At 38.3% G+C, this 60,948-nt stretch overlaps 3 protein-coding genes across 3 annotated transcripts; 2 read left to right on the forward strand and 1 right to left on the reverse strand.

The window, feature by feature from the left end:
- Positions 1-28,799: 28,799 nt before the first annotated feature.
- LOC126725649 (late embryogenesis abundant protein 2-like) lies at positions 28,800-30,062 on the reverse strand. Its single transcript, XM_050430460.1, has 2 exons — positions 29,907-30,062; positions 28,800-29,398 (listed from the first exon to the last, which is right to left on the reverse strand). The coding sequence occupies exons 1-2, from the start codon at positions 29,907-29,909 to the stop codon at positions 29,048-29,050; spliced, it is 354 nt and encodes a 117-aa protein (XP_050286417.1). The 5' UTR covers positions 29,910-30,062; the 3' UTR covers positions 28,800-29,047.
- Positions 30,063-37,535: 7,473 nt separating this feature from the next.
- Positions 37,536-38,523, forward strand: LOC126729049 (uncharacterized). The gene is made up of 3 exons (XM_050434795.1): positions 37,536-37,637; positions 37,745-37,846; positions 38,180-38,523. Exons 1-3 carry the CDS (start codon positions 37,581-37,583, stop codon positions 38,390-38,392), a joined length of 372 nt encoding a protein of 123 aa, XP_050290752.1. The 5' UTR covers positions 37,536-37,580; the 3' UTR covers positions 38,393-38,523.
- Positions 38,524-46,963: 8,440 nt separating this feature from the next.
- On the forward strand, positions 46,964-47,416 carry LOC126728030 (uncharacterized). Its single transcript, XM_050433912.1, has one exon. It carries the CDS (start codon positions 46,964-46,966, stop codon positions 47,414-47,416), a length of 453 nt encoding a protein of 150 aa, XP_050289869.1.
- Positions 47,417-60,948: the final 13,532 nt, after the last annotated feature.

The raw sequence follows: 60,948 nt of genomic DNA on the forward strand, positions 1-60,948 counted from the left end.
CTTGACACAAGTTGTTTCTGTCGAGACTTACGAAATTAGAACTTCCAAATCTGATATTCAACCCATGCTGAAATATTTGTATAGGGTTTCTTTTCTCAGAATCCTAGACATATATAAAGTTTATTTTAAAGGCCATCGTGGATACAGAAAGCGACCTAGTTCATTATTCTCTCTAAAAAAGCTATTGCGTCTTTATGCCAAGGATTTTGTGATCAAGGAGCTTCCTGATATTCATTGTTGATGAGCTAAAGAACTTTTTAGCCAACAAACTCTTGAAGTTGCTAAAGTTAGTCACGTATTGGGATCCATGCATCATTGTTTAGTCACGTACTGGGATTCATGCATTGAACAGAAAGATTGCAGCTACAATACAAGTCCAATAGGGTATTGGGGTAAGGGTTCAATTGTAAGTTGGTATTTCGGGATAGGCCAAAGGGTTTGGTAAGATTCCTTATACTTGTAACCGCTTGTAATTGATAATAGTGGATTCTTGGGAGTGGTAACCTTAAAATCACCCAGTGGAGTTTTGCCTCGGTGGTTTTCCCCATTTGTAAACAAATCACCTGTGTCAAATTTATTTTTCGTTGCATTTAGATAATTTGGTGATTTGTTTGTGCTGCCACGCTATTGCATGAAATTTGATCTAATTAATTAACTTGGATAATTAGTTAATTAATTGCAAGGGGTCAATTCATTTTAACCCAATAAATGGTATCAGAACAGGCACACTCTAATTAGGTTTTAATCTTTGCTGTGTGATCCATTGACCTCTATTTGTCATGGATAGAGGACAACCTCTTATTATACCTCATTTATTTGATGGCACTGACTATGCATACTGGAAAGTACATATGAGAGCTTTCTTGCAATCTGTAGATGAGAAGGTCTGGCAAGCTATGGAAATTGGCTAGGTGAAGCCAAAGGAAGCGCCGGCTAATTGGGATGAGGCCAAGATCAAAGCAGCAAACTTCAATAGTAGAGCATTGAATGCCCTATTCAGTGTGGTGACCAATGAGTAATTCAAGAAAATATCCTCATATGAAACTGCAAAGGAAGCATGGACCATCCTCCAAACAACCTATGAAGGGACTAAGGTTGTCAAGGATTCAAAGCTCCAAAAGCTCACGACTAGCTTTGAAAAGATAAAGATGGAGGAGGATGAGACGTTCGATGAGTTCTATGCCAAGCTAAAGAACATAGTGAACTCAGCATTCAATCTTGGCGATCATATTCCCGAGCCTAAGATTGTGAGAAAAGGTGCTCAGATATCTCCCTAAGAGATTTCATGCCAAGATAACAGCGATTGAAGAATCCAAGGACATTGACACCATTCCTTTGACGGAGTTGATTAGCAACTTGCAAACCTATGAATTGGGTTTAACTAGACTTAGGAAAGGGACCAAAAGTAAGAATATGGCACTAAAGGCCAAAAGTAATGAGATTGATGAGTCTTCAGATGATGAAGATTCCAAGATGAAGTCCTACATCACTAGGCAGTTCAAGAAGTTCATGAAGAATGCCAATGTGAAAGGTTTTACAAGGACTGTAAGCAATCTAGTTCTTCTCAATTCAAAAGTCAAGACAAAGGGAAGAAGGATACTAAGGATGGAGGTCAGTATACTATTCCCTCCGAACCAAAGTGTTTCGGATTTCAAGATTTTGGACACAAGAAACAAGAATGTCCAATATATCTCAAGTCGATTGGGAAAAGTAAGACTCTTGTTGCTACCTTAAGTGATACTGAGCCTGAGACTGAGTCAGATGACAGTGATGACGAGGGAATCTTGAGTGTTTTCACTACCACAGTGGATCCTACTAAGGGGATCGTAGAAGCAGTGAATGAAGAAGGGGACTTGGTGGAATCCAAGTTCGAGAAGATGGATGAACAAGATGACATCCATATAGTCTATGCAAAGTTATACAAGGTATCTGAAAAGCATGAGAAGTTGTATAGGCTGTCTACTAAGAAGCTTAGTGAAGTGGAGCTAGAACGAGAGGAGCTATGCAAAAAGGTTGATGAAGCCAATCAAACCATTGGAGCACTAAGGTTCGAGACCAACTTCTTGGCTGAAAGAAACAAGAAGCTTGAAGCAAAATTGTTTCAAGTTCGAGCTTAGTTGGAGAGGACTTCTAGTGCAAAGCTAGATGAAATGTTGAACCTCTAAAAATCAGCTTCTGACAGAACCGGCTTGGGGTATGAACTCTCTAACTTTTCTCTTATTGCCTCCTCTAGTAAGACTGTTTTTGTCTCACCTACTAAAAATGAAAATCTTGAGAAAAATGAAACTAAAACTGAGATAGCTAGTGAGAATAATCTAGACAAAGCAAATCTATTCTAGGAGCACCCCCTAAGATAGAGAAGAAAGAAACTAGAAACCCTAAAAGCAATAAGGATAAAAATAAGAAGTCTCAACCAAAGAAGCCACATTTCTGTCATCACTGTGAAGCTTCAGGACACACTCGTCCAAGTTGCTATAAGTGGTTAGCCACTCAATAGAGCAATAGTGTGTTATCATCTAGTGGTCAAGGTTAGATTCCACCATCTTTGGGTCCTTTTGGAGAACTTCTCAAGGCCCTCATGTTCCTTTCGAACTTGAGAGGTTTCAATTCTTCCCTCTCACCTTCGGAACAAAGGTTTAACTCTAGGAAATGATCTTCCTCCAAAACCAAAGTTTAGAAAGAAAAAGGCTCAAAGTGATTCAGTCACTTTTTCTCTCTTTCCCTTTATGTTTTTGCATTACTTGTTTGTTTTGCTTTCTTATTTTTGAGTCAATCTAGTTTTATGCTTTGTATGTTTACATGTTTTTGTTTGTTTGTTTTCAGTTTTGTTTCATTTTGTTTTACATAAAATAAAAATAAAAATAAAAAATTGAAAAATGAGAAAAAAAAATACAAAAACAGTGTGTGTTTATGTATATTGGTAGTTGTGTACCCTGGATGACCATTGAAACAAAGTTTTCTAAACTTTGTATCTCTTGTAACTTAGATGAGCATCTTAATGCACAACTAAGTAAGTGAGTTCTGTGGCTCATGTTTGTGATGAGTACAATTAAGATTGTCTCTTATATCTCATACTCATATCACTCTTTTTTTATGGGAAGAACTAGAAAATCCTAAGAGAAATGTATAAATAACCATCTCACTACTAAAACCCGCCAATCATTTATAATATCTGTGTGCTTTGGCACAACAAAATTGGGATGTTAAACATACATAATTGGTTTTTTTTTTTTTTTTCTCTCTCTCTCTCTTATATGCCCATGCATGCTATGCTTAAAAAGAAAAATATGCAAAGAATAAAAGCAAAAAGTTCAAAATGCTTTTAATATGATTCCAAGCATGTTTCTAGGAAATGTGGGAGTTATAAGATGTACCTCGAAGATGATAATTCTCATCAAGTAGTTATGATTGTGTGTGAGTGTAATTGGTTTTCTCTAGTCTCAAATCTTCATAATATGAGACATTTATGCACTCTTGCTATGTTTCACATACAACACGCAAACTCTTTGCTACTTTTGATACATGTGCAGATACAATGTGATTTGACCATCACAGGAGATACATGTGTTAATATATGCTCACTAAACTATCTTAACTTGTTTTTGAAATATAAAATTGGTTAGACTTGGGCAATGTTTGGATCCACGTTTAACCACATTTGCGTCTGTGTTTGTTATAAATTGCTGGGTTTCTGTTTTTTTTTTTTTTTTTTTTCACGCGTTTTGTTTTGGAGTATTGCGGTTACTGTTCAATGAACAGTAACCGCAAATGTTGACTTTCTGCAGTGAACAGTGCACATATGCACTGTTTACGGACCCACAAATTACACTTTTTATCAACTTTTTCATTAAAAATGGGTCCCACGGTATTATTCACACATTTAAAAATTATTTTGCTACAGTGTTTTCAGTTTTCAGTTTCAGCAAAATAAGTTCTATCCAAACACACCCTTGTTGTGTATGTGTGTGTGTGTGTGTGTGTGTGTGTGTGTGAATGTTTTGCATCTTGCTTGAGATGAGATTTGAGAGCTTAATATGTGGCTTGGATGTTTATTTGAGTAGCTTGTTTGTTTCATTCATCTCTATGTGTTTTTCCCTTATGGAAAAACCTTTCTTCAAGCTTGACAGCTTCTCGACACTTCCACGATAGATTCCTTTCTGTTGAGCTTTCTTCTTCAGGTCTCAATAGATTCTCAATCCATTGAGATTTTTGGGTTATATCTCGATAGCTTCTCGAAAATTTCCTCGATCCATCAAGTAAAATTCTTGTGCTCTCTGTCTGCTCGATAGATCCTCGATCCATCGAGACCATCCTTTAGCCGTCGACAGATTATCGACAGATCTTTGATAGATTATCTTCTGTCAAGATTTAGTGCTCAATAGATTCTCAATAGATATCTCAATCCATTGAGCTGCATTTTCTATATATAGTTGAGGCATGATTGAGTTTTTCACTTCTCTCCTTTTCTCTCAACTGATCTTTTTTCTCTCTCAACTCAAACCCTCTTTTCTCAATAAAACCCTTTCACCCAAGTGTTTTTCAGCCTAATCCAAGCTAGATCCACTTGATAAGTGTTCTAAACCTTCTCTCTTTCATGCATTTCATGCATTAAGACTTAGGTTTTTGGGGTTTTGAAATTTTTTGGGTTTTTGAGAATTTTGTGAAAATTGTGGGTTGGGTTTTATGAATCTGACATCATATGCTCATGCATTGCATTCCATTTGCATTATAACTATGTTTCATGCATAATTAGATGTGTGTGCTTGATTATTGATATGAGTGCTACTAGTATTGGATTGGGTGTCACCCATGATGTCTTTATTTTTACACATCACATGTTCATGCATTTTTCATGCATACGTTCTTTTCCTTCTTTCTATTCTGAACTTGTGTTATGTTTCTATTCTTTCTTTCTCTCTCTTTCTTGAATAGATACTCCTCATGGCACCCAAACAGAAGAAATCCACTACAGCTCGGAACCCTTGTCATGGTTCCGGGTCATCATCTTCTGCTTTTCCTCCTATTCCATCTCATATTTGGTTCCATGATGAGAAGACCAAGATGGACTTCTTTAAGAACTTCCAGGCCCGTGGCGTTCATCTGGAATGCCAGGTCATTCGATTGGATTTCTCCAACTCTACGCTACCTGATGTCATTCGGACTTGGGGATGGGAATCTCTATGTGAGAAACCCATGCGTTGTCCTGTAGTGTTTATACAGGAGTTCTACTCCAACATGCGCGGCATTGATAACTTTGTGCCTCAGTTCTTGTTGTCGAGGTACTACGTATCCCTAAGGTAGCGCATCCTAACTACCCTAGCTGTGATCGTCTACGGACTGTTTCTACAGATAAGCTTATCTCTCACTTTTGTGAAACTCCTTTCATATGGGGTAGTAAGTTAAACACTCCATGCTCAGGATTTGCAAAAGGCCTAAGATTCCTTAACATGATGATGACATTCACTCTCACACGATTGTCTCACTATAACTCCATCATTGAGCCTCGTGCTCGTTTTCTTCTTTCTTTGATGGAGGATCTTACCATTGATTTTGCCTCTCACTTCATCACATCTATTCTAGATGTGTATTTGGATACCGCTACTCATGATAAGCTCATCTTTATTTTGGCTATCACGCGGATCCTTCAGCACTTCTCCATTCCCATTCCTCTCTCTCCTCTCTTCACCATCATGGGTGCCATATGCGCTTGTTCTGTTCGGTGGAGGAAGGCCAAGCTTTGACCCAAAGCGGTCACAAGTGGAGATGACCGATCCTGCAACTTCTACTATTCTACCCTCTTCCTCAACTCCTTCTACCTCCGCTCCTTCCTCCTTCGCAGCTGGTGTCACTCTTGATGCCATCATGGAGCAGCTACAATGAATGCATGCTGATTTTGGTGGTTGTCTTGACTATCTCACTAATGAGATGTGTCAGATGAACACTAGGAAAGGACGCATTGCATGCCGATAGGCTCGCATTGGTGGCTATGGACCTTCTCCCTCTCCTTCTCTAGAGCATCTTATAGTTTCTCCTTCTAAGGATGATGAGGATGATGTTGGATCTCCCAGTGATGATGAGATGATGACCTTTCAGTGACTTGCCCTTTGTCATTCGTGACAAAAAGGGGGAGTAATTTTGGGTTTGAGAGTAGTCTTGTACTTAAGGGGAGAGTTAGTATAGCACATTTTTGATAGGGGGAGTGTATATAGTATTGAGGGATGTAGTGAGGATTTTATGTATTTTTTTTATTTTTTTATTTTTTATGTTAGCCTCTTGTATGCCAGTCTTGTGACCACTTTATTACATACATTGTACTTTATTCTTATACATATGATGATGATGTATGTTTATTCACCTACCTCTACATCTGTTGTTTCTTTTCTCTCTTTATACACATGTTTTCTTATGTATGCAATCTTTATTTATGTTTCACACATGATGTCTTGATGAGTTTTGTTCAAGTGTTTCAGAAAGACAGGTTGTAAAAGTCTATCTCGCCATGAACTCTCTTCTTGCAAAGTTTTTCAAGAGTTTGTAATAGGGATAGATTTATTTTGTAATACAATAAGTGGTTATGAGTTTAGTGATTTAAGACTTCTCTCATGATTATTTGTTTTGTTGTGGTTTTGTCACGAATTGCCAAAGAAGGAGATTGTTAGAGACATATTTTATGTAATTGGCTAATCCTTTGACAAAATGCACTTGACTTGTAATTGGGTAAATTTAGGATGGATTTAGGACTTCAAGAAACATATTGTTCAAGTCAAGTGTTAAAGCCATGAAGATCTGGCCAAGAAACAAGTAAAGAAATGTTGTTCATTAAATCTCGATAGCAATCTCGACAGAAAGACTTCTATCGAGGTTTATAGTCAAAGCTCGATAGAAGCTCGACACAAGTTGTTTCTGTTGAGACTTATGAAATCAGAACTTCCATATCTGATATGGCCCATGCTGATATATTTGTATAGGGTTTCTTTTCTCACAACCCTAGACATATATAAGACTTATTTTAAAGGCCGTCGCGAATGCAGAAAGTGACCTAGTTCATTATTCTCTCTGAAGAAGCTACTGCATCTTTACGCCAAGGGTTTTGTGACCAAAGAGCTTTTTGCTCTTCATCGTTGATGAACTGAAGAACTTTGTAGCCAACAACCTCTTCAAGTTGCTGGAGTTAGTCACATATTAGGATCTGTGCAACATTGGTTAGTCACGTATTAGGATTCGTGTATTGAACGCAAAGATTGCCGCTACAATACAAGTCCAATTGGGTATTGGGGTAAGAGTTCAATTATAGGTTGGTATTTCGGGATAGGCCAACAGGTTTGGTAAGATTCCTTATACTTGTAACCACTTGTGATTGATAATAGTAGATTCTTGAGAGTGGTAACCTTAAAATCACCCAGTGAGGTTTTGCCTCGGTAGTTTTCCCCATTCGTAAACAAATTACCTGTGTCAAATTTATTTTCCGCTGCATTTAGATAATTTGGTGATTTGTTTGTGCTACCACGTTATTGCATGAAATTTGGTATAATTAATTATCTTGGGTAATTAATTAATTAATTGTAAGGGGTCAATTCATTTTTAACCCAAAAGTACTAAATGAACAAAGAATGTGATAATAGTTTTGTGTAAATCCAAACAATTATAACTCAACAAACCGAAATAACACTAACGTTACAACAATATTCACAACTAGCTCAATAATAGTATTATGTATATTGTCCACTAAGATATTTCAAACTTAATGCATCATTTCTCTCATGCTTATGCACATCCTTTATTTGCTGTTGATGGCTACCTCTAGCAACATTAACTATGGAAGTGTTGTGAAAATGTCATAAACATAACATTTTTTTTTTCTTTCTCATCCAAACTCGCTATTTTGGATCAATAATTGAAAAAAAATTGTACTAAACCAAACTTCAATAAAAGACAAAAACTACACTAAACCAAACTTACCGTAAAAAAGCTATTCAATCTTTTTATATAGTTAGTAGATAGAAGTAGATATCTAAAAATAATAAATAAATAATTATTTATAATGAAATTCAGCTTAAAATTAAAAGGGACCAACGCAAAATAATAATTCAGTTTCTTCATTCAATTGTTCAATCAATCCGTATTCAGGCCACAGATTTTACCTTTGAATTGATCAATTCAGCTTCACCTCTAACTCTCTTTCTCTTCTAGATTGAGCTAAAAAAAACCAGAGTCTCCTTCTTAACCTAAGCTTCTCAACAATTTTATAAAAAAAATTAAAACAAATCATTCACACACCGTTGAATTATACTTGTTAACCCAAACATTTATAGAAGTTGAGTGAGTTCATCATCAACTTATATGTCTTTATATACTAGGTATTACTAATCAGATTTGCTTGAAATTAATTTTTACCAAAATGGTGATGATTTCATTTGATTTTTTTTTTTTTTCAAATGATGTTTAAGAACCCTTATTTATTTCTTTGGGAAATAAGTTTAGGCTTCTCTGAGTTAATGTATTGTTTTCATACAGGTTGTTTTTTTTTTTTTTTTTTTTTTTTTTTTTTTTTTTTTTTCAATCCTTAAAACTCATAGTTCTTCTATAGATATACCATGTTTTTTCACATTGATAAACTTCAAATTTTTTTTTTTGGCAGGTGTGATTGGAGGGGGTATCATCTATATAAAAGAAGATTTTGAGTTGCGTTTGACTGAGACCTCGTTTTCCGATGTTCTTATGCATTGCATAATGGACTTGAAGGTTGATGCACGAGTGTACTAGTATAGTTTCAGTCTTACATAGTTATAATGCTGAGACTACCTACTAAGTCACCTTTATGGCTCCATGAGAAAGTGAATTCTTCTTCAAGAGATATGATCAAATACCATAATCAATATTCAATTTTGATGTAAACATAAGACATGTGAGATTTGTTGGATGTATTGTTATGAGAAAGAGTAGCCAAGAGAAAAGAATTTGCGTTTTGGTTAGTTAGGCATACATTTAGAAGAAAAATATAGTCATGGGCTTCTAATTTCACAGTGGAAGACAACCATAAACATAAACATTATGTGGCAAAATCTAATTTCAAAGTATAAGACAAAGATAGATATAAACATAAACATTAGATGATTTGAAGTACTCTTCAATATAGTTACTATTGTAAGATCTTAATCCTTTTTATTGAAAGAAATTGGATTTCATATCTCAATTATGGGAAGCTAAAAAGTACTATATGAACAAAGAATGCGATAATAGTCATATGTAAATCCAAACAATTATAACTCAACAAACCAAAGCAACACTAATGTTACAACAATAGTCACAACTAACTCAATAACAATCTCATGTATTATTGTACGCTAAGACTTTACAAACTTCATACCTCATTTCTCATGCTCATGCACATCCTTTATGTGTTACTAACATCTACCTTAGGAAACATCAACCGGTAAAATCTAATTTCAAATTATAAGACAAACATAAACATTATATGCTTGTAAGAACTCTATAGTATCGTTACATGTATAAGACCATAATCCTTTTTATGGAAAAAAATTGGATTTATTTTCTCAATTATAGGAAGCTAAAAAGTACTGAATGAACAAAGAATGTAATAATAGTTTTGTGTAAATTCAAACAATTGTAACTCAACAAACCGAAATAGCACTAATGTTACAACAATATTCACGTCTAGCTCAATAATAGTCTTATGTATATTGTCCACTAAGATATTACAAATTTAATGCATCGTTTCTCTCATGCTTATGCACATCCTCTATTTGTTGTTGATGGCTACCTCTAGCAACATTAACTGTGAAAGTATTGTGAAAATGTTATAAACATAACATTTTTTTTTCTCATCCAAACTCGCCGTTTTAGATCAATAAAAGACAAAAATTATACTAAACCAAACTTCAATAAAAGACAAAAACTACACTAAACCAAACTTACTCTGGAAAAGCTATTCAATCTTTTTATATAGTTAGTAGAGAGAAGTAGATATTTAAAAATAGTAAATAAAAAAATTATTTAAAATCAAATTTAGCTTAAAATTAAAAGGGACCAACACAAAATAATAATTCAGTTTTTTCTTTGAATTGTTCAATCAATCCATATCCAGGGCACGTATTTTACTTTTGAATTGGTTAATTCAGTTCTATCTCTATCTCTCTTTCTCTTCTAGATCGAGCTAAAAAAACCAGTTTTTTTTTTTTCTTAATCCAAGCTTCTTAACAATTTCATTTAAAAAATTAAAACAAATCATTCACACACCGTTGAATTGTACCTATTAACCCAAACATTTATATCAGTTGGGTGAGTTCATCATCAACTTATATGTCTTTATATACTAGGTATTATTATTAATATGATATCCTTGAAATTAATTTTTACCAAAATGGTGATGAATTCATTTGAATTATTTTTTTTCAAACGATGTCTAAGAACCCTTATTTATTTCTTCTGGCAATAAGTTCAGGCTTCTTCAATTTAATGTATTGTTTTCTTATAGGTATTTGTTTTTTCAATTCCTCAAAACTCATAGTTCTTTTATATATATATACCATGTTTTTTCACATTGATAACCTTCAATTTTTTTTTTCCAAGTGTGATTGGAGGGGCTATCATCTATATAAAAGAAGATTTTGAGTTGTGTTTGAATGAGTCCTTGTTTTTGAATGAGTTGTGTTTGAATAATTCCTTTCATAACGGGCTTGAAGGTTGATGTGTGAGTGTACTAGTGTATTTTCAGTTTTACAAATAGTTATAATACTGAGACTACCCACTAATTCACCTCAATGGCTACATGAGAAAGTAAATTCTTCTTCGAGAGCCATATATTATCAAATACTATAATCAATATTCAATTTTTATGTAAATGTAAGACGTGGGATTTGTTGGATATATTTTTTTTAAAAATGAGTAGTCAAGAGAAGAGAATTTGTGTTTTGGTTAGTGAGGCATACATGCAGAAGAAGAATATGGTCATGGGCTTCTAATTTCAAAGTAGAAAACAACCATAAACATAAACATAATGTGGAAAAATTTAACTTCAAAATATATGACAAACATAGATGTAAACATAAACATTATATGACTTGAAGAACTCTTCAATATAGTTACTTCTATAAGATCTTACTCCTTTTCATTGAAAGAAACTGGATTCCATATCTCAATTATGGGAAGCTAAAAAGTACCATATGAACAAAGAATGCAATAATTGTCATATGTAAATCCAAACAATTATAACTAAACAAACCAAAACAACACTAATGTTACAACAATAGCCACGATTAACTCAATAATAGTCTCAAGTATTGTTGTACACTAAGACTTTACAAACTTCATGCCTTATTTCTCTTGCTCATGCACATCCTTTATGTGTTACTATCATCTACCTCAAGCAATATCAACTAGTAACTATGACGTTTTCAAAATTTATTTTTTAAAAGTGCAAATTTGACAAAACAAAGTGACCAAAACATTCTTTTAATTCTTATGATAATTTCAAACCTGATGGGGTATGTTGTTAGAGGATTCTATTCCTCATTAAACTCTTTTAAGGTTAAAAATGTCATTGCACTCACTATTCACTACCTAAAAATACAAACACCTGGACTTAAATAGTTAGTTTTGACATGAAATATTTTTTTTGTCATGCAAATCTCTTGAGCTATTATTTCATCCTTAAAAATTGAATTGCAAATCTCAATTTTTTCTTTATTTCTCCCACATCACGGCCTCCTTCACATTAGTGACATCCCTATTCGATTTGAGTTTCTTCACCATAGGGTAAGTTCTCCTAATTTTCATTTGAAAAAACAAAGTAATTATGGTTGTACGGCACCGAGATCCCAGGCCCACACAGGCCCTGGGCCCAGTCCCATACAGGCCCTGGGCCCAATCCCACGCAGGCCCTGGGTCGAGGCCCATACCAGCCTTGGGCAAAGGTCCAGCAGAAAAGTCCGGTTGTCCTGCGCCCTTCTTGGAGCTTCCTTCATGTACGAACAAGCGTAGGGTATTGAATTCCGAGAGGTGATCGGACAAACGTTCCCGGTAAAATATACGAACTGTTCCCGGGAAATTGTGATATTCCCAGGGAACTGAGTTGCCGAACATAGTCGGTCAAGATGGAGCCAAGTTCCAAGATCGTAAATGCTGCACCGCCCTTTCACCTAAACACCCACTTTAATCAGATAATATTGGACCTCCAGTAGCACTAACGGTGGCTGTAATCATAATCTCCCCACTAACCTAAGCTATAAATAGAAGAAAGTTGGGAGAAGAAGTGGTTCAGAAAAATTGAGAGAAAACAGTCAAGGAGAGGGTATCAACTGAGTGTTACTTTGAGTCTCTCTGCCGAGAACGACCCATTGTAGGAAATCCTTAAGCCCACTACAAATAAATTGTGAGCCCAAGTGACCTAAGGTCCAGAAGTCTTGTACTTGGTTCTTACAATTGGCGCCCACCGTGGGGCTCTCCTACGAAGCTGTGGTTTGAGTGAGACTCAAGCAAGGGAGATGTCTGAGGAGCGTTCAGGGGGGCACGTTCCGAGCAATTCCGCAGGATCTTCTCGGGGATCGACGTGGAGGGAGAGAAGGCAGAAACGGCTGGAGGATAGGGAGCATCCAAGAGGAGAGGAAAGGTCCGGATTGGGAGAAGGATCGGCCCAGACACACTGGACAATTTCAAGCGTCTCAGCACATCGGCAATATGATGATAGAGACCGGGAGCTGGAGCGGTTACGCAGATGGGTAATGGACTTGGAGCTGGAAGCAAGGGGTCGGCGCCACGAAAGGAACCACAACCCCCAACCCAGGAGAAACCGTGGCGAGGAGGGTTCCAGCCGATCTGTTACGCAACAATACCGAGACCGATCACGCTCTCAAGAGTCACATCGACACTCCCGGGAGACGCGTCGTAGACGGGACCGTTCCTGATCGCATGGATATGATAACCAAGGGTCAGAGTCGCCAGAGGGGCGGCGGCACCACAATGCCGCGATGGACGCCATGAGCAGAGCCTTGCGGATGGCAGCCCGATCTCTATTCTCTGATGAGATTGAACGGGCACCCATGCCGAGCAGATTCACGCGTCCACCATTCAATTCCTATGAGGGGAGGACAGACCCCGTGGAGCATGTCAGTCATTACATCCACATGATGTCTTTGCATGCGCACAACGATGCATTGATGTGTAAAGTATTCCCCTCTAGTCTCGGCTCTACCGCACTGAGATGGTTCAATGGGTTGCAGAAAGGTTCTATACACAGCTTCGCCGAGCTGATTCAGGAATTCGGCAGCAGGTTCGTAACATGCAGCCGAGTGCAACAACCGGTCGACGCATTACTTTCCATGAAAATGAGGGTCGGGGAAACCCTTCGGAGTTATGCCAGCCAATACTGGGAACTCTACAATGAGATTGGTGGAGGAAACGAGAAAATTGCGGCTAGTACCTTCAGGATGGGGCTCCCCGAAGATTCTGAACTGCGGGAGTCGCTGACAAGAAGACCCCCGGAGGATATGAGGCAACTGATGAGACGCATAGAGGAGTACAAACGCCTGGAGGTTGACCGGCTGCAAAGCAGGGGGAAAGCTCCTTTTACGGGGAGATCTCGGCAAAGCATCTTGCCACCAAAGCCAAAAAGGGACTTCAGAATGCAGAAACCAGAGGTGCAGATCGAAGGGGTTAATGTGTTGTTTAAAGAGCCCGTGCACAAAATATTGGAACGGATAAGGAACGAGCCATTCTTCAGATGGCCGAACAAAATGGGGGGCGACCCATCTCGGAGGAACCAAAACCTATACTGCACCTATCACAGAGACAAGGGGCACACCACCGAGCAGTGTAGGGTATTGAAAGATCATCTCGGACAGTTAGTGAAGGCAGGGCACCTGAAAGAGTTTGTAGCAGATTCCACTGACCGGGAGCCCGGGCAGGGCGCCCAACAGAAAAGGAACCCCCTTCCACCACCCCTGGGGGTAATCAACGTCATTCATGCCGCACCGAGAAGAGCAGCAGCGGCAAAAAGGGTAATGACAGTGGCTTGCGCGGAGGGAGAATCATCCAAGAAGCAAAAGAAAGTTGGACGGCTGGACATCTCGTTCGGAGAAGATGATTTGGAAGGAACGATCCAACCTCACGACGACGCTTTGGTGGTTACAGCCCGGATAGGCGGATTCTTGGTGAAGAGGGTGATGATTGATCAAGGTAGCGGGGCTGACGTCATGTACCCGGACCTCTTCGAAGGGCTCGGGTTAAAAACCCAGGATTTGGCAAAGTATGACACGCCATTGGTCTCGTTTGACGGGAGAGTTGTGATTCCCGAGGGGCAAATCTCTCTCCCAGTGGACATGGAGGGCAAGGAAGTTATAGTTACATTCATAGTAGTCCGATCATTCGCACCTTACACCGCAATCCTGGGGAGGCCGTGGATTCACGCCATGGGGGCTGTTCTGTCCACCCTTCACGTGAAAGTAAAATTTCCTCCTGAGTATGGAGTTGTAGAGGTAAGGGGGAATCAACAGGTGGCGAAGCAATGCCTCGTAGCCGCGGTCCGGTGGGAAAAGGAACAGCTCGGTCAAGCTGAGCACGCCGAGAAAGAGACTGCATAGCAATTACAGAAACCCCGGGAAACTGGGGCGGACGTTGCCGAGGAGGTGCTGAAGGTAAGAATTCTCCCAGATAGTGACAAATATTTCCAGATAGGTACAAGCATGAATGACCGAGAAAGGGTAGAGATGTTGTTGTTCCTGTTGCAGAACATAGATGTCTTCGCATGGAACCCGTATGAAGTGCCCGGCGTAGACCCCGAGTTCATTGTTCACAAACTCAACGTGGACCCATCATTTCCCCCGAAGAAGCAGAAGCCGAGAAGAGCATCAAAGGAACACGTCGATGCAGTAAACCTGGAGGTCCAGCGACTGAAGGAAGCCGGGGTCATAAAAGAAATATTCTTCCCGAGATGGCTAGCAAACACTGTCGTAGTGAAGAAGAAGAGCGGTAAATGGAGAGTTTGTGTGGACTTCACCGATTTGAACAGAGCATGTCCCAAGGACCCATTCCTGATGCCCAAGATTGATCAGCTAGTGGATGCCACGTACGGGCACCCGAGAATGAGCTTCCTGGACGCCTTCCAAGGCTACCACCAGATTGCCTTGGCGCCCGAGGACCGAGAAAAGACAGCATTTATATCCCCGAACGCAAACTATCACTACGAGGTCATGCCGTTTGGATTGAAGAATGCCGGGGCCACCTACCAGCGTATGATGACAAGGATGTTTCGAGAAAAAATTGGATGCACGGTTGAAGTTTATATCGACGACATGGTGGTAAAAAGCAGAAAAGAGTCGCTGCATACTGAAGACCTTCGGGGAGTATTCGAGATACTACGACGACACAAGCTGCGCCTGAATGCCGAAAAGTGCACTTTCGGAGTGGGGGCTGGCAAGTTCCTGGGTTATCTGATCTCCACTCGGGGAATAGAGGCTAACCCCGACCAAATAGAGGCCGTCAATCGCGTCAAACCACCGAGCAATCCTAAGGAGGTGCAAGTGCTCACTGGGATGTTGGCCGCCCTGAACCGATTCATCTCCAAGTTTGCCGATCGCTGCCGGCCATTCTATCAACTTCTGAAGAAGTGGAAGGGGTTTCAATGGGACGAGAGCTGCGATGAAGCTTTTCGAGAACTAAATGAATATTTGGCAAAGGCGCCGAGGTTGATAGCCCCGGAGCCCGGGGAGGATCTGTTTATGTACCTTGCAGTCACCGATCATGCCGTAAGTGCTGTGTTACTAAGGGACCGGGGAGTGCAAATGCCGGTGTATTACGTGAGCAAAACCTTAGTCGATGCCGAGACAAGGTACCTGCCTCTTGAAAAGTTGGTTTTGGCCCTGGTGCACGCCACGAGGAAGTTACCACACTACTTCCAGGCACACACAGTGTTCGTCCTCACCGAGTATCCATTGCAATCACTGTTGAAGAGATCCGACTTCACAGGACGGATTGCTAAATGGGGGACTCGGTTGGGATCGTTTGACATAAGATATCGACCTAGAAGCTCGGTGAAGGGACAGGTTCTCGCTGATTTCATCGCGGAATTTACACCCAAGAATGAAGGCAAGGTAATCTGTAGTGCGGAGATTCGCCCGTGGAGGTTATTTGTGGACGGCGCATCAAATGCTATGGGGGCCGGGGCTGGTATTGTCATAATCACCCCTGAAGGTATGCGACTGGAACACTCCTTCAGATTGGGGTTCAAAGCCTCGAACAACGAAGCCGAATATGAAGCCCTACTGGCCGGGTTGAGGGCAGTATTGCATCTAGGTGCAAAGGACGTGGAGATCTACTTGGACTCTCGGCTGGTTGTTTATCAGATCACTGGGGACTTCGAGGCTCGGGACCCCCGAATGAAAGCTTATCTAAGTACGGCAAAGCAAATTATCGGTCAGTTTGGAACGGTAAAGATATCCCAGGTAGCCCGGTCACAAAACAAGCATGCTGACTCTCTTGCCACGTTAGCCTCATCGGCTACCGAGGACACGCCGAGGCTTATCACAATAGAACTTATAAGGGAACCAAGCATCTGTGTGAAGACTGCTCTCGACCAAGCCGGAGTAGAGGTTGCGCAAGTGGCGGTAGCCGGACCATACTGGATGAACCCGATCATAGACTTTCTTTCCGAAGATAAAGTTCCAGAGGATGAGGCCGAGGCCAACAAGATTCGACGAATGGCTCCCAGGTACTGGTTGTCCTCGGACCGAAAGTTGTACAGAAGGTCCTTCGCGGGCCCTTACCTCTTGTGCCTGCATCCTGAAAGAGTCAAGGAGCTTCTAACCGAGCTGCATGAAGGAGTGTGCGGCGGGCATGCTGGGGGACGATCTTTAGCACACAGAGCAATGACGCAGGGGTTTTGGTGGCCACAGATGCAGAAGGACGCCGCCGAATACGTTCGGAGCTGCGAACAATGTCAAAAGCACGCCCCAATGATCCATCAGCCGGCAGGACGTCTAAATCCTGTCAGCAGCTCGTGGCCATTTGCATAATGGGGGCTTGACATCCTCGGGCCATTCCCCCGAGCAACGGGGAACCGCCGATTTTTACTGGTGGCTGTAGATTACTTCACAAAGTGGGCTGAAACTGAAGCCTTGGCCAATATCCGGGATACTGACGTGAAAAAATTTGTGTGGAAAAACATAGTTACAAGGTTTGGGGTGCCGAATTCGCTAGTAACAGACAATGGGCTACAGTTCGACAGCAACGCTTTTCGGACCTTTTGCAGCGAGCTCGGCATCAAGAACAAGTATTCAACCCCGGCATACCCCCAGAGCAACGGCCAAGCTGAAGCAGTAAACAAGACTATTTTGAATGGGCTCAAGAGAAGGTTGGATGGAGCGAAAGGAAGATGGGCAGAAGAACTACCCAGTGTTTTATGGGCCTACCGCACGACCCCCAGGAGATCCACGGGGGAAACCCCGTTTTCTCTGGCATACGGAGCAGAAGCAGTGATACCAACCGAGGTGAGCTTATGCAGTGCACGGGTCGCCGGGTTTGACCCCGTACAGAACGCCGACCTGATGATGGAGCATTTGGATTGGCTAAAAGAATGCAGGGAGGCCGCGACCGTACGTCTTGCCGAGTATCAGCAGAAGCTGGCCCAAAGGTACAACCGAAATGTAAAGGCCAGGGAATTCAGTGCCGGGGAATTAGTGTTAAGAAGGGTAGTGGGGAACATGCGGGACATGGCTGCAGGGAAGCTTGCTCAGAGTTGGGAGGGACCATACAGAGTCACAGCCATCGCAGGTGCAGGGGCCTACTACTTGGAAGACCTGGACGAGAGACTGCTCCCCCAACCATGGAACGCCAACAACCTGAAGAAATTCTACGCGTAATCGTCGATGTAAGCCAAAACTTGTATTCTATTAAGATTAAGAGCATGATGAACTTTTTTGTCTATGCTGTTTTTGACCCTATAACCGTACACCAAGAGAATCGCCAATAAATCCTAAGGACAGAAACCTGACCCTCGGCTCGATCAATATCGCCGAGTAGGTGAAAACCTTACAAATAAATCTTAAGGGCAGAAACCTGACCCTCGGCTCATATCGCCGAGCAGGTGAAAACCTTACAAATAAATCTTAAGGACAGAAACCTGACCCTCGGCTCGATCAATATCGCCGAGCAGGTGAAAACCTTACAAATAAATCTTAAGGGCAGAAACCTGACCCTCGGCTCATATCGCCGAGCAGGTGAAAACCTTACAAATAAATCTTAAGGACAGAAACCTGACCCTCGGCTCGATCAATATCGCCGAGCAGGTGAAAACCTTACAAATAAATCTTAAGGGCAGAAACCTGACCCTCGGCTCATATCGCCGAGCAGGTGAAAACCTTAGAAATAAATCCTAAGGACAGAAACCTGACCCTCGGCTCATATCGCCGAGCAGGTGAAAACCTTACAAATAAATCTTAAGGACAGAAACCTGAATCTCGGCTCAATCAATATCACTGAGCAGGTGAAAACCTTACAAATAAATCCTAAGGACAGAAACCTGACCCTCGATCAATATCACCGAGCAGGTGAAAACCTTACAAATAAATCTTAAGGGCAGAAACCTGACCCTCGGCTCGACCAAAATCGCCGAGCAGGTGGGAACCTTACAAGTAAATCTATAAGGACAGAAACTTGATTCTCGGTTAAAATCAAATATCCGGACAAGTGGAAACTTTGCAAACAAATACTCAAAGGACGAAAACACAATTCTCGGTTAACCCAAAACCTGATAAAAACCTAACCCTTTTACAAATACTAAGTCCAATAGCGCTCTCAAATTACCCACAGCGCCGCACAACAGGTTTTCGGGGGTACCATTCTATTAAGCGGCCATAGCACTGGTATAATTCAAGCAAAACACAAACAGATATAAATTCATTCAACAAATTGAAACGGAAAAAGAAAACGGACTACTAATTAAACAAGTAAAAGCAATTGTTCAATCACCACATCCCGGTGACATGGGCAAATAAAACCGATAAGTTAAAGCAATTGTTCAATCACCACATCCCGGTGACATGGGCAAATAAAACCGATAAGTTAAAGCAATTGTTCGATCACCACATCCCGGTGACGTGGGCAAATAAAACCAATAAGTAAAAACAATTGTTCAATCACCACATCCCGGTGACATAGGCAAATAAAAATAAAATAAAAATAAGCTAATAAGTAAAAGTAAAATCAGTTGGGAGGTTGGGTCGGCGGTGGCACTTCCTGCTGGACGGTCAGGGGAAAAGGCTGGCCCTCACCAAGAAGCTCCTGCACAGTAGGTATGCTCGTGGCCTCCATTTCCTCGGGCTCGGCGTGAGAATCGATTTGCTCAACCAACTCCCTCATACTGGCCGTCTCCTCCTCGTCAAAAGCAGTCGGGGCGTCCTGGACGGCAGGTATAGGATTCGGAAATGGAATCTGGCCGGGGTCTCTCAACGGCGAATCTTCAGGAACTCCCATTGCCTGAAGAGTGGCAAACCACCCGGCCTCGAAACCCATATTCCAAGCCCGAGCCACCTCCGGCTCTGCGGAATTCTCGGCGTCGGCAAAACCTACGTCATACCACTTTTGTTCCGCGGCCGCCAAGCCTGCCCTAAGATCGACTATCTCCTCGGCATTGGAAGTGTTAAGGCTGATGGCTTCGGCTAGTTTGACTTCCATCTCATTTTGCTTGGTTAGGAGCTCTGCATTCCTTTTTTCGGCCAATGCCCGGAACTTCTCCGCAGCAGCAGCCTTCTTCTCAGCAGCCTCAGCAATCTTCAGCTTTTCCTTAGCCGTTTTCACTGCTGACTCCCGCGCCCCCTTCTCGTGCTCGTTTTCCTCATCAAGCTCCCGTGCCCGGGCAGCCACAATGTGAGCCAGTTGAGCGGCCTAGCAAGCACGGAGGTTAGCAAAGAAACAAAAGGAAATCTATATGGAGTAGATAGACAAAAGAATTACCGCAATGGCGTGCCACTCTAACCGGCGCCCCACAGACTCCTCGGACCCATCATCAAAAGCGTGCACGTCCTCTGGAAGTTGGAGAGCTTCAGCCAAAGTTTGGGCAATACGGCCGCCCTCGCCCTTATCCCACATCCGAACAGAGGCGGTTGAGGGCAATGGCTTGCCGTCCAAAAGGAACTTTGGCTCCCACGCTGGAGCCACTTGGGAGGAGGACGCGCCCCCCGTGCCAGCTTCGGTTGGCGGCTCGCGGATAACGATTCCACCTGTTGGTCGGGGAGGAGTCTGGACTGCGGCATCCCCCGGGCCCGTGGAAGGTTGCTCGGTTACTTTCTGCTTCTTACGGGCCCGTCTGGACTGTGGAGGGGGAGGAGGTTGAGACGCTGGACCCCGACCCTGAGTAGGCGGGGGCTAGTTGGGCGGCCGGGCACCAGGCACGAACCGGTTGAGGGTCATGACTCTCCTTGCCACCATTCTTGCACCGGGTTGGATCGCTTCAGCTAGCAAGTTAGCCGCTTCAATCACTTGCTGTTAAGGCTCGGCGGGTGGATCCTCGGGATGGGGCTGTTCTTGGGCTTAGTCCCCTTGCTGTATGGCTTCGTGAGCTCTCTCTCTAAGGCGCTGAGATACCCGTTCCGCGGAATCGTCTCGCAGGGGAACTAGTTCGTCCGCGGCAGTGAACCGCTGACCAAATTCCCTCGCTTCCCCGGTTGTAAGCTTCGGCGGCAAAAAATTCACGTATCGGACGTCTATGTATGATAGCAGGGGGCTGTCAACTATCAGCGCCTGCTTGAAAGGCTGCCAAGTAGAATAAACCGGCTCCACTGCGAGGATCAGGTGTGAGGCCCGGAGTTGCCCGTTCCAATGCATGTAGATCTCGGAACGGAGGACGAAGTTTAAATCCCTGGTGTGGACGGCTCTGAGGTCCTAAACAAACACTTTGCCGTCTGCAAAAGAACAGGTAACGCATTAGCCTTTAACAATAAAAAAATTTTTACTCCAATAAGAAGAAAGGAAGAGGCGGTGGAAAACAATTATATGAAGGGGATGGTACGAACCCACTTCACGCCGTGTAAGGGGGCAAGGGATCTCCCCGGCAAACCAATTGCCGCGCACCCTGATGAACTCCCCGACGGAGTTCCTGTTCGAGTCGGGTAGGCACGATATCAGCCGTACCCGAGCATCCCTTGTCTTTAAGTAATAATTGGTGGATTTGCTCTCACAGAGGCTGTACATTTGGTTAATATCATGGTGGTCTAACTGTAAGTTAAAGGTATGGTTCAACTTGCTGACACAACTAACTACCCGGTAAAAATTGGGGGGAAGCTGGTCGGGGCACAGCCCATAGTAAGTGAGTGTGCTTATCAAGAGGGGATCTACGGGGAACCTAACCCCACCTTCTAAAATGGACATCAAAGGAAAGAAGGCTGTACCCTGCCCTCGGTGGAGTTCCATATCACTCTCATGGCAGTAAGCCACGTCCACGTCATTGGGAATACTAAATTTACTCCTAAAGGTGGCCAAAGCAGCCGGGGATTCTAGAAGGTAAGAGTAACCCATCTATAAAGCCTAAAACTACAAGAGTGAACTCAAAGAAACAAAGCTGAAAGAACAGGAAGGGGAAGAAAGACTTACTTTGGGTTCTAAGGAGGAAAAGAACGCTGAGCAAGCAAGCGCACAGAAATGTGGTCGGCAGAGAGTAAGCACTAAAGATCAGAGGCGAAGGAAAAATGGAATGGTGTTCAGAGAGGGACTATTTATAAAGCTAAAAAGAAGTGGGGGGAGAAGAAACGTTTATTCAAGCAATAAATGGGCACAATTTACGAGCGACCCAGCGACTGCCAAACGTAACCGATTCGCGCGCCGCTTCGGTCCACGAACCGTCAGGCAATAATGACGACTGCGTCTGGCTCCGCAAGACGGCGCGTCTTTTGAGAATATTAGTAAAAAGTAACAGTCATAAGTCCCAGACAAGAAGGTTCCCGAGGTCAAGAGGCCCAAACAGCTCCTTGATTCTTCTCGGCGACCGAGTATGAATCAAGGGGGGGCTATTGTACGGCACCGAGATCCCAGGCCCACACAGGCCCTGGGCCCAGTCCCATACAGGCCCTGGGCCCAATCCCACGCAGGCCCCGGGCCGAGGCCCATACCAGCCTTGGGCAAAGGTCCAGCAGAAAAGTCCAGTTGTCCTGCGCCCTTCTTGGAGCTTCCTTCATGTACGAACAAGCGTAGGGTATTGAATTCCGAGAGGTGATCGGACAAACGTTCCCGGTAAAATATACGAACTGTTCCCGGGAAATTGTGATATTCCCAGGGAACTGAGTTGCCGAACATAGTCGGTCAAGATGGAGCCAAGTTCCAAGATCGTAAATGCTGCACCGCCCTTTCACCTAAACACCCACTTTAATCAGATAATATTGGACCTCCAGTAGCACTAACGGTGGCTGTAATCATAATCTCCCCATTAACCTAAGCTATAAATAGAAGAAAGTTGGGAGAAGAAGTGGTTCAGAAAAATTGAGAGAAAACAGTCAAGGAGAGGGTATCAACTGAGTGTTACTTTGAGTCTCTCTGCCGAGAACGACCCATTGTAGGAAATCCTTAAGCCCACTACAAATAAATTGTGAGCCCAAGTGACCTAAGGTCCAGAAGTCTTGTACTTGGTTCTTACCATGACATTTTAAAATCTAAATTTAGAAAGCCCAAATTTGGGAAAACAAAGTAACAAAAAAGTTCTTTTTCAAACTTGATGGAGTATGCCATTGGAGCATTGTTAAATTACTTTAGTGTCATTCAATTTTGGCCCAAATTTTTGGGGGGAATACTTTTACATTTTATCCTAACTTAATAGATATTCTTGTATGGAATCTTACATTTTATTGACTACTTAAGGGTCAAAATCAGAAATAAAAAATCTTTGGTGAAGCTTTTTCTTTTCTTTTCTGGTGCTAGGAAAAAAGAACTAGTCATTACTTAATAAAAAAAAGGTTAGGAGGCTGTTACCTCGATGGCATAAAATCTAATAATTTTTGGACTACATCTTTTGAATATCTTTGTTTTTTTAATACTAGAAGATTCAAAATTTTATTAATGAAGGAAATGGACTACAACAGGTTTACTTATAAATCAAGGACAAAATGCTCTATCTTTGCTCATAACATCTTTAGGAAACTCTGGTTTGCTCATAACATCTTTAGGAAACTCTGGTTCGTCCTTAATACTAATTGCTTCTTGACTAATATTCTTGGCATACTTGGCTAGCTAAGGGTTTTTCAACTTCCTTTGCATCGAGGGTGTGAGATGGCAACATAGCGAATATGACTTAGGAGAGCTCTAACTTCTTATAGAATTTGATTGAAGCTTGCATCATCATTTTTGCCATTCTTCAACCCCTAGGTAATGACTATATGGTCATGTTAACGGGTGCATTTAGGGTAATTGTTAATAAACTATTTTAGAAAAATTTTGACACCACTTTCATAGAAAATATAAAAAGTCGTTAAAATAATTAAATTGTTTTTTTCTTTTCTTATAAAAGTTTCTTAAAATAGTTTTTAAACCAATACCTTTAGGCATCCGTTAACATTTCCCATGATTATATTGTCTCCCTCCAAGATGATGCCAACGAAGTTGATTTTCAGAGCAAGTTTGATGACCATAAACATTGCATTTGCTTCTATTTCTTCTACACTTCAACTCTGATTAAATTGAAGAGATATAGATACCATTAGAAGATTGTAGTATTTCGTATCACCATGCTAATTCCTAGAGCATTTAAGGGTTTGAATAAAGCTCCTTCATTATTAACTTTGTACCTATTTGCCTTGGGTGCAGTGCCAGAGCCACGTTGAGGCCGTAGGGGCCATGATCCCCCCACCCCCCCAAATTTTTTTTTTTTTTTTTTTTAGCCAGTATATATATGTATGTATATATATATATATATATATATATATATATATATCCATACCATTTTAACTTTTTCAAATAGTATGTAAATTGCCCCCCCCCCCCCCCCATCCCAACCCGGTTCAACAAAATTTTATATTTTAGATTCATTTAAATAGGATTAAAATCCTATACAAATTTATCACCAAGCTAATTAATTGGACAATCAAACACTGATGATAAGCACTGCACAAAATTATTTTAACAATTATCTATAATAATAAAATAAAATAAAAAGAATGAACAAAATCTAGATTTAATTTGCTCCAACCTCATTGAAAAAACTCAATGGCTTACTCTGGAGTTCGACGGGAAGATCTCTGGTCTGCTGTTTTCTTTCTTTTCTTTTCATGCTTTTACTCTTTCATTCCACGGCCCAAGACAACATTTTTTCTATAGATTTGGGGTTATAAGTGTTTCAAAGTCATACACATGTATGGACACTTCAACTCGTCTTCAAAAATAAAAGCGATTCTCTTCGGTATGACCTTTCTAGTTTCTTCTACTCGTTATTTGTCATTAAATTAATAAGCACATTAATAATATATTAATATAATATACGATTATTGAAGCTGCTAATATATATAATAGACATAAAATAAGGAAAACTTTTAGTTTATATTATAATATATTCAGTTTAGAACAACTTATTTATCTTTTTACTAAAAGTGTATTAAAGTATACTTGTATTTAAAAAATGTGAAAAACATTGAGAAAAAGTGAAGTTTTATTTAAAAAGGTTTTAAAAAATAGTTCATGAAAATTAAAAAGCAAAAAGTTAATTTATAAGCTAGTCTCAATTACACACTAAGTAAATGTGTACAATATTGTACAAATTAATTTAGTCTACAATGTAATATTTATATTAATAGTACAAAATGAACCTATAATTACCCTCAAAATGAAAGTATAATAGTATAATGTGTAATTTGTTATTTCATATTTGATTATATTTTTGTGTGCATGAAGTGTTTATTTGTTTACTCTTTTTTAGCAATCTTTAATGGACTAGTAATTTTGTTATATCTTACTCATAATGCTTAATGAGTTATAATTTAATTTAAAAATCAAGGTTTATAGGAAAGTTAAAATTTATTGATTCATTCTTATTGAGAAAAAAATATGGTAACATTATTATTTTAACTAACGTATATATATATTTTTTTTGTTCCGCCCCCCAAAATCAAATGCTTGGCTCTGCCACTACTTAGGTGGTTGCCAATAATGTAAGATTTGTCAAGGGACATCAAATGTGCCCTCTTCCAACCCATTAAGCTCTTCAACATAATTCAAGATGCTCTGCATAATGATACCTAGACTGTCATTTTTGTTTTCAATCCAGAATACATTTTGAGCTGTCCAAAGTTTTAACAATGAGAAAGCAATAAGACGAATGTCATTAGGATGGGGGTTGTTGCTCAAGCTGTAGATAAAGGCCTTCATGTCTTGGATTGGTGGAGGAATTTTTTGAAGATGGTTCTGTAGAATATACCAAACTTCTTTAGAAAATATCACTTTTATAAAAGACAAGACTCATACGCTCTTCATTTAGCTTGCAACATGGACACCTTCCTTTCGCATTAAGTTTGTTAAAGTGGGCAAGATATTGTGAAAGTCTCCACACAATAAATAAAATTTATTTGGAACTGGAAACGCTCGAATAACCTTCCATAAGCCACCTTCTAAATCGTGAGAGCTAAAACCATCCACTGCAGCTCATTTATTTTGATAAGCCACCTTGTAGGCACTCTTCAGAGAATTTACCATTTTTGTTGGCTGCCTAGATTAATTTATATGGATTTATAACCTGTATAATTTCAACTTCTAAGGGCAAGAAGTCGGCTATATCAGATCTAAAGGTCACTCACATATTGAATGTAAGGGCTGTTGGCACTCTTGTAAGCCACCTTGTAGGCACTCTTCACTCTCAACCTACTACCAAAATACCAAATAAAATGAAATGTTTCGCCTCCATCAAGCTCCACCAAATAGGAGAATGAGAATGACCCAAATTGACTTCCATGAATGATGAGTTTGGAAAGTACCTTGACTTCAAAATTCTTGTAGCCAAGCTATTCGGGCTAGTGATAATCCTCCAACATTGCTTAGCAAATATTGCTTAATTAAACAATTAAATCTCTCGGAATACCATACCTCTTTGCAATTTTGGCTTGCACATTGTATTCCATTTCAACCAGAATTCGATGCTCATCCCTCTGTTGACCCCACCAAAAGTTTCTATAGAGGGAATTAATTCAGCACAAAGCTTTTTAGGGAATTTATAGAGGCTCATAGCATAGGCCAGCACACTTGAGCTACAGAGGATTTCCTTGCTAGCTTGAGATAAGAAGACACCCTTCCAACCTTTAATCCTTTTCCAAACTCGCTCCTTAATGTATTGAAAGGCTTTCCGTTTAGACTATGGGTAACCAGAGGTAGTCCTAAATACTCATCATCCTCCCAAGATAGAGTAACCCCCAGGAAATTCTTTAGAGCCTCTTTGGTGCCATCATCACAGCTTTTGCTGAAGTAAATGGTAGATTTATTCAAGTTGACCTTTTTGTCTTGCTGCTTGTTTATATTGTGCCAAGATATTTTTCAAATTTGGCTGCAATCCTCCATAGTTGCTTCGCAATACATGAAACTTTTTTCTCCAAAGAATAGGTGAGACAATTTTGGGCCTCTTGAGTAGATGGATAGGCCATAGAGGCTACCATCCACCGCAGCTGCTCTCAACATAGATGAAAGACTTTATGCACATGTAAGAAAGAGGTATGGTGATAAGGGTTCTTCTTGACAGATTCCCCCTGATGGAATAATATGACCTTTAGGCTCTCCATTGATCACTACTGAATAAATGACACTCTTAATACATTTCTTAATCAGAAGAATCCATCCTTCGTGAAAGCCTAAAGTCAACATTTTTTTTTCAACAAAATCCCACTCAATCCTACCATAAGCCTAACTCATGTTAAGTTTAAGAACAATATTACCCTCCCGACCTCTATATTTGTAGTTCATACAATAAAGAGCTTCTATAGCTATTAAAACATTATATGTGATAGGCATTTAGGAGTGAAAGCTTTTTTATTGACAGAGATGATAAGGGGAAGAACATATTTGATCTATTACTGGTACATTTGGACATTAACTTACAAATCCATAATTTTTAAATCTGGACCGGGCCGGCCGATTCAACAAGATCCAGGCTCCAGTTTAGTCCAATAAAAACCCCCCAAAAACCAACCAAAAGTAGTCAATAATTAATAAAAGTTGGGAACTGAGAGCTTTTTCAGTTCTGAGACTCTACTGATTTTTAAAACCATGAGTAAATCACATTGCAAATACTAATTGCCAAACTCTTGAATTAGTTTTGGATTTTTTTTGTTTTTGGAATTAAAACAATGTTTGTGTAGTTAAACTCATTAGGAAAATGACCAAAATTTAATGTTTCAAGAACTGTAGGGGAAATGGAATTACCAATAATGGGCCAATACTTTTGGAAGAAAAATGGGGACATATTGTCAGGACCAGGTGAGGTATTTGGGTGCATTTGTTTTAAGGCTTTGAAATCCTGCAAGAGTTTGTTGTTCATGTCCTCCATCACATGTCTTTCAACCGTCCCTTTGATAGGATATAAGTTTCAGGACCGAGCACTAATAAAGAGGGTGTTGAAATCAGACACAAGCTTGAAGCTCCTACAAGGGTGGAATCACACATAGAGAGAGAGAGTAAGAAAAAGAGAGGGAAATTGTTGTGAATGATTTCGTATATATAAATATCTGACTGCTTCCTTATATATCAGAAACAGAGTAACCACCAACTGACCAACAATGAAGTCAACCAATACAAACATGACAAGTGGCAGATACCTTACTAACTAAGTGTGCTCGGTAAACTACACCATGCACTACATCTCTATGCTACTGTAGCTTAGCACTGTTATATACAAACTACAAGACAGAACTACTAAACTAATATCTACAAGATATTCTATGCTTTAACAAATATCTACAAAGACTCAAATATCTACCAGATATTTGATAGAGGGATTGAAAATAATCTGAGGTAATATGTGCACTGTCTTCCGCCGTCTCATACCATAAATCGATATGATCTCTAAGTCTCTGGATTGCATTTCTTCTTCTTCTTTGGTTAGTCCTTGCATGAAAATACCACGTGTTATGATCACCTTCCTTAAGCCATCTAATATGGGACATCTATTTCCGCACACTATTTCTTCCTCTTCCAATAGGTTATTAAGTTCAATTTTAATTTATTTAAACACCATGTTGTTTGTTCCATCTATGTTGGTTTTCTCCAATTTCTCTACTCTCTGTTTGCAGGCTTTAATTTGGAACATGCATTACTCGGTGTTCATTATGTTAGGCAGGCTGGAACACAACCTCCGCCGTTTGAATCTGAAGTAGATTATATAGTTTTGAGTTTGAACATGGTCCTCCCTCTTCTTTGCGTTTTTTTCCTTGGGAACTTGCATTTGTTAACTTGAGTTTGAACATGGTCCTCATTTTAGCCTCTTACGTTTTCTTACAGAATCTGTTTCAGTCACCATATTATTTTCCACCTCACCTTCTCACTCGACCCGCTTCCAATATGCTATATATGACGAGCATTATATATGGGATTTTTGAATTGAAATACGTCACAGAAATTGTTTTCCTTTTCTAATTCCACTGATATCTGTTTCTTCTATTTCCCAGAGTGCATCTCCTAGGATTTGGGAATTCTCATATACTACTTGCACCCAAAAAGATGCATATTGCCAATTAAAAGAAATGAACAAGCAAAGGTACTAGAAAGTGCAAATAATTTGCTCCTTTTCTTAAGCTTGTGACCACGGATTTGATTCGAGTTTACACTTGAAGGAGTGAAAACCAAGAATGCATAATTTCATTTCTTCTAATTTAAAATTACATTAAAAACCCAAATAGAAACACCCCCTCCGTCTGAAAAGGAAAGGGACTAGGACATGACTAAAAAGCATGCCCAACAACAAAATAAACACTAAAATCACAGAACCATAAACAAAGTGGCAACAAAGTCTTATTACCAACACTACCTCCCCAATCTAGTCCTTCTAATACCCCTCTTTGGGGTGAGGGGAGTTAGTATTCTTTCATTTCTTTGCATTCCCATCTTCTGTGGCAATGCCAGCAGTGTGCTTCACAGCATCTAGTGCACCTTGGGCCATGCACTGTGCACCTTGGGCCATGCTCTTCACTTGATCCCCAGTCTTCTGGATTATCCCACCGGTCTCTACCTTGCCAGCCTCGGATTTCCCGCGGGCCGCTTGGGCCGTCTCCGAGGTCTTCTCCTTCGCGGCCTCGGCAGTTTGGGAGGCCTTTTCTTTGGCTGATTGGGCTGCGCTTGAGGTCTTCTCTTTGGCAGCCTCGGCCGTCTCATAGGCCTTGTCCTTTCCCTCTCTAGCCTTATCCCCTAATTGGCCCGCTGTCTGGTTGGTCTTCTCCTGAATACATAAGCAACATCAAGATTGTAAATTTAGAGTCAGGAAAAAAAAAAAGGAAGAAGAAAAAAACTAAAGGCAATAATATGATCAAAAGGAGCAAAAAAATATCAAGTAGAAAAGAGAATCTATATAAACCAATTTCAAAAAACAGCAAGTAAAAAAGAGAAACTATATGAACAAATTTCAAAAATAGTAAGTAGAAAAGAGAATCTAGATGAACCAATTTCAAAAACAGTAAGTAGAAAAGATAATCTAGATGAACTACATAAATAATGTGTAGAAGAAAACTATATGAATAATGTTAGTTGTCCAAATATAACTATGATTTTACATGATGAACGCTCCCAAATTGTACATTAATCCTAACATTTTCTTTTTGCCAACCAGTACTTAACATAAAGGAAACTTACAAAACCTGCATGATGCATCGTTATGAGTAAGTAAAAACTACACCAACACAATCATTGGGGACCATATATAAGCACAAAATAAGAACAATTCCCCATACCATTTTCTTCTACGAAAAGTAGTGATTGCTATTTAGCTGAAGTTGATGCTTATTTCTGAGAACTGATAAAAAGTGTTTGAGTGATTGTTGTATCAGAAAATCTTTCTTGCAGTGATGAAATGAGTGCTTCCCAGGATTGTATATTTATAGTATATCATGTACCGTACTTGATCGACACGTGTCCTATCTCTTGCAATGACAGAACAGTGGCCTAGGAATAGAATGTGTCCAAACTTCGACACGTGTTGAGACACGTGCCTTCATGCGTCGGTTATGGATTTGTGATTATCCAAAAAAATATGCATTGGATTTGTAACTCAAGCCTGTGGATTGTTGCCACGTCGTGCTGCCAATAGGCTACGTTTCGAAATCTGAAGGCATCTACTTCAAAAACGTACGTGGCTTTTTTTTGTTGGTTGGTTACCTAAGTACGTACGTGGCTTTTGTTCATTACAGTGCTTGTATTCAATCCAAGTAATATATTTTGGAGTAAAATATAATTTTCGTCTCTAAACTTCCACAAAAATTCATTTTTCGTCTTTAAATTTTTAAAAGTTTGTTTTTTGTCTGTAAACTTTGCAAAATGTTCTAATTTTCATCCTTCTGTCTATGTCTGTTAGTAGGAATGGCAACGAGTCGGGTTCGGACCGGGTTTTTACATACCCGTGGGCCAGGACCCGTGGCCCGGACCTGGCCCGTTTATTAAAGGGATTTTTTTACCGGGGCCTAGACCCGCCCCGCCAGGCCCCACGGGCCCCGCCCAACCAAGCCACTTCAGGGCCCAATCTTCAGCCCCTAACAGTGGCCCAATCAATTAAAAAAAAAATTGTTTTCCTGAGAAAAAAGAATCACAGCAATGCAGCACAAACAACAAATCCAAATGAATCTCAAATCAAATCCACCATAACCATTCAAATTTCCTATTCACAGAAACTAAATACATTTGAAATCAAACTATTCACAGAAACCAAATACATTTGAAATCAAAATCTAAAACAAGTACATGCAAGGAACATCAAATCTTAACAACAAAATCTAAATCCCCAAACCCACAGGTTAAACAAAGAGAATCTAAATCCCCAAACCCACTAATCAAATAAAGAAAAAATGGAAGAAGAACATCAAAAACCATTGCTGCAAATCACCGTGGTTGTTCGTCTTTGTCTTCGACTCTGTGTCTTCGTCTTCGTGGGTGAGATCGTAGAGGCTTTACGGCAAGAATCTTAGATTTTCGTCTTCGTCTTCTTCGGCAAAGAAAGTGAGACCAAGAGGCTGAGAGCATGAGAGAGGTGCGGCTGACAGTTGGTGGCTGACGGTGTGAGACATGACAGGAGAGTGAGTGAGAGTGGGAGAGGAGAGTGAATCAGAGTGGTGAGTTGAAGAGAAAGAGATGAGAAGCGGTTGAAGTCTGAAGAGATTGTGAGGGTAAGGTATTTTAGGGTTTTATCAATATATATATAAGAGGGTATTTTAGTAACTATACATATATATTTAATCGGGTCGGGTCCAGGTTCAGGCCAGGAGGGTTTTTTTTTTAAAACCCGGACCCACTTCGGGTTTTTTTAAAAAACCCAAACCCAACCCTATTTTTAATCGGACCAGGTAAAACCCAGCCCATTAAGGTCGGACCAGGCCGAGTACCCGCGGGTCGGGTAGAAATTGCCATCCCTATCTGTTAGTTTATTTCCTACATGACTTAAGGGAGTGCTAACATGGTATATAACTTAGACTAAACTATTTTGCTCTAAATAAAAATAGACACATGGCTCACAATAATTTGCACACATACAAAATATTTTTTAAAATGATGAAAATATTTCTTAGTCCCTTAATTAACACTTAACACAGCCTGATAGAAATCTTCAATCTAAAATAGACAAAATTCCCAAACCCTAATTAAAACCCCGAAGCCCCAACCATGAAATCCCCATAGTCAACCCCATCAGTTACTAGCGACCCAAACCCACCCCATTCCCACCATGCTCACAAACCCACCACCACGCAAAATACCTAAACCCATAAATCCAAACACAACAATCATAGATTTCACTAACCCACCTACAAAACGGCGATGTCATACTGCCTCAATCACACGACAACTTCAAAGACTGATGTCAGGTTAGCTTGCTTGATTTTATCAACATGGGTATTTCTCTCAGTAAAATCATTGGTGACTGTTGCAACCTGTTGAATAAATGAACTAAGAACTCTTGAAAGACCCACTTGAACAACTTGCACAGAAAGTTGAAGTAACCAAGTCATTGTGAGAAAATATTGGTGGGAGGAACTAACCATGTCGACCTTAATTAGTCTGTGATTAGTTACTAGTGGTATCTACTTGTGTAAGAGGTAAATTTGAATATAATTACTAGTGAAATATGGGTTTATGGTTTTGGGTTTCTTGGTGGGGTGGTGGGTTTGTGAGCACGAATTGGTTGTGGAGAGTGGTGGTGGGTTTGGGCCGCCGATGACCATTGGGGTTGCCAATGGGGATTTCACAGTTGGTGCTTGGGTTTTCAATTGAGGTTTGGGATTTTTTTTTTTATCCCATATTGGGGATTTTAGATTTCTATTAGGTTGTGTTAATTGGAGTGAAGGATATTTTCGTCCTTCTAAAAAATAGTTTCCATGTGTGCGAATCATTGTGAGCCATGTGTCTATTTTTTTTTTAAAGTAAAATAATTTAGTTCAAGTCAATACCACGTCAACACTCCGTTAGTCCACTTAGGACGTAAACTAACAGATATAGATGGAAGGATGAAAAGTAGAACATTTTGCAAAATTTAGGGACGAAAAACAAACTTTTGTGAAAGGTTAGGGATGAAAATGATATTTTGTCCTATATTTTGAAGGTTATCTTTGGACATGATTATGATATAATAAACAAAATCAACTATTTTGATACCACTTTTTGCCAAAATTGTCAATAATGGGTTGTGTGGTCTATTAGCCAATTGAAATGAAATATTTCCGTATTATAATATATATTCTGACCTACCATTTTAGGGTAACAGTTAATATTAAGAATAATGGTAATAAAATTACTTTTTTACTTATTAATAACAGCAAGTAATAACTTGTCATTTATAATTTGTTATGAATTTTTTTTTTTTTTTGAGAAATTGTTTTGAAAGTATTCTGAATATAACATTACGCTAATATTTATTTAATATACCTAACTTATGATCCAGACTCTTATAATTTTTTTTTTTCATATATCAAAATATAATTTTTAAATCGAATAATACACATTCTTAATCATATTGCCAAGAATTATCAAGAGTCTTATAGATCAAACACTTCCACATACACTAAATGTTGTTTAGGGGTTTAAGGATGGGAGGGAGTTCAAGCTACAGGATTAGGAACATATTTATCCATATATTTTTTAACAATCTGATAAAAAAATCACCAAGAATTTTGTAATTCAAATTCAGTATTATTCTAACATCGATGTACAAGGATTCACATCCTCCTCACCAATTATTAAAAAATATCATCATTTCATAACAATGAGATTTATAATATCTCATTATTATATAACTCATTACATAATAAGGAACCCATTAATTCAAGATAAGTCATAGAACTTTATTTTATAGGATCAAATTTCAAATACAAATCAATAAAAGAAAATGAATTAAAATCAATAGCTCACATTTCTCACAAAAATAACATCAAATCAAACAGTTAAATTCAAATTCCATATTGTAAGAAGATATTTTTGTTTAAAATAAAAATAAAAAGAAACACCCAAGAAAAAAAAGGTCATTATTTTGTTCACTTACCTGCCCAAAGCATCATATCAGCTGGAGTTTAGTTGAATCTTGAATGGATTGAAACAAGTTGAACAAATTAGGATTAATCAGAATTGAAGTTAAGGTGGAATAAAATGATGATTCATAGCAGTTAATTAACTAGAATGAAATTTGCAATAAAAATTGTTATTGTTAGAGATATATTAGCCCATTAGCATAAGCTCAAGCCTAATTCTACTTTATATTACTCAAGCCAAGTATGCTTCTGAACTCTTGTCTCGAGTTGGACTTACTGATAGCAAGACTGTTAACACTCCAGTTGAGCTTAATACACATCTGACTCCTTCAGGAGGGAAACCATTGCTAATCCCTCTCTTTACAGATGCTTGGTTGGTAGCCTAGTTTATTTCACTGTCACTCGTCCAGACATTTCTTATGCTGTTCACCAGGTGAGCCAGTATCTGTCTATTCTACGATCGACTCACTATGCTGCTGTTCTGCGCATTCTTCGATACCTAAAGGGCACTCTATTCCATGGTCTTTTCTACTCTGCTCAGTCTCCTCTTATTCTTCGTGCATTTTCTGATGCTGATTGGGCAGGAGATCCCACTGATCGCAGGTCCACCACTGGTTATTGCTTTTTTCTTGGTTCTTCTCTGATTTCTTGGCGAAGTAAGAAACAAACTCATGTGGCCCACTCCAGTACTGAAGTAGAATATCGTGCCCTTGTTGATATCACATCTGACCTCCTTTGGCTATGATGGCTTCTTAAAGACTTATGTGTGTCTACATCCTCTGCTATTCCTCTTTATTGTGACAATCAGAGTGCCATTCATATTGCTCACAATGATGTCTTCTATGAACGGACTAAACACATCGAGATCGATTGTCATTTTATCCGTTATCATCTTGTCCATGGTGCTCTCAAGCTGATCTCAGTCTCCTTTAAAGATCAACTTACAGATATTTTCACCAAGTCACATCCTAAGGGACGTCTTCGTACTTTGGTTGACAATCTCAAGTTGGTCTCACATCTACCTTGAGTTTGAGGGGGGCTGTTAACGTGTATAGTGTTTTGGGCTTTAGGCCCAACTAGATTACTTGTATAGCACACATTCTTGTACTACACTCTTACTTGTACTGCACTTATATGCCTCCTATATAAAGGCACTCATGTATATTCTTTCATTGTGAGAAATACAATACAATTGCATTTAGTATTTCTAACATGGTATCAAAGCCACCTTCTTGTGGCCATGGTTTTCTGTCCTTGCGGTATATTTAAAAGCAATCTTTGTCTTCTTCGGTGTTTTTTCGCTGCGTTCATCTTCTTTGGCTTCCTACTGCTGCTGTCAAAACTCTTCGGTATAGTCATGCCATCGTTAGAAGTCGCATCAACATTGCAAGACCATTGCCTTTCTCAAACTACTATCATAGAGCCAAACTTCATTCAAGAGATCTTCTCAACCTTATCAAATCTCAAGATTTCATCAAACTTTCATCTTGAGTTTGAAAGGAGGTGTTAAAGATATATTAGCCCATTAGCATAGGTCCAAGCCTAATTCTACTTTGTGTGCAAGCCAAGTCTCCTACTTGTACTAGAAGTCTATTAGTCTAAGGTTTAGTCTACTATATATACACATGTTATGACTCACAGTAGAACATGATTTTTACTACACTATAATATATTATTGATGTAACCCTTCGGGTGTTATTGTGTTCTATACTTTATGCTTTCGCTTCCACATCCATACTAGCATATTCAACATGGTGTATCAATGCTAATATTTAACAGTTATAAATTCAATTTAAGACATCGATGGATTATTTATATTAGACAAAAAGTGTAATCCATCAAATTTTGTAACATATGCTAAGATTAGTTATCTAAAATTAATTAATATGTAATGTAAGTATTAAGAAAGTAAAAACAGATATAAAAATATACCTTTCTCAAGAAAAGAAAAGAAAAAAGATATAAAAATATACTTTTTTATTATTGTTGTTGTTTATATTGGAACATGCCCGGAATTACTATTTTTCATCTAATATAAACCTTATGTACGGTGATTAATTTTTTAAGAATATAGATATTTTACTTTGGTCAAAAGAAGTTTTATTTAATATGAACCCAAATCATTTAAAGAACTAAAAGATCATCAAGTATAATATGAAGTTCTGACTTCTGACATAGAAGTTCAGAACTAAAATTGCAGTCTAAGTCCTTTGGAACTAAAATTCATCAAGAATTAAATTCAAAGCTAAGAATCTTGTAGTTCAATTGATTAATACTTCATAGTGCTTTTAATGGAGATATTTAGGATTTATATCTCCTTCCCTCATCATAATTATCAAATTATAAAATAAAATAAATAAATAAATAAATAAGGTTTTAAGCTGAAGTCTTGACAGCTTTCCTTTTAATACTATTTAATTTTCATTTAAAAGCTAAATGATTTGATAGTGAGTCACCATTTAAAATTTTAGCCTACAATTCTTTTCCCTGCATTTGTACCACTATTGAAGCTTTAATCAGGGTAATTATCATTTCTTTGTGACCCAAAAAAAAAAAAAAAAAGAGCCAGAGACAAACTGGGGTTTAAAAGAAGATTAGAACTTTGGATTCATTTTTTTTATTTTTTTTTACTTCTTCTAAAAATAACATTTGGTTATAGCAATTACATAAATCAATCAATTAAAATAGTTGGTAAATGTAAATGTGCAATACTATGGACATAAAATAATTTTTAATTTCTTTTTTCATAGCTTAGTAAATTGTCAATGTTATGATTACAGCAATATGAATTCAATTAGTGACACACATTTATTATATGTCGATAACGATATATCACATTAATAATTATGAATGAAATATTTTGTGTCACTAAATTCATTGTTCAAGTACCATAATTGTCTCTACAAATGTCAACCTTAAAGAACTTTTTTGAAGTTACAATCTGGAGATGCTTTTTTTTTTTTTTTTTAAAATCTTCGAATCCCATATTGCTGGGGAGTTTGGCTCCATATAAAATTTAAGTTTCTTAAGACTGATATGATATGGATGCATATAAATTTGCCTCTAAATGCTTTTATATTTCTGATTGCAAGATTAGCTAGAGTATGACAAGTTTCAGTCCAATACATATATGGAGAAGCTAACAAATGTGTTGATAGATTAGTTTTTTTGTCAACTTTAACTGGACTTTAAAAAATATATTATTATTATTATTATTATTATTTTGTGTATTTATGATAAGTTCGAGGTTTTGCAAACCCCTGGACTAGTTTAATTTGTATTTTGAACTGCTATCATTTATATACAGTTACGTTTAAGTAGGAAAGTCATACCACATGTTGCCCCACCAACTTTTTTTTTTTTTTTTTTTCTAAAAAAAAGAAGATTATATGTATGGGAATTAAAGATCTAAACTCAAGTTGAATTGCATCTTGCACGAGTAAACAGCAACATTATCACAGATTTTCATTCTATCCAAGTTAGTAAACCAAATTAGAAAATTTTCTTCTTTGTATGGTCGAAACTTGAAACCCATTATCTTGCACTTAAGCAAATGATTGAGATAATTAGACATGGTCAGAATTTGTAGAATCAACTGCATAAATTTGTACCAGAGAAAATCTCTTCCCAAGTTCACGGGATCTAAGCCAAGAAAATCTCATTCTTGTGACTGAGCAGCTTGTTTTGAAACATTCCTATATGTATCAAAGTCCCTCACAAAAAGGGACTGACCGGTGCATGCCATGTGTAAGTAAATGCATGCAAGGAGGGTTGCAAATGGTAAAAATAGGGGACTTACAAACAATATATAAGATTCATCGATCTCTTCAAGCTAATAATTCAAACTTAATTCATTTGAAACTTGGTTCATTCATTCATATATCAAAAGGAATAAATACAATGGCAAGCCGCCAGGATATTGGAAACAAGGCAGGCGAAATCACAGGTCAAGCTCAGGTGATAACCATTCTGACTTCCTTATTTTGCAAGCTTGATAATCTTAATTAGTCTATTATCTTCTCTTTTTTTTTAATGTCAATATCACTCCCCTTAATATTGTACAGGTAAAGAAGGATGAGCTTCTGGACCGGGCATCTGATGCAGCTCACTCAGCCCAAAACTCTTCCCCTAACCTCACAGGACAAGCCACCAACTTCCTTCAACAGGCAAGTAATTAACTAGCTTTCTTCAAGTCTTACTATGGAAGTGAAAATTTGGCAAATGATGGAAGTAATTTTCATTTTTTATGGCAAAAGATATATTAACATGCAAGTCATTTTATAAAGGTTTTGATTGTCTTACATCCAATATATATATATAGTATCCATATTCTGATTGAAATACTTTTTTCTCCTTTGGGCAGGTAGGTTAAGGGCGTTGCATAAAAAATGTTACACCTCTCTAGTACTATATGAATATTAAGTGAACACATCGAGTTATAAAAATCAAATAGTTTATAATATCACTTATTTTCAATTGTTATGTGATTTTGGTTTTAGACGGGTGAGCAAGTAAAGAACATGGCGCAAGGGGCCGCAGTGGCAGTGAAGAACACACTGGGATTGAACACAGACAGCCCCAACAGCACCAACAATAGGAGCAACACCAACAATCCAAGCAACCCAAATACCGCGAGCAACATCAACAATCCAAGCTACCCAAATACCACGAGCAACATCAACAATCCGAGCAACCCAAGTACAAGGATTTGAAAGTGTTTTTTGATCATTAATTGACTATGGTTAATATGATCGAACGCCTTTATAACATGCGCCTAATATGGGAATTTGCTATTCCATAATTTGTGGTGCTTATCTTTTGGTTAAGTTCTTGAATTTGTAATAACATTTATGATTTAATTCATAAAAGGATCAATAATAAAATTGTATTCCTTTGATCTGTCACTATTCAGTGAGATTGTTCAACAATTGTTGTATGGGTTCATAGACTACTTTCCGAATAAGAGGATGTATTCCCACCTCATTTATCTCGAAATAAAAAGTTCGAAATGGCTGTTCAAATTTTATCTAGAGCGTTGAGTTAGGAAAGAATAAGAAAATGATTTTCTTTTGGAATTTCTGATAAGTGATAACTCGCAAGGAGTCAGTACGTACCTCGGTCTTCTCTTGTTGAGTAGCATCTTTCAGAAGACTATTTTTAGGATGGGATCTAAAGAAGAAAGAGCTCATGCGTAGCATATATGCTGTGTGTGTCTATGGGTTTGATTTTGGGATGGGTATTGATTGTGACGGTGGTAGACTGGTAGTTGGTTTTGATTGTGGTGGTGGCGGCTTGTTTTAATTGTGCGGGTGATGAATGTAGAGGATGAGAGAGACAGAGAGGTGAGGAAGAGAGATAAATGAGAGTGAAATGCATAAAAATTAGATAGTGTTGGGGTTGATGTGAAAAATAAGAAATAAGATATTAGGTGAATTGTATAATGATAGTAAAGTAGAGAAAGTAGTTATTTACATGGTAAATTGACAATTTTTTTAAACTTCTGGATGCTAAAGCTCTAACAAAATAAAAATTTTCTCTTTTATTTATTTTTCTAAATATGAAATTTGATAATGATGGTAATTATTATTAAGCTTTTGTTATGATTGAGATTTTTATTTTATTTTATAATTTGATGGTTACAATGAGGATGGGGAGGGAAAGGATTTAAATCCTGGATGTCCCCATTGAAAACATCAGAAGAAAACACCAGAAGTGTCAATTAAGATATGAGACTTTTAGCCTGAGAATATACAGAACTATCTATTGTACTATTAATGAAAATATAGTTTGATAAGATTCTAAAGAAGGATTTAAATGTAGAATATAATTTAAACTCAATTAAAGCTATATATATATATATATATAAAATAATGATGTCAAAATTGTGAGGCTTAGAAGTTTATATATAATCCCCCCCTTCCCCCCCCCCCCCCCCCCCCCCCACCCAAACTCCTTTAATACCTTATCAAATTTTCAGATTAGTTTGCCTCTTTAACCAAGAGTCAGGAGATAAGTATTACATTTAAAAAAAAAAAAAAAATCTTAATAATGGACTTACAATAGTTTTTATTTTCTAATATTTATTAGAAGTCTCAAGACACTTTTGGTGTTTAATAATAATTGAAATTCAATATTTTTGAGGGAATGTTGACTAGCTGATCCATGGGTTTATGGGTCAACAAGTTGCTGCTACTGCAAAGTTTCAAAATTTGGGAAATATACTTCATGCTGGCACCCCTAGCTCTCTAAGGCAATGTTTGGATACACGTTGCGTTTTGCTGCGTTTAGTTTCCTGCGTTTTCCCTTTTTTTTTTTTTTTTTTTTGCACGCATTTTCCCCTAACAAGCGGCTACTGTTCATGCACTATACATGAACAGTAGCCGCAACTTTTGACCAGTCTTCCATGAACAGTGCATCCATGCACTGTTCACAAACCCACAAATTTCATTTTTTATCAACTTTTTCATTAAAAATGGGTCCCACGGTATTATTCACACATTTTAAAATTATTTTGCTACAGTGTTTTCAGTTTTCAGTTTCAGCAAAATAAGTTCTATCCAAACAGACCCTAAAGCTCTGAATTTAAAGTAGCTAAAGGAAATCCTTGTTGGCTTTTAAGATGTGCTTAAAGTTGCATCATTTTCGAAAGTTTTTTGTTAGTTTGAACCAAAGTCATCTATAGCCAATGTTTTTTTTTGCTGAGAGCTAACTAGTTGAAGATGTTATGAAGGTAATATAGAGAAATTTATTTAAACTAGCATGATTTGGCTATTTAGTTGTCACATGGCTAAAACTATTATGGGGTTGTATAGAAATTCATCTATTTCAATAAAGTTTGCTATTTTTGTCTCAATTAATATTTTTGGATTAATTGTGTTTTTGATCTTGCTAATTATTGTTACACAGACAAAATTATATATTGACATACACACTCTAGTTGAATATCATGTTTTTGAAAACACAATTCCAATTTTATATATATATATATATATATATAATACATTTATTCAATCATTAAATTTTTATTTTTGATAAAATTTTCTATCATTACATAAAATTTTCACTTTTGGATTTACCCATCACATGGCACTCCTTGGAATCACACAGATACCACCTTTAAATACATCCTAAATATATACACAACAACTATAGACCTAGGTTGTCCAAGGACTTGCCCAACTTGACCCAGTTCCTAATTGACTAGATCCAAGTGGATTGACGACCGATCTGATGCTTGTGGTTGTTTTCGAAAGTTCCCCTCCAAAACCCAATGACGGAGAGTCGAGTGGCAGGCAAAACTCGATTCAACGTTATTCAACCAATGAAGGAACTCAAGTTTGCTATGTAACTCGAGTTCCATACAAAATAGCCATCAAGTTTGCCGTGTAACTTGATGGCTATTTTTTATAGAACTCGAGTTCTTGGAACTCAAGTTACACGACAAACTTGAGTTTCAAAATAGTGGTAGATCACTAATTATTTCACAAACTGTGGTAGAACACTAATAATAATTTCTATCAAAGAAGGTATTTGGTCATTTTTACCCCATATTTGACAATATCTCCATTAGATTTTGTGAGATCGTGTCGAATCTTCGTCCTTTTTTGCCTCTCCCCATTGTTATCTCACTGAATCTTTGCCATTTTCAACCTATAACACATTTATTCAATCATTAAAATTTTCTTTTTGATAAAATATTCTATCATTACATAAAATTTTCACTTTTGGGTTTACCCATCACATGACACTCTTTGGAATCACATAGATACCACATTTAAATACATCCTAAATATATACACAACAAATATAGACCAAGGCTATCCAAGGATTCATGCAACTTGACCCACTTGCCCTAATTGACTAGATCTAAGCGAACCGACAATCGATTTGATGCTTGTGGTTGTTGTCGACAAGTTTCCCTCCAAAACCCAGCAACAGAGAGTCGAGTGGCAGGTCTCTCCATCCAAAACTCGATTCAACCCGATTCGACCAATGAAGGAAGCAAAATTTGATGAGATCTCCACCCTATTTGACAATATCTCCATTGGATTTGGTGAGATCTTGTCTAATCTTCACCCTTTTTTGCCTCTCCCCACTGTTATCTCACTGAATCTTTGCCATTTTCAACCTCTCCGATGGTGATCTATTCACTCACTACCCGTGGGACGCTTGATCAGTTCAATTCACCACTTCTTTCCAATCAACGACAAGTTGAGTTTTCCTCCACTCAATTAGATTGGGTCAAGTGTGGGTTGAGCACAAACTTGACCTAGACCAACTTATAAACACCCCTACTACATATAGCATTTCCATAAGTTCAAACCACAACAACTTTGCTATTGTTTCTATATTATTATTTTTTTTTTTTTTAAAAGGCAAATGTGAATCAAAAACTTGTACCTAGTCATAAATTAGGACTCGGGAGTCGTTGTCCATTTATAATATGACTATGCTCACATATAGAGGTTATTTATTTTAGGCAAAAATGGAATTTACACCCATTAACTTTACCAATAAATTATTTTAATTCTTTAAAATTGAAGTTAGTCATTTTAGTACAATAACTTTACTCCAAAATCATTTTTATCCTTTAAGTTTAAAATTGGTCATTTTAGTCCAGTGGTTTTATCAAAAAATCATTTTAGTATTATAATTTAATAGTTTTGAGTGATTTTTGGGCAATATTATTGGACTAAGTGAGTCCTTAAAGGACTAAAAAAAAATTGGGAAAAATTATTGGACTAAAATGACTAACTTCAAACTTAAAGAGTAAAATGATTTTTAGGCAAATTTCCCGAACTAAAATGACTAATTTCAAACTTAAAGGACCAAAATAATACTTTGGCAAAGTCAGTGGATGTAAATTGTAATTTTGCCTTTATTTTCTAACAATGCACAATTTTTTTTCCTATTTTTTTTTATTTTATTTTTGTTGAGAAACTACTGATATTATATATATATATATATATATATATATATATATATTAAAAGCCAAAATTCAAAGAAAATCCAATTAGATTTCAATTGGATTCTCAATTTTGCACCATGTGTCCCATTTAATTTTTAATTTTTGTATCAAGTTAATTGTCCAAATCCAATTAGATTATAAATTGGATTTCAATTGAAGTCCAATTTTGTACCACGTGTCCATCTAATTTTTTTTTTTTTTTTTTATAATTTTTTTGGCAAGTGAATTATTGGGTGCAAAAATCAAAGAATCTAAATCCAATTAAATTATACACACACACACACAATGAAAAACCATTACATATTTTAAAAATGTTTGGTTTAAAAAATGTGTAAGCTAATACCATGTATAATTTGAACTACTTCTCAAAAAAATATATAATTTGAACCATGTAATTGCAATAGTTTTTAATTGTACCAGTGCATATACATGAAGTTACACACTAATATATATATAAATAAATAAATATATATATATATATATATATTAAAAGCCAACTCAGAAAAAATCCAATTAGATTTCAATTGGATTATCAATTTTGTGCAATGCGTCTCATCTAATTTTTAATTTTTGTGTCAAGTGAGTTATTGTGTAAAAATAAATGAGTCTAAATTCAATTAAATTCTAAATTGGATATCAATTAGAATCCAATTTTGCACCACGTGTCAATCTAATTTTTAAATTTTTGTGGTAAGTGCTTTATCAAGTGCAAAAACTGAAAAGTCTAAATCTATTTAAATTCTCATTATATATTTTAAGAAATGTACGGTTTAAAAAATGTGTAAGCTAATACCATGTATAATTTGAACATTTTCTCAACAAAAAAAAAAAAAATCATTTGAACCGTGTAATTGTTATTGTTTTTAATTGTACTTATGTATATACACGGGGTTACATACTAGTTGTGGGTTTTTTTTTTTTTTTTTTTTATAGCACCCAGGCCCAAATAGAAATGAGGACCTATAGACACTCGATTTTGCACCCATGATTTGATCAAGGAAGATGACTGGAGTGACCATCCACGTACCCAAAAAAAAAAAGTCATTCTTGCATCACACGCATCATTTTATTCTTGCATCACATGCATCATTTTTCCTTTGCATTACATGCATTAATTCATTCATTGCATATCATAAAAATGAACTTGAGATTCTAACGATCGCAATGGTGTTTCCGGTTTCCGAATCGGACCGTCGGATCGAAGGATATCGCATGATCAAGTTTGCACGGTCACCATGCATTGTGTCTAGGTAGAATCAACCACACATGATCAATTTAAATTAATTTTGATTGGTTAAACAATTAAAAGTAATTTAATAATTTTGTGATTAGTTGATAATTAGTGTTTAAAATAGGGATGCATGCATGGGAATAAAAGGGATGATTGGATAACAATAAAACTGTGGATAATTTGAACTTTATGAAGATTTATTTTAAGGGATTTATCCACAAGATAATTGTTCAAGATAATCACTCTTAAAAATGCCTAAATTATCCAAAAAAGAGACAAAAAATCATAAACGGAGGTTGAAAACATGTCTAGGTACAAGGATCGGCCAAAAATCCCTAGAAAGAGAGACCAAATGGCACCCGAACACGAAAGCGCGTTCAGCCTCCAAGAGCTAGTTCAGCACTTTTGGAGTGCCGAATTGCCATCATGTGAGCTTTGGCCCAACGGCCTTCGGGTGACAATAAGGCACACCCTTTTTCAATCTTTTCGCAAAAGGATGCGGCTGAATTCAAAGCCTAATCATCTGTACCTATTTTTTAGAGTCTTCTGGCCTCTATAAATAGAGAGTGAACCTCATAATTCAACACCTTTTTTTTACGCTCTAAGAGGCATACGTTTTTTACTCTTAAACCACACATATTTTCTGATCATCTCTTTGAGTGTTGTTGCAAAATTAGGGTTTTTAGGTTTCAAAGAGAATTGAACAAATTTCTTTGAACCCTAAAATATCTTCTCAAGAACAAAGTGTGCTTATGCAAGAGGTTTTTTCCTTCACCGTTCTCTTGTGATGTGATGATGCATATTATATTTGTTTCTTTTTCAAATATCTATGAATTGTTAATTGTCCTTTTGTTTAAAGTATGATATTTTCTATATGATTGTTATAATCTTTTTCTTGAATGTCAATAAATTGGCATGTGAACAATTATTTTTCTTAAAACAAAACAAATCTACATCTTTATAAGATGTAGATCTGAATTTTTTCTCAATATAAAAATAGATCTACATCTTCCTTAGATGTAGATCTGAGTTTTCTCAAACAAAAAGAGATCTGCATCTTTATGAGATGCAGATCTAAATTTTTCTCAAATTTGATTTTCTTAATACATGCAAATTGTTGAAATAAAGAAAGAAATTATGTATTGCTATGTCTGTGTTTATTTTAATTCATGATTGCATAAATTTAGTTTATGAGTGGAATTCTCTTCTTAGAAAATCTTTTTTTTAAATATATAGCAAAACAGATCTGAATTTTTATCATCAAAAACCACTTTTTTTTACATACAACAAAACATATATGATATTTTGACAAATCAAAATTGTTTTTTTTTTTACAATAAAAATAGATCTGATTTTTTCAACAAAAGAAGAGATTTCATACATACATAAATTTGTGTGATTTAATTTTTCATTCATATGTTCAACATATCATGACATGCATTATGCATAGCATAGTACATTAGTCACAAGAGTCTAGAAGACCAGACTTTGTCTAGACGAAATGGGTAACACCTCCCCATTCCGTAACCTAGCTTTTGGATTTAGGTTTTTGGTTTAGTAGATCTAGCCTTATCTTCATTTGTTTTGGGTAGAATGTAACTAGGACAATAAGCCATGTAAATATTTGGTAGATTGTAACTAGGACCCAAAGCTATGCAACTTTTTAATTTTCTTTCAGATATGTAATTTTATTCAATCAATGAATGGAACTATTTAGTCATGTATTTTGTAATTAGTATTGTTGGGTTAAGGGCCCAAATCATATATTAAGCCTTAGGCTTTGGCCGAGAGTATGAGTAGTCAGAGGACGAATGAATGGTAATGAATGGTTCAAACCCAATACTTAATGGGCAAAATACAAATGAAAGGGTGGTCCGAGGAGGAATATCTCCTCGGACATGATAAATACAGCTCAAATATGCATTCCAACAATCAAGGTGACCTTCCAGGAAACTCTAGTGATAAGGACGTGCATCATAAGCGTATAAGAATTATGGGAACTTAGAAATATCTAAGGGAAAGATGCAACCACCGCACTGAATGCACTGCAGCTACTTTTCTAGCCGCATTTATGTTGAGGAGACCCCTGAACAGTGCTGCCTTGGATACCACAACTAATAGAAAGCCAGTAAGGGTGTTTGATGGGACGAGCACTCAAGTAAGGTCTCAAATGATCAACAAGTGTAGGATCAAGATAGTCCGATGAGAGATATATAATGGAAGAGGCCCTCTATGAGGAGGGGATCGGAAAAATAGAAAAAGAATACTATAGCAATCAAAATCGTACTTGTACTCGACCGTTATTGATCTATATGGAAAAATACCTCCTTGGACAGTAAGTTCATTCAGATTATTACCTCTTATTTGTGCTTGATTGTCACCTAATTTTATATTAGCCGTTATCCAATTCACTAGGGCCTAATTCTTTAATCCACTTTCTCCAAATTTATTGTACTAGGCTCACTAGGCCAATATCTCACACACTTTGGGCTCGGGCTAAAAACATGACCTTACAATTGGCGCCATTTGTGGGTAGAACTTGTGCAACAGTCGTCTATGGTAGGATCAGGTCCCCATCAATAAGAATCCATGGGTTCCCAACGACAAGATGACTTCCTTAACCTTGAACGCAGGCGAGATCAGGAAGGTAGCGTACACACCACCTATACTAGTAGAAGTCACTCTCGAGTTGGAAGTCATGTCTCTCAGGAACAGAACAACGGAGCCATGCAAAGGGAGATTGACCATCTAAAGAAGGAGTTATGCCACGCGCGACAAAGACAAACTCCCTTTTAGTCTGACTCCTCTTCTAATAATGAAAATGATGGTAGTTATCTTCGTAGATCGATGACTCCTTCTAGTGAGTCTTTCTCGTATGAAAAGGAACACCACCATGAACGTAGATACAAGAGCTTGACTTGTAAAGGCCTGGAAAATGACGCTATGAGTGAAGCGTTGAACTAGATTTCCAAGTCGCCCTTCACGCGTAAGATTGAAGGGGCACGGCGGTTCCATCAGCCAACATTCACCATCTACAATGGTCAAACGGACCTTATGGAGCATGTGAGCCACTTCAATCAGAGAATGGCTCTCCATCCCAAAGACGAAGCCTTGATGTGCAAGGTGTTCCCATCCAATCTAGGACCCGTAACGATGAGATGGTTCGACAGCCTAAGGGCAAATTCCATAGATTCCTTCAAAGAGCTCACCTGGGCATTTGGCTCTCATTTTATTACGTGTACCAAGGTCCCTCGGCCCATAGATTCCGTACTATGTCTATCTATGCAAGAAGGAGAGACTCTGAAAACTTACTCAGACAGGTACTGGGAGATGTTCAACGAAATAGATGGTGACTTTGAAGACATGGCCATCAGTACTTTTAAGGTTGGCCTCCCAACTGAGCACAGTTTACGGAAGTCTCTTATTGGCAAACCTATCACCAGTGTGCGCCAACTTATGGACCGAATTGATAAGTACAAAAGGGTTGAAGAAGACCAGCAACAAGGGAAAGGAAAAGCTAAGGTTATCCTTCAGTAGAGGAGGGATTTCAGGTTGGACCAGTACTATAACAACAGGCGGCCTTGGAAAGACTTTGCTGGACAGTCTGGGTCTGCTAATACTCAGGCGGTTAATGCGGTGTTCCGAGAACCGATGCATCATGTCCTAGAGAAGATAAAGAATAAACTATTCTTCAAACGGCCAAACAAGATGGTTGGAAACCCCATAAGGCGTAACCAGAGCCTTTATTGCCAATACCATCAGGACCAGGGACACATCACCGAGGACTGCAGGAATTTGTGGGATCATTTGGACCAACTAGTCTGAGAAGGAAAACTCAAGCAGCTTTTGCATCACTCAGTGGTGAGGGGGCCCAGATAAATTCAAAACTCGGAGAGATGATTCCTTAAGACCTCTCTTGGGAATGATAAACGTCATCTTTGCTGTTTCAGGGAGAAACGACTCCTGTCCCTCCAGAGTGATGTCTGTGGCTTGGCTGCCTGTCGAGGACGCTAATTTAGGGCTGAAGAGGGCTAAAGTATACATTCAGCCGGTGTTAGGTTTTTCGGATGAGGATAAAATTGGAAACATACAGCCCCATGATGATGCTTTGATGGTCACACTTAGGATTGGGGAGTATGACGTGAAGAAAGTGCTGGTGGACTAGGGTAGTGGTGCTGAGATTATGTACCCTGACCTATTCAAAGGGTTGAATTTGAGACCCGAAGACTTAACAGCCTACGATTCTCCTCTAGTGAGTTTTGATGAGAAGACTGTCATTCCAAAGGGTCAGATTAGACTACCCATACAAATGGGTCCAGAAGTGATAGAGGTAGATTTCATTGTGATGGACGCTTATTCCTCGTACACGGCCATTATGGCTAGACCCTAGCTTCATACCTTGGGAGCCATCTCTTCTATTCTGCACCAAAAGGTAAAATACCCGTTTGAGGGCCAAGTTAAAGAGATCCTTGAAAGTCAGTCCACGACTAGACAATGCATGGTGGCTGCCATATTGCATCGGCCCGAGATTGAGTCGTCGGCTTCTACTGAAAGGGGCTTATAGCAATCAAAAACTCCGGCGTTGCCTATCAACGGACGAGCTGAGTAGACAAAATGTGAAAATTTAGAAAATGTTGTTTTAGGTGATGATCTGGAGAAGTTCTTTCAAGTCGGGGCTCAGTTGCCTCCTCAAGAGAAGGAAGAGCTGGTAGAATTTCTTAGAAAAAACGTTGATGTGTTTGCATAGGACGCTTATGAAACCCTGGGGGTGGATCCAAACTTCATTTGTCATCATTTAAATGTTAACCTATCCATCACTCCTAAAAAGCAATCACCTCGGCGCCCATCCAAGGAACATGCAGATGCTGTCAGAGATGAGGTGATGAAGCTCAAGCAAGCAGGGGCTATCAAAGAAGTTTTCTACCCTGAATGGTTAGCCAATACTGTGGTAGTGAAAAAGAAGAGCGGGAAGTGCCGAGTATGTGAGTACTTCACAGATTAGAATAAGGCTTGCCCAAAAGATCCTTTCCTTATGCCTCGAATAGATCAGTTAGTGGATGCAACGGTGAGTCATCCTTGGATAAGCTTTTTAGATGCCTTTCAAGGATATCATTAGATACAACTAGCCCTGGACGATCAGGAAAAGACAGTTTTTGTCACTCCCATTGAAAACTACCACTACAAAGTAATGCCATTTGGTTTGAAAAACGCAGGGTCTACCTATTAAAGGATGATAATGAGAATGTTTGAACCAGAGTTGGGTAAGAGTATTGAAGTCTATATAGACGACATGGTGGTGAAAAGCAAGGTGGTGTCTGAGTAAGTGGGAGACCTCGAAAACATTTTTGAAATTCTGAGAAAATACAAGTTGCGCCTAAACGCTTCCAAGTGCTCATTTGGTGTGGGATCAGACAAATTCTTGGGCTACATGGTAACTCACAGAGGAATCAAGGTCAATCCTAATCAAATTAAAGCCATTAACAGTTTACAACCATCTCAAAATCCCAAAGAGGTCTAGAAGCTTACCGGAATGACTGCTACCTTGAATCGGTTTATTTCTTGGTTAGCAAATAGGTGCAGACCATTCTTCCTCTTAATGAATAAGTGGAAGGGATTTAAGTGGACTAAGGAGTGTGCTTTGGCCTTCCAACGACTCAAAGAATATCTATCTCGATCACCTATCATGTCCAGTCCTGAAGTGGATGAGGTTTTGTTTACTTATATCTTTATGGCCCTTTATACTATAAGTTTGGTGTTGATACGAGTTGACAGTGGCATTCAACGGCCAGTTTATTATGTGAGCAAGTCACTACATAAGGCCGAGGTTTGTTATCTACCACTGGAGAAAGCCATTTTGGCAGTGGTGCACGCTACACGAAAGCTTCCTTATTATTTCCAAGCATACACAATTGTTGTCTTAACCCAACTTCTACTTAGGTTTATACTTCGAAGTGCTGATTACACGGGAAGGATTGCTAAATGGGGCACAATTCTAGGGGCTTTTGACATCAAATACATGCCTTATACCTCGGTCAAGGACCAAGTCCTCGCGGATCTGGTGGCCGAATTCGCTTAACCTCCATTAGAGGAAATGGTAGTGACATAGAGCATGGATGGAAAATTAGTTGGCACAATCTCCCTGCAAGAACCTTCATTCTGGAAGGTATATGTTGATGGTGCAGCAAATAAAAGGGGCTCCAGAGTGGAGCTAATTCTGGTTTATCTTGAACAAATCACCATTGAAAAGTCACTAAGACTAGGCTTCTCGGCTACGAATAATGAGGTTAAATATGAAGTTTTCCTAGAAGGAATGTCCATGGTTCAAAGAATGGGGGGGAAGGCAGTAAATATGTTCTCAGACTCAAGATTGGTTGTTGGCCAGGTGAAGGGCGAGCTAGAAGCAAGAGATGAGAGAATGCAAGGGTATTTAAGTCAAGTCAGGAATTTACAATCAAGATTTGAATCATTCAGCCTACTGCATGTCCCTAGAAGTGGAAACACACATGCTGATTCCCTAGCCACGCTTGCAACCTCCTCGGCGTAGAGCTTACCTCGGGTCATCCTTATAGAAGACTTGTACAAACCCATGGAGGTAAAGAGAGAGTTGGCCCATGTTCACCAAGTCAGAGTAGGGCCTAGCTGGATGGACCCCATAGTACTATTCTTGAGAGAGGACATCTTGCTAGAGGATAAATCAGAAGCTGACAAAGTACAGAGAAAGGCACCTTGTTTTTGGCTATCCAAGGACCAAAAATTATACAAGCGCTCTTTTTCTAGGCCATATCTACTCTACATTCACCCTGAGGCATTAGGGCTATTCCTTGAGGAGTTGCATGAAAGAATTTGTGGAAGCCATACAGGAGGCAGATCTTTGTCTCATAGAGCAATCACTCAGGGCTATTGGTGACCAAATATGCAGAAAGAAATGCAAGAATATGTGAAGAAATATGATCAATGACAAAGATTTGCACCAAATATACATCAACCAAGAGGAGTCCTTAACCCTCTATCCAGCCCTTGACCATTTGCTCAATAGGGCTTAGATATCGTTGGCCCTTTCCCCAAGGCAACAAGGAATAAGAAGTATTTGCTAGTCGGCACAGACTACTTTATTAAGTGGGTTGAAGCCGAGCCCTTGGCGAATATCAGAGATGTGGACGCCAAGAAGTTTGTCTAGAAAAACATTGTCACCCGGTTCATGATCCCTCGTACCCTCATCTTTCACAATGGGCTTTAATTTGATAGTAAATCTTTCAGGAGATACTGCTATGATTTGAGAATTATGAATAGATATTCTACCCCATCTTATCCCCAAGGGAATGGATAAGCCGAGACTATTAACAAGGTCATAGTTAATGGATTCAAGAAGAGGTTGGATGATGTGAAGGGAAAGTGGGTAGAAGAGCTGTCACACGTCCTCTGGACGTATCTGACCACACCTCGTAGATCAACCGAGGAAACCTCCTTTTCAATGACTTATGAAACCGAGGTTGTTATTCCTTTAGAAACTGGCTTCCCAACGCTGAGAACTAGCTCATTCAATCCAAGTAGTAACAATGAATTGCTAGAAAAGAGTTTAGACTTTATTGAAGAAAAAAGAGAAAATGCAATGGTTCAATTGGCATATTACCAACACAAACTCAAGCAAGGTTATGATGCCAATGTAAAGCTGATGCCATTAGTGCCTAGTGACTTGGTGTTAAGGAAGGTTCTGGGTACCGCAAAGAACCCAGTGTGGGGAAAGTTAGGGCCCAATTGGAAAAGACCATATCGCATCACCTCGGTGGCTGGTATAGGAGCATATTTTCTAGAGGACATAGATGAGCATGTAATATCGCACCCTTAAAATGTAAACAACCTAAAAATGTATTATTATTATTAATAAAAGTTTCCTTTGTCAATATGTTCTTTTGTTATATAAAGGCATTATACCTCCCATTATTCATTTTTTATAAATATTAAACAGAACCTAAGTTATGTCTGATTCCTCATACCACATGCTTTGGCCAAATTAATATTTATTGGCATCTTTTCTAAGTGTTAAATAGAATCGAAGTTATGTCAGGCTCTTCGGACCACATACTTTGGTAAAATTAAAACTCAATGACATCTATCCATTCTTTTTAAGTGTTAAACAAAACCTAAGCTATGTCAAGCTCTTCGGATCACATAATTTGGTAAAATTAACACTCAATGACATCTATCCATTCTTCTAAGTGTTAAATAGAACCTAAACTATGTCAGGCTCCTCGGACCACATACTTTGGTAAAATTAACACTCAATGACATCTATTCATTTTTTATAAGTATTAAACATAACCTAAGTCATGTCTGGCTCCTCAGACCACATGTTTTGGCCAAATTAATACTTATTGGCATCTTTTCTAAGTATTAAATAGAACCTAAGTTATGTCAGGCTCCTTGGACCACATACTTTGGTAAAATTAACACTTAATGACATCTATTTATTTTTTATAAGTATTAAACAGAACCTAAGTCATACTTGGCTCCTCAGACCACATACTTTGGCCAAATTAATACTTATCAGCATCTTTTCTAAGTGTTAAACAGAACCTAAGTTATGTCAGGCTCCTCGAACTACATATTTTGGTAAAATTAACACTCAATGACATCTATTCATTTTTTATAAGTATTAAACAGAACTTAAGTCATGCTTGGCTCCTCAGACCACATATTTTGGCCAAATTAATACTTATCGGCATCTTTTCTAATTGTTAAACAAAACCTAAGCTATGTCAGGCTCCTCGGACCACATAGTTTGTTAAAATTAACAGTCAATGACATCTATCTATTCTTCTAAGTGCTAAATAGAACCTAAACTATGTCAGGCTCCTCGGACCACATACTTTGGTAAAATTAACATTCAATGACATCTATTCATTTTTTATAAGTATTAAACAGAATCTAAGTCATGCCTGGCTCCTCAAACCACATGTTTTGGCCAAATTAATACTTATTGGCATCTTTTCTAAGTGTTAAATAGAACCTAAGTTATGTCAGGCTCCTTAGACCACATACTTTGGTAAAATTAACACTTAATGATATCTATTTATTTTTTATAAGTATTAAACAGAATCTAAGTCATACTTGGCTCCTCAGACCACATACTTTGGCCAAATTAATACTTATCAGCATCTTTTCTAAGTGTTAAACAGAACCTAAGTTATGTCAGGCTCCTCAGACCATATACTTTGGTAAAATTAACACTCAATGACATCTATTCATTTTTTTATAAGTATTAAACAAAACCTAAGTCATGCTTGGCTCCTTAGACCACATACTTTGACCAAATTAATACTTATTGACATCTTTTCTAAGTGTTAAACAAAACCTAAGCTATGTCAGGCTCCTTGGACCACATAGTTTGGTAAAATTAACAGTCAATGACATCTATCTATTCTTCTAAGTGTTAAATAGAACCTAAACTATGTCAGGTTCCTCGAACCACATACTTTGGTAAAATTAACACTCAATGACATCTATTCATTTTTTATAAGTATTAAACAGAACCTAAGTCATGCTTGGCTCCTCAGACCACGTGCTTTGGCCAAATTAATACTTATTGGCATCTTTTCTAAGTGTTAAACAGAACCTAAGTTATGTTAGGCTCCTTGGACCACATACTTTGGTAAAATTAACACTCAATGACATCTATCCATTCTTTATAAGTATTAAACAGAACCTAAACCATGCCTGGCTCCTCAGACCACATGCTTTGGCCAAATTAATACTTATCGGCATCTTTTCTAAGTGTCAAACAGAACCTAAGTTATGTCAGGCTCCTCGGACCGCATACTTTGGTAAAATTAATACTCTGTGATATCTATTTGTTTCTCACTAAGTGTCAAGATAGACCCAATATTATAACCAACTCCTCAGATTGGTAGCTCTGAGTAAGTTAATGTCCTTAATTATTTATCTAAGTGTTGAACAGAGTGAAGAATATCTCTCCCTTTTTATACTTTACAAAGTTTATTACTTATCCTTATTAGATTCAGCTTTCATTGTTGGTACTTAGTCAAATTGCTTACATTGGTAGCAGAACATTGTTGTTAGCTTTTGTTAAAGCTAGAGTGGCAACAGTTCAAGTTTATTTGCAATAACAGTAAGCTTGAAAGCATATAAAGTAAAGGTGCAAGACATAAAAATAAAAAATAAAAATAAAAAATAAAAAAAGAAGCATTTTCATTAAATAAGAGGTGTACATTATATTCAGTGACAAAGTGCCACTACAAAAAAAAAAAATTAATAATAATAATAATAATTGTAAGTGCTAAGCCTTGGCCTTGGGAGCAGGAGGGTCTTCTTTCTGGCTCGGCTGAGAGGTAGGAGCATCCTTGGCTTTAGGATCAGCTTCTTTAGTCTTGACCTCTACTTTCATTGCCTTAGCTGCAGCTTTCTTATCCTTGGCAACGTTCTTGGCTTTTGAGGAGGGCTTTTTCTCCTTGCCCTTACCTTTATCTTTGTCCCCCTCAGCCCCCTGGCCTTGATCACCAGCTTGGCTGGATCCCTTCGAAGCCTTAGGGAGAGGGAGAGCAGCTTGGATAGTCAGGGGCCGCTCAAAAGTCTCTGGAGAAAGGGCAGAGGGAGAGGGGATGGCACCTAGGACTTCACAGATATCTGGGTGATAATATATGCTCCCAGGCTGCCTTCAGACAAAGTTTGCAAGGACTTCTGCAACACTAAGGGTCCTATCCCATGTCGCATTGCAGTAATCCCTGCATACCTCTAAAAGCTCCTCCGCGAGCATAACTTGCATTTCTTCCATGCCGAGCGAGCGCATAGGATGCTTATTTCTCAGCCTTGACTGCCTCTTTGGCCAGTTGAGCCGCCTCCTTGGTCTTCTGCAGCTCAATCTTAAGATCTATGACTAGCTGTCTTTGGGTGGCCAGGTCTATCTTGGTCAGGTACAATTTTTAACGCTGATCCTCAGCTTGCCTTTCCACGGTCTTTAGACCCGCTACAGCACTCAGGCGAGCCTTGTTCTCTTCTTTTAGCTTATCGGACAGCTCTGCCTGTTCTTGTTTGAGGGTCCCCAAGGACTTCTCAACAACAGCATAGGAGAGGGCCTTAGCGTTAGCCTTATTACGGGCGTCGCAAACCTACTCCTCGACCCCAAAAACTTGCTGAGTAACCTGCCTAAAGACAATGGAAGAATCACACAAATAAAAAAGTAGGGAAAGAACGAAAGTACAGCTTAGCATTTAAATTCAAGGATATGATAGATTGCTTACCATGGCGAGGTCCCTCTTCAGGGACAGGAAGAGGTCGTTTTGCTTGAAGTGCCTGTAAGCCCCCATGTCTCTAGGGAGGAGAAGAGGCTGCTCTAGGGCTTCAGCAATGTAGCCTGCATACCCCCATTGGAAGTCCCTGACTGAGGCATTCCAAGGGATGGTAGCCCCATCCACCTCTAGCTGAGGAGACTAGGTGCGTTGCGGAAGGTGCACATCGGTGCTGGTTTGCTTCTCCTGGCTATCCACAGAGTTGGACCTCTTATCCCGAGTGTCTTTGGCCACCTTTTACTGCTTAGTCTTCTTTTGAGGACCCACCTCCTCTTCTTCAAGCTCTTGAATTAGCCTTTTCTTATTCAGATCAGGAATGGCTTTTAGTTCGAGGTCGATGGGAGGTAGAGGAGGATGAGGAGGAAGTGTGGGTGGAACTTGGGACTTGGTTGCTTCTTTCGAAGTTTACACCTTGTTCCTAGCAGCCAGGAGGTCTCTTAAGCTCTTGTTTCCTCGGTTCAATGCCATCCCGTCTTCCTCTTCTTCGGAGGTGCTGTCTGGATGGGCAATCACCAGAGTAGGGGCGTGAACACCTGAATGCCTATCGGTCTTGTCCTTGGCGTCCGAGATGTTGACCACAAGAGCCCTTGTATTCTTTTCTTCTTCAAAGTGGAATTTGTCTATCTTCTCCTCTAATGATAGGCGTGAAGAGGCAATCTCCTCCTCGAGCGCTGCTGCTTCAGGCGGAACTTGTTGAAGTGGCAACACGACTGGTGGAAGATCATCTTGGGCTAGGAAATTTGGGCATGACACGTCAATCCGAGCCAGCCGCTGGTCACCTGCTCTTATGGCGTTGCCTATTTCTTGGTATATTTTGGAGATAGGCTTGAAGTCCAAAATTAAGTGGACTGCCCTCAACTGCCTATCTTCACTTATAAAGATCTTGGACCTCAGCAAGTAGTTAAGAGCTTCAACGTTGGTTAGACTAAGCCTGGGCGCTACGTGCCTCTTATCTGCAAAAGTAGCCGAGAAGCAAAACATGGTTAGAAAGTTAAAATCCATCATCAAAAGAAAGCAAGATGAAAGGGAAATAATGACATGGTTAGGGTTAAAAAATCTAAATCTTTTGCTAAGGAACCTAACTCTAAGGTATCCCACCCGGCTCTCCCTCTTAGACGGGGCAGTAAAGGCCATCATGCCACGCTTCCAAAGCTATTAGATAATCGTCTTTCATACCCTTGTTAGATTTAGGTAGACATGATACTAGTCTGACAATGTCAGATCGGGACTTGAGATAATATCCCGCGTTTTTAAAGGAGTGAAACTCGTACATGTGGACCACATCATGCTAGGTGAGCCCCAAGCGCAGATGCTCATTGAGAGCATTAACACTACCTAAGACCCTAAATAGGTTGGGTGCACATTGGTGGGGGCATATCCTATGGTTGATGAGATAATCCCGTGTTATTCTACCTATAGGGAGAGTCATTCCCCCTTCTATGAAAGCTATCATAGGGATGATGACTTCCCCCTCTTCTCTGTGTGTCATTATTTGTTCGGGGAGTAGTATCGCAAGGCGACTCCCTGTGGTATGTGGTATTTATCCTTAAAGGCCTCTATTTTGGCAGGGGAGTCTACTAGGTGCTTAAATCTACCAATCTGGACAAGCTAAAGGGAAACGACTGAAATTGGTAAATGAAGAAATAAGAATTGGAAGGCCAAGGAGATTGGCCGAGGAGAAAAAGAAAAGTTTAAAGAAATAGAAACTTACAAGAACTGAGATGTGTATTAGTTCCTAAAACCTTTAGAAAGATTTTCAAGGATCTCTTAAAGAAAAGGTGTGGGAAGTTTAGTAACTTAAAGAGCTTTGTGAGTTTGAGTGCTTGGGATCTTTGGAGAGCTTGAAGACTTGTGAAATGAGGGAAATGATTTCTCCGAATGCTTTATATAGAGGGCGAGATTGAGTGGGAGTTATCCCGCTTAAAACCTAAGGAGAAATATCAGCCATTGGATTAGTGCCTCACCGTTGGATGTAGGGAACATAATGCCGCTTGGAGCAATTAATGACGCCTCGCGGGCTCCGAAAGCGTCAGTGGCAATGATGGGGTGTGCAAAATAGCACTCCCACGTGTGCAAATCAAAAAGGCAAAATAATATTAGTGCAATAAAAATCAAAATCCCATTTTTCTCCTCGGATGAGAGGGAAAAACCGGAGTTTTGAGGGGCTATTGTAGGGTTAAGGACCCAAATCATATATTGGGCCTTAGGCTTTGGTCGAGAGCATGAGTAGTCCGAGGATGAACGAATGGTAATGAATGGTTCAAACCCAGTACTTATAAGCAAAATACAAATGGGAGGGTGGTCCAAGGAGGAATATCTCCTCGGACATGATAAATACAGCTTAAATATGCATTCCAGCAATTAAGGTGACCTTCCAAAAAGCTCCAGTGATAAGGACGTGCATCATAAGCGTATAAGAATGATGGAAACTCAGAAATATCTAAGGGAAAATTGCTACCACCACATTGAATGCACCGCAGCTACTTTTCTGGCCGCATTTATGTTGAGGAGACCCCTGAATAGTACTACCTTGGTTACCACAACTAACAGAAAGCCAGTGAGGGTGTCTGATGGGACATGCATTCAAGTAAGGGCTCAAATGATCAACAAGTGTAGGATTAAGATGGTTTGACAGGAGATATATAATGGAAGAGACCCTTCATGAGGAGGGGATCGAAAAAATAAAAAAAGAATACTGTAGCAATCAAAATTGTACTTGTACTAAACCGTTATTGATCTATATGGAAAAATACCTCCTCAGACAGTAAGTTCATTCAGATCATTACCTCTTATTTGTGCTTGATTGTCACCTAATTCCATATTAGCCGTTGTCCAATTCACTAAGGCCTAATTCTTTAACCCACTCTCTACAAATTTATTGTACTAGGCTAATATCTCACACACTTTGGGTTTGGGTTGAAAAGCGTGACCTTACAAGTATTTTTTCTTATTTTTTGTATAAAGAAAAATAAGTGGTGACTCCATACCACTTACCCAAAAAGAGAAGTGCCCTAAAAAGGTACTTGAATCTCTTTTTTTTTTAGGGACACATCTCTCACAGGACCCTGAGCCTGATATTTGTTATTTGGTAGACTGGGCTTGGTTCACCGCAGCTATGTTAGGTTGATTACGAACTAAATTTTGCACAAAAATATATGGGTCCTATAACACATACACATCCATACATACAAAATATATACATATTGTACAGTAAAGAACAGTAAAGGAATAGTAAAAATGTGAATAAGATGTTGGGGATCCTCAGAAAATAGAATGATATTTCATTATATTAAGTTTTAGTACATCCGGTCCTTTCTCCACTGGGATATGTCACAAGGTCCAAATAAGTTCAAAAGTCATAAACTTATATAGCTCTTTCTAGGCTTCTAAGACTTGTGAGGTTTGAATCCCTTTGAATCCAAGTGCATCCTCTAATGCCTATCTCAAGATCCCTTATAGTGTTTTCTCTCTTTTCTCCTTTTTTGAATTCTAAAGGAATTTTTCAAAGAATCTTCTTGCTTTAATTCATTACTGCTGAATGGTTTTTGTTATTGGCTTCCTCCCCTTTTATAGTGCCTTCCTAGGGTTTTGGTGTACTACTGATTCCCTCCATTTGCTGCTCTAAGTACCAGAATCAATATTGTGTCAGCAATATTAGTGATTGGTCCCTTCCTTATTTTCTCATTGTTTTCTCCTTTTGAGGTTTTCCCCCTAAAAGTTCCCAGCTGACCTTCCTCTTTTGGAAGGTCCTAAGGGCTGACTTTCAATCTTTTTTTTCCAAAACTTCTAAATGCAACTTTTCAGACCCACCTTTTTGGCCGCTTCACCTTTTGTCATTTTCTGTAAATGGACAGATTCCTCTCTGTCAGGCTAAAAGATCTCCAGTCACCTTCCTTCATGGTCCACCTTCCTGCATTCCTCAAGGTACCAGGCTTCCTTTTTTGAAGTGTTAATTCCTAAGCCATCAGCCTTTTTCTGAACCATGAGCAATTGATGGGACATATCCACTTTCATTCTTTGTGTCCATGAGCATGCTCCCTTGAGCTGTCCTAATCCCAACTGATTTCTTTCTGCATATCTTGACGATTCTAGGCTTCTTGGAGTCCCAAGGCATCCTAGTCTAGTCCCTTTCTGGGCTCCCCAGTAAGCTAGGTTGAGCTTCCTTTTTCCTTTTCCTTTATTTTTTAAGGCCCAAAGCTAACCCATTCATGGGTTTGGACCTCCTCTTTCTTATCTTAGGCGGACCTTGATTGGCGGATTTGGGCCTTGTCCCTTCTTTGAAGGCCCAAATGGGTTCTAAACTTTAATTTTTGTAATGTTTTGGGCCTTGATGCAATGCTTGTGATATTTTGGACCTCAACACTAGTTAAGTGCAAAAATTAAAAAGTCCAAATCTAATTAGATTTCCAATTAAATATTAATTGGAATCTCACTTTACACCACGTGTTCCATCATAATTTTAATTTTTATGTCAAGTGAATTATTGAATGTAAAAATTTAAGAGCCCAAAACCAATTAGACTCTATATTGGATTTCAATTGAAGTCCAATTTTGCGCGTCCATCTAATTTTTTGATTTTTGTGGCAAGTAAATTGTTGGGTGCAAAAATCAAAGAATCTAAATCCAATTAAATTCTAAAATTTATATATATATATATATATAATGAGAAATCATTACATATTTTAGAAATGTATGATTTAAAAAAATGTGTAAGCTAATACCATGTATAATTTAAATTTCTTAAAAAAAAATGTATAATTTGAACCGTATAATTATGATTGTTTTTAATTGTATCCTTGCATATGCACAGAATACCTTATTCATAGTTGTGGAAATATTATATTAATGTTAATAATGTCATTGACAATGATAGGAACATCACTCCAATCATAACTTGTTATTACGATAATAACAACATGAGGAATGTCATTTCACGATATTTTCATAACATATTTTAAATTATATATTGTTATTGGTTATTGGACCTCAACACTAGTTAAATGCACAAATTAAAGAATCCAAATCTAATTATATTTCCAATTAGATTTTAATTAGAATCTCAATTTTGCGCCACATGTCCCATCAAAATTTTAATTTTTGTGCCAAGTGAATTATTAAATGTAAAAATTGAAGAGCCCAAATTCAATTAGATTCTATATTGGATTTCAATTGGAGTCTAATTTTGCTCGTCTATCTAATTTTTTGATTTTTGTGGCAAGTAAATTGTTGGGTGCAAAAATTGAAGAATCTAAATCCAATTAAATTCTAAATTATATATATAATGAGAAACCATTAGATATTTTAGAAATGTATGATTTAAAAAAATGTGTAAGCTAATACCATGTATAATTTAAATTTCTTAAAAAAAATGTATAATTTGAACTGTATAATTGCGATTGTTTTTAATTGTATTCGTGTATATGCACAGAATACCTTATTCATAATTGTGGAAATATTGTATTAATGTTAATAATGTCACTGACAATGATAGGAACATCACTCCAATCATAACTTGTTATTACAATAATAACAACATAAGGAATGTCATGTCACCATATTTTCATAATATATTTTAAATTATATATTGTTATTGGTTATTGGACCTCAACACTAGTTAAATGCAAAAATTAAAGAGTCCAAATCTAATTAGATTTCCAATTAGATTTTATTTGGAATCTCAATTTTGCGCCACGTATCCCATCAAAATTTTAATTTTTGTGCTAAATGAATTATTGAGTGTAAAAATTGAAAAGCCCAAATCCAATT

This window comes from Quercus robur, chromosome 5 (assembly GCF_932294415.1).
Source record: "Quercus robur chromosome 5, dhQueRobu3.1, whole genome shotgun sequence".
NCBI classification, from domain to species: Eukaryota; Viridiplantae; Streptophyta; class Magnoliopsida; order Fagales; family Fagaceae; genus Quercus; species Quercus robur.

What these genes read in the sequence shown, in the direction of transcription:
- LOC126729049 (XM_050434795.1), top strand. Translation starts at nt 37,581, where the DNA reads ATGGCAAGCCGCCAGGATATTGGAAACAAGGCAGGCGAAATCACAGGT. An exon ending in AAATCACAGGTCAAGCTCAG is followed by an intron (nt 37,638 to 37,744) that starts GTGATAACCATT and finishes AATATTGTACAG; the next exon opens with GTAAAGAAGGATGAGCTTCT. An exon ending in CCACCAACTTCCTTCAACAG is followed by an intron (nt 37,847 to 38,179) that starts GCAAGTAATTAA and finishes TTTTGGTTTTAG; the next exon opens with ACGGGTGAGCAAGTAAAGAA.
- LOC126728030 (XM_050433912.1), top strand. Translation starts at nt 46,964, where the DNA reads ATGGCTCTCCATCCCAAAGACGAAGCCTTGATGTGCAAGGTGTTCCCA.